At 42.8% G+C, this 52,626-nt stretch overlaps 2 protein-coding genes across 2 annotated transcripts; both read right to left on the bottom strand.

Annotated features, from left to right (window-relative positions):
• Nucleotides 1–8,271: 8,271 nt before the first annotated feature.
• On the bottom strand, nucleotides 8,272–17,476 carry LOC128094442 (leukocyte immunoglobulin-like receptor subfamily B member 3). The gene is made up of 16 exons (XM_052712836.1): nucleotides 17,346–17,476; nucleotides 17,153–17,188; nucleotides 16,676–16,960; nucleotides 16,061–16,363; nucleotides 15,471–15,755; nucleotides 15,029–15,328; nucleotides 14,431–14,715; nucleotides 13,992–14,294; nucleotides 13,482–13,778; nucleotides 12,967–13,269; nucleotides 11,132–11,251; nucleotides 10,753–10,819; nucleotides 10,640–10,677; nucleotides 10,383–10,435; nucleotides 8,991–9,146; nucleotides 8,272–8,915 (listed from the first exon to the last, which is right to left on the bottom strand). Exons 1-16 carry the CDS (start codon nucleotides 17,377–17,379, stop codon nucleotides 8,805–8,807), a joined length of 2,976 nt encoding a protein of 991 aa, XP_052568796.1. The 5' UTR covers nucleotides 17,380–17,476; the 3' UTR covers nucleotides 8,272–8,804.
• Nucleotides 17,477–24,340: 6,864 nt separating this feature from the next.
• Nucleotides 24,341–28,865, bottom strand: LOC128094055 (leukocyte immunoglobulin-like receptor subfamily A member 5). The gene is made up of 6 exons (XM_052712118.1): nucleotides 28,758–28,865; nucleotides 28,551–28,586; nucleotides 28,093–28,377; nucleotides 27,661–27,966; nucleotides 25,590–25,640; nucleotides 24,341–25,452 (listed from the first exon to the last, which is right to left on the bottom strand). The coding sequence occupies exons 1-6, from the start codon at nucleotides 28,789–28,791 to the stop codon at nucleotides 25,322–25,324; spliced, it is 843 nt and encodes a 280-aa protein (XP_052568078.1). The 5' UTR covers nucleotides 28,792–28,865; the 3' UTR covers nucleotides 24,341–25,321.
• Nucleotides 28,866–52,626: the final 23,761 nt, after the last annotated feature.

Consider the following 52,626-nt stretch of genomic DNA (forward strand, 5'->3'; position numbering starts at 1 on the left):
GAAGAGAGATAGCAACAGACCATGCATGGTGCCCACATAGGGGAAGCAAATTTGAGGGTCTCTGGTGTTTTTTGTTTTTTGTTTTTTTTACATAGAATTCAATGTTTAATATCGGGAATCACTTGTGAGGAAAGACCCAGGAAGGAAATGTGTTTTGGGTGCAGGAAAAGGCCTGGATGTTGGTGTGAACAGCTCTTCCACCACCACAGAAAGACTCTACCCTCTGCCTTGCTGTGGACTTTGAAGATTTTTCTTCCTTCCTTTGCAGTCTATGATATGGGGGAACCTGTTGTCCCAGCAGTGAGGTTTGAGTTTTTTCCTCTGTGTATCTTCTGCTTTCCCCCAGTCTCTTGTCATACTTTCCTTTATTATAAGTTACCACATTCCCTATTTTCCATTTTGAGCATCTGCTCTTTGTGGATGTTGTTCCTATGAACAAGGCATTTGACTCAGTACAAGATCAATAAAAAATGAGCACAAATCAGATTCCAGAATGAAAAAAATAACTGAAAATAAATGAGGCTTCTAAAAGTCTGTACTTTCAAACCATTAGGTATTCATCACAAACTCACTGAGATTTATAATAAATTTAAAATGTTGCTGTGCAATAAAAAACAATGATATCATGAAACTTGCAGGCAAATGGATGGAACTAGAAAATATCATCTTGAGTGAGGTAACCCAGACTCAGAAGGACAAACATAGTATGTACTCACTCATAAGTGGTTACTAGATGTGAGGGAAGGGATGGCCAGACTGCAACCCACAATTCCAGAGAGGCTAGCTAACAGGGAAAGACCCTAGGAGAGACACATGGATGACCCTGCGAAGCAGAAGTGGATGAGATCTACATGAGTGGACTGGGTGTGTTGGGGGGTGGCAGAGGGCGAGGAGTGGGGGATGAGAATGTAGTGAAATGGGAGGGTCAAGCTGGAACAGGGACAGAGTGCGAGAGCAGGGAGGAAGATACCATGATAGATGAGGACATCATGGGAATAGGAATAGTCAGGGTGCTGGGGAGCCTCTCAGGAATCCACAAGGATGACCCCACCTTGGTCTGCTGGCAGTGGTCCAGAGGGTGCCTGGACTGGTCTACTCTGGTGACCGGTCTAGCGAATACCCTAACTGTCATCATAGAGCCTTTGTCCAGTGACTGATGGAGGCAGATGCAGAGATACATGGCCAGGCACCAGGCCTCATGAGCTCTAGGAATCCAACTGATGAGAGAGAAGAGGGATTCTGCAGGCAAGGGACATTGAGATCATGATGGGAGGACATGCAGAGATTACCGGCCACACTAGTGGAAGCCCATGAACTGTGGATTGGTGGCTGTGGAGCCCCCATGGGACTGGACTAGGTCCTCTACATAAGGAAGACAGTTGTTTGATTTGAACTGTTTGGGGGTCACCCAAGCAGGGAGATCGGTATCCATCCCTGGTGCACGGACAGGTTCCTGGGAATCCTCTGCCTATGGTGTGATGCCTTGCACAACCTTGGTGCAGTGGGAAGGGGCTTGGACTGCCTAGGCTCAGTGTGCTGGGCTATGCTGACTCCCCATGGGAGACCTTGATTTGGGGGATGTGGGGATACAGAGTAGCTTGGGAGAGAGGGTTGGGGTGGGAGGAGGGAGGAGGGGGGATCTGTGGGTAGTATGTCGAGTGAGTAGGAAATTTCTTAATAAAGAAAAATGAAAAAAAATACAATCCTCCTACCTCAGCCTCCCAATCACTAGAGTTACAGATGTGCACTGCCAATCTTGGCCATTCCTCCTCCTCCTCTTCCTCCTCCTCCTCTTCCTCCTCCTCCTCCTCCTCCTCCTCTTCCTCCTCCTCCTCCTCATCATCCTCTCCTCTTCCTCCTCTTCCTTGTTTTGCAAACAGATCTCTCTATATGTAGCTCTGGCTCATATATATACTCAATATATACCAGACTGACCTCTAAATTTTGTAAGGTTCTGTAAGACAATGAACACAGTAAATAAGACAAAACAGCAGCCTACAGAATGAGAAAAGGTCTTCACCAACCCCACATTTGACAGCTGGTCTCCAAAATACATAAAGAACTCAAGAAAGTAGACATTAAAATACCAAATAATCCAATTTAAAAGCAGGGTACAGATCTAAACAGAATTCTCAACAGAAGACTCTCAAATGGCCAAAAGACATTTAAGGAATTGCTCAACATCCTTAGCAATCATGGAAATGCAAATCAAAATGACACTTAGATACCATCTTACAACTGTTAGAATAGCTAAGACCAAAAACACTGATGACAGCTTATGTTGGAGAGGATGTGGAGTGAGCAGAACACTCCCACACTGATGATGGAAGTGCAAACATATACGGCCACTCAGGAAATCATCTATCTCAAGACACAATGATACCACTCTTGGGCATATACCCAAAAGATGTTTAATCATACCATAAGGACACATGCTCAGTTATGTTCATAGCAGCATTATTCATAGTAGCCAGAACCTGGAAACCACATGGATGCACCTCAACTGAAGAATGGATAAAGAAAATGTGGTCCATATGCACAATGGACTCTTACTCAGCAGTAAAAAACAATGACATCACGAAATTTTTAGGCTAATGGATAAAACTAGAAAAAAATCATTCCGAGTGAGGTAACCCAGGCCCAGAAAGACAAATACAATATGAAATACAATATGTGCTTACTCATAAGTGGATATTAGGCACAAAGCAAAGAATAACCAGACCACAATCCACAACCCCAGAGAAGCTAGGCAAAAAGGAGGAGCCTAAGTGGGACAAGCATGGAGGGCCCTAAGAAAGGGAAATAGTTAAGATCTCTTGGGTACACTTGGAGGGGATAAAAGGGAGTGGATAGGGGATGGCAACATGAAGGATCAAGAGGGCTGAGTTGGGGGAGAGATGGAGAGGGAGAGTAATGAAAGAGATATCTTGATAGAGGGAGTCATTATGGGCTTAAGGAGAAACCTCACGCTAGGAAAATTCCCAGGAATCCACAAGGATGACCAAAGCTAAGACTCCTAGCAATAGTGGAGAGGGTGCCTGAGCTGTCCTTCCCCTGTAATCAGATTAGTACCTACCTTAGTTATCATCATAGAACCTACTTCCAGTAGCTGATGGAAGCAGATGCAATGATCCACAGACAAGCACTGGGCTGAGCTCCTGGAGGTCAGTTGGAGAGAGGGAGGAGGGATCATATGAGCAAGGAGGGTCAAGATAATGATGGAGAACACCATAGAATCAGATGATCCAAGCTATTGGGAGCTCATGGACTCTGTAAAGACAGCTGGGGACCTTCATGGAACAGAACTAGGTCCTCTGAATGTGGGTCATGTTTGTGGGGCTTGATCTGACCATGGTAGTGGGACCATGACTTATCCCAGGTGCATGAACTGGCTTTTTGGAGCCCATTCCCTTTGGTGGAATACTTTTCTCAGCCTTAATGTCGGGCGGGGGGGGGGGTGCTTGGTCCTACCTCAACTTGGTATGCCAGACTTGTTGACTCCCCAAGGGGGGTCTTATCCGAGAAGTGGATGGGATGAGGGGAGGAGGGGAGATAGAAAATAGGAGGTAAGGGGAACTGGGATTGGTATGTAAAATGAAAAAAAAATTAAACAAAAATAAATTTTAAATGAAAGTTGCAGGCAAGTGGATAAACTAGAAAAAATCATCCTGTTTGCTGTATGCCTGAATCAGAAAGATGAACATGATATGTATTTGCTTAGATGACAATATTAGCTATGAAGTCAATGATCACAAAGTAAAGTCTATAGAACTACAGAAAGTAGTAATGAACTAGAGGGAACTGAAAGACCTTCTTTGGAAATGGAAATAGAATAGATAGCAACTGTCACCTTATTTGATAATGAGATAGGTACACTAACAAATAGCAAACAAAATTTTAGTCTCTTACCCTTGGTCAGAAGAATATCTTCTAGCTGAAAGTTCTGCCTCCAATCAAAAGACACAGGTGAACTACCTCACAGCTTGAAAACAAAGATTACCAGGGATATTAGAAAAAACAACCCCCCAAGACTGGCCCAACACTAAGAACCTGTAATCACGCAACTAAAAAGTGCAACTAAGCTTGTCCAAATTAAAAACTACCCAATGACCCTGGAAAAAAAGGGAACTTGCATTCCAGACTGCTAGTCTTGGAGAGACAGGAATCCTGGTGCCAGGCAACTCACTCTGAAATACACCTTGTAGCTTGAGTTTTCCTGCCTGACCCACAGTCAGGACAAATCTCTCTCACCCGCCAGTCCCACAGCCGTCAGACCCAACCAAGTAAACACAGAGACTTATATTGGTTACAAACTGTATGGCCGTGGCAGGCTTCTTGCTAACTGTTCTTATAGCTTAAATTAATCCATTTTCATTAATCTATATCTTGCCACATGGCTCGTGGCTTACCGGCATCTTCACATGTGGCTTGTCATCATGGCGGCTGGCAGTGTCTCTCTGACTCAGCCTTCCACTTCCCAGCTCTATTCTCCTCCTTGTCCCGCCTATACTTCCTGCCTGGCCACGGGCCAATCAGTGATTTATTTATTGACCAATCAGCAACACATTTGACATACAGACCATCCCACAGCAACACCTCTCTTGCCTGTGAAGAAATCTAGGACCCCTGACTCTCATGAGTCTGATTCTTCCAGGGAAACAGATGTAAACTGCTATGGGCCGCAGGAATATAATGTAAAAACTCAGCTGGTTATGGCAAGGCCACCACCTGAAGGGATCAAGGAATTCCCTCAGAGGAAGCCAAATCTCAGGAAGCATTTGGTGCTATTTGGCTTTTATATATCAGCTGTCTTCTGTTATGGATATCATATGTGCCTTCATCGTTTTCCAATTGACCTTTTTCCCTAAGAATTGCTAAAAGTGGACTGTTCACTCTTGGACATATACATTTGAGGTATTTGGAGAACAGCCTCAGGAAAGGCTTCCTTCCCTCAGGCCCATCTTTTTCTCTCTTTTTAGCACTGGAATCAGATATCTCCCTTAGCTACATCCAAGGACAGACAAATAACATTGCAGACCACCTCGTGTTAGTCTCCTGAATTAAGGTAAATTCTAGATAGAGACACCACCTAGGTCAGGTGGAACTTAAGTACATAGCTTCATGCAAATTAAGCTCGGACCCTCCATGTAACAGTCCTGGCTGTCCTGAAACTCACTTAGTGGCTCAGGCTGGCCTCCAACCTGTGACGGCCTTCCCTCATCCTCCTGCCTCTGCCTCTCAAGTGCTAGGATTAAAGGCATGTGCCACTACCGCTGGGCTGAAATGTCATCTGCTGAGTAACGCACAGCCATTACAATTTAAAAAAAAAAACTCTCAACAAGCTGATGAGTGCAAAAGATGAACAGCTAGGAATGGAAGGAGACGGTTTACAGAAGACCCATTACCCCTCACTGATAAACTGCTTCCTAGCTGTAGATTCAGAGAAGGAAAGAGTCATTTCCTCTATTGTGCACCTACTGCTCACCCACCAAACTCAAGGCCATAGTTCCAATCCAACTGTCACACATATGACTCTGATTAAATGAGTCACACATCACATCCCAAAGACATGAATATGGAAAAGTGATGGGAAGAGAGGGTGTTATGTAGTTCCTGACCCCTGGGAAAGTCCATGGACAATCCACTTATAATTAAGCAGTTTACTGATTACTGCTCGCAGGACAATGATCTCTGAGCCAACCTACAGCCTGCCATGAAAAGGAGGATGAGGGGAGGATTTTTAAGGGCAAAAACCACAAGTAGAATGAACATTGGTTTCTGCACAAGCTATCCAGAGCCATTTTGTTCTGCCAAAATTAAGTAGTCAAAGCAACTTCAAAACGGCCCTTGACTGCCTATATAAGCAGGTAACAGAAGCCAAAAAGAAGTTAGCAATATTGTAAGAAGTAGATGGTCACACTATACGTTTATGGGTTGGAGGCAACTGATTCAGGCTTGCTGGGAAATTATCTTGCAGGGAGGGATTGGAGTCAGAGACTAACAGCTAGGGAGTACCAAGATGGATGCCTAACACAAAATGGAGCAGTCTCTTTAGTCATTGCAAAGGGATGGATTTTTAAAGAAGTGGGAGGTATATAAAAATTGATGTGGAGAGAGCATAGGCAAAATGCATTATATACAAGTCGAAGATTGTAAGACATTGACAAAGAACATTAATTTTTAAAGATAAGCATACAACACAGCTACAAAAGGATTATCTAAGTCATACAGTCGACGCCAGCATGTCATTCTTGTGCTGGCATTGAAAGCACTGTGTAGCCCAGGGAGGGCTAAAATGAGTGTTTCACCTGCTTCTATCTTCTACTTAGCAGGGACTGCCTGTGTTCTTACCTTATAACTTCTTCTGGGATCATTTCATTTCCACCCCTATTCCTTTTTTTTTGTTTTGAAGTTCTGAGGGCACTATGTTTTTCCCGTCTTTATTAACATGCATAAATTGTACTCAATTCTAAGTTTCACTACACTGATGGCATTTAACCTTCCAGTCCTCTTGTACCATCTTCCTCCTCTTGCTGGTCCCTCCACCACCTTCTTTTCCCAAGTATTCCATTTTTTACTTTCTTTTTTTTTACTTTCTTTATTAAGAAATTTTTTATCCATTTTTACATACCAACCACAGATTCCCCTCTCTTCCCTCCTCCTGCCCCCCCAGCTTTCCACCCAACCCACCTCCCATTCCCTTCTCCAACAAGGTAGGGCCTCCATGGGGAGTCAGTAGAGCCTGGTCCATTCAGTAGAGGCAGGTTCAAACCCCTCCCCCTGCACCAAGGCTTTGCAAGGTGTCCCACCATAGGTAGTGGGCTCCAAAAAGCCAGCTCATGTACCAGGGATGGATCCTGATCCCACTGTCAGAGGGCCCCTTAAACAGATCAAGCTACACAAATGTCTTGTTCATGTAGAGGGCCTAATCCAGTCCCATGGAGACTCCACAGCTGTTGGTCTAAAGTTCATGAGTTCCCACTAGTTTGGTTTGGTCATCTCTGTAGGTTTCCCCATCATGATCTTGTCCACCCCTATTCCTAATATAGAATATGTTGCTGCTCTCTTTCTGTAGTCTCAATATGGCAATGAGGTCATTGATTTAGAAAGGCATTTTTTGTATTTATTAATGGTTTGGACCAGGAAACCATAACAACCCAGACTTTCCAGGAGGCCCTGATGAAAGGACAAAGGGAACTTTAGTTCTGTCTACTCATCCAAGATAAGACATGAAGCCAGTCTGACGCTGGGGCCATTGCCTCCTAGGAGATGAGGCTGCAGGTCTGTGGATAGAACTCTGCCTCCTGGGCTTGGTTCTTATCCTAGCGGATCTGACTGATGTTCTCCATGGTTTCTTTCACAAAACAGACTTGTCTCCCTGCTAACCTTGCCCCTTTCCCTACTGCTCATAGTATATGAGATAGTGTGTTTCTTAATAAATTTGTGTGGTGTAAGGCATAACTTTTCCAATATCTCTCATCTAACTATTGATTTTCTCCTCTTTATTTCTTAGACTAGTGTAGGTGGAGGTTTTTTTGGTCCTGCCCAGCCCTGCAGACCCTGTAGCCACTTATAAAATAATCATTTAGAAGCTTATATTAATTAAAACTGTTCAGTCATTAGCTCAGGCTTACCCCTGACAAGTTCTTACATTTAAACTAACCCATTTTTATTAATCTATATGTTGCCACATGTTCCATGGCTTTACCTGTGTGCCCTTACATGCTGCTCCTTAGGTGGCTCACTGGCATCTACTGACTCAGTCTTCCTCTTCCCACAATTCTCCTTGTTTGCTTATCCTGCCTATACTTCCTGCCTGGCTACTAGCCAATCATCATTTTATTTATCAACCAATCAGAGCAACACATTCATAGCATACAGAGTGATATCCACAGCATTTCCCCTTTTCTCTTTTTTTTCAAAAAGTAAAGTTTTAACTTTAACATAGTAAAATTATATATAACAAAACAATTTTCAAGCAAGAATTACAGTTACAATATCTAGTCTATTTATATTTGGCAAAATTAATGAAAATATTCTATCTATCCTATATTTGTTAGTCTAAAGTTTATTTCTAATTTATCTTTTATCATAACCAAGGAAAATAATTATAGCTATCTAGTCTTCAACTACATCAAAGACCTCAGAATGATATAATACTATCTAAGTAAACAGGTAGAGCATTGTAAGCAACTTAGACTAGGTCTTCCCGCTCAACTCCTCAATTTTCAGGACCCTTATTCATGCTTGTTCAGATCAGTTCTGAATTACTCTGGTTCATGCTACATTTTATTAAGGTGACTTCATCATTCAAATTTCAGCTTCATTGAGATATAATTGACAAAAGGTGTATATTCAGGTAAACATGTTTAAAATGTTTTAGATGTATCTTCATACGTACATGTGTTAACAAGAGGGAAAAGGTCCTGAATTTGAAGGAGAGTAGAGAAGGATCTATGGAAATGTCTGGAGGGAAGGAAGGGAAGAGAAAAATGCTGTAATTATAGTGGAATCTCAAAAATAAAAATTAAAAGAAAAACACAAAAAAGAAAACTTTCTTCATTCCTTTCTTCTTTCCTCATTTTATGCATTGGTCACTGACAAAGCATTTGCCTTATTTATAAAATGCAGAGACAACAGAATCAGAGTCCTCAAATTTCTCAGGATTTCCTAGAGACTGGTCATGTCTGCACTATGACTGTGCACCTGAGACAGATCTTGTTTTCTGGCATCCCTGAGTCCTCCCTCTCCCACAGAATGCAGAGTGTGGATCTCCCTGGATTGGTAGAGGTCAGAGTATGTTCTCAGGTTGGACTTTTCTGCCTGGAAGGTGGGAGGTTCACATGTCCCTGTCTCTGGGTCACGATGCACAGCTGGGCATAGGTCACATCATGTGGCTCCTCTGTTGTAGCAGCCTGCAGTGGGAAAGTGTAGAAGAAGGTCTATGTTGGGCACTGGGAGCATGGGGCACTAGAGAAGTCAGGACCCACCTGCTCATCTATCACTTGATTTCTTTTTGACTGTGTGTCATTTGAGGCCAATAATTCCTTTGGCATGAGAGAAGAAGAGGTGATCTCTGTCCTTCTGAGTCTCAAGGGCTTCACTTGGGCATACAAGTCTTTGGAGGGGACTTCCTCATGTTGGCTCTGCAGCAGAGAGACAATGTAACAAAGGGAGTTGGCCTGGTTTCCCAGAGGCTCTCCACCCATACTTCCACAGGGAGCAAGAATGATACTTCAGACATTTTTATCAAACTAAACTGTTGCTGATGGGGTCTTCTGGGACTTTCTAGGGACTTTGAGTGCCTGCCAGTTACTTGTCTGTGCTTCTGAAATATTACCTTGACACAAGGATGTCCTGTCCACTGCCTCCCTCTTTTGGAAAGAGAATGTCCCTACACCAAGGACACTTGGATCTACCATGCTCCATACCTAGATGTGTAACTTCATCACAGGTTTGTATGAAACTCTACTCAGGCTTCTCCACAGAAGGCTTCTTTCACGCTCCCTTTAAATTCACACTGATCATCTCTGTCTCACATAACTCAACCCATATCCTCTAATATATTTCCCTCATACACTTTGCACTGCTCAGACTCAGTTTATCTCAATATCATTTCCCATCTGAGCTTGTCACAGTGGGTAGAGTGTTCTGTCCCCGACTGTATCTACAGCCGTTACAGAAGCATGGTCAAAAGGGAGACACGGGGGCTGGGGAGAGGAGTCAAGCAGCAGAGTGATTGCTATGCAAACATAAGCACCAGAGTTTGATCCCTTGTGGCCACATAAAAGAAGGCTGAGCAAGAATTCACATGCCTGGGACCTAAGTGATGTTAAGGGAGCAACTGGTACCCAGTGCTCAGTAGCACCAATCCCTCCAAATAAATAGAACCATGGACATGAAAAGAGCCTATCAGAGAAAATGAGTTGGGGAAAAATAGAAGAAGACACCGGATGTGGACCCCTGTCTTCTGCTTGTGCTTAAGCACATGTGCACACATTCTCAAGCACATGGTTCTCCTTTACTTGTGTTTCCTGTTCATTTACTTGTTAATTTTATCACTAGAGTTTAAACCCAAGGTCTTATACATCTAAAGTAATCACTTTACCATTCAGCTACAACTTATGACCCTTGTATTCTCTTCTGAGCCCTTAAAATCACACTAGAAATCAGACATATGTTTAGAAGTCAGAAAGTTGGGGCCATATTGTCAAAAGTAAAGAAAGAAAGAAGGAGATCATAGCATACACAATATAGGTGCTTCAAGAAACAAGGAGCCAGCTATGGACGATACTAAGGGCTGAAAGGGGGGAGAACAGAGACTGCTTTTCAATTATATTGGATCATAAGTTCTTAGCATTGTGGATAATCAAGAGTCTCACCAGGACATCCAGCTCCATGCTGTATGCAGGTTGTGTGACCTTCACAGTAGTATCTGTCATAACAAAACATGCAGGTCTTCCCCTGGCCAGATTCCCAGGACATCTCACTTCCCCAGACCCCTACGATATCCCAGATATGGAAAGATAATTTGTAGTGGGGTGAGGGTACATAAAGAGGGTTCAGTATCCCAGACCCTCCACCAGCCCTGTTATGCTGACATGTCAGACATCTCCCTCCTGGGCCCTCATTTTCTCACACAAAATTTCTTCCTGATTGGCAGGAGCTGGGCTGGAGCTGGTAGAAACAAAAAGATAAATGTCAGTGAGTGAAGTTGGGCAGATGTGGTCTATGGTTCTGGGTGTGAGTTACCTGTTCTGGAGTCTTTTGTCCCTGTTTACTGAATCTGCAGGAGGTTGCAAGTCAGTCTTTGCCTGAACTGCAAGAGAGGAAGGAGCCTCAGCCAAGAGGCTGTGGAGCCCTTTACCTAGCACCTTGAGGACTAGAAGGGACCTTTACAACTCATTGCCTATATGTTAAAAATCTTTCCGGAGTTGAAAAAGTCTATACAATACAGGATATTACACATGTTTCCAGATAACATTTTGTGTTCAGATTTTGCAGAAGTGTTTCTAAGCTGATCTGTCCCAGTCTGGGCTTTCACTGAGGCTGGTACCCTGAGCCCCTGCTTAGATAGCCCACAGTGGGACCCACTCCCCACTGAGACCCAGGCTTCCCACACCCTACTCACCTCCCTTTCTATTTTTCTTCTGATGCCTGCGTGTCAGAAGAAGGGAGATGGTGAGAAGGAAGAGCAGTAGGAAGAAGGCCACAGAAACCCCGATCACGGCCTTTTGAAAGGTTGCCAGTCCTAGGAGACAAGGGACATCATGAATGAGGAACTGTAAATGAGAATCGACTGTGTGAGAATGAAGAAGCAATCATAGTCTTCATGGAGCTGCACTAGGTCCCCTGCATATATATTATGGTTGTTGGTTTGGTGCTTTGTGGGGGACTTCTGACAGTAGTGATGAAGGTGTATCTGACACTTTTGCCTGCCTTTAGGATGCTCTTCTTTCTGTTGGGTGACCTCACCTAACGTTGATGTGACTGTCTATGCCTGATGTTATGGTATCGTATTGTGCCATGTTCAATTGATGCCCCTCAGTGGCCTGCTCTTTTCTGGGCAGAGGTAGTGAATCTGAAGCAGAGTGGATGTGTGTGGGGGGGGGACTTGAATGAGTGGAGGGAGGGGAAGCTGCAATTGGGATGCATTATATGAATGAAAAAAAGAGAGATAGAGAGAGAGAGAGGGAGGGAGGGAGGGAGGGAGGGAGGAAGGAAGGAAGGAAGGAAGGAAGGAAGGAAGGAGGGAAGGAAGGAAGGAAGGAAGGAAGAACCTACTGTGTGAGTACCCCATGTTGGGTCTTTGTATTTGCTGTATCTTATTCTCATAGCCATGCAACACAGAACCATCTCTGAATACTTTCAGTCAGTTTTCCTGCCCCAGATCAGCCTGAAGGATGGTGCATAGTTAAGGATTAATTCCAGGATATCTGTCCTCCCACTTTGTTCCCTACACTGGAGCTAAACCTCATGAACTGGAAGGAAAGATCCTGAATGTCTTGTCCTAGCCCTGTACCACACCCCAACACAATGTCTCAAGCACAGATGTAGATGGGGCAGAACCATTGTGGAACAGGGTTCTAGAATCTTTCTCTATAAGTATGTGAAATAGATGAGATCATAATTAAAAGGAACTTAATGTCTTTGCCACGACTTCTCCATTTACATATGTAGAAACTAAGAACCTCACAAGACAGCAAGTAGTACATGTCAACCTCTCCAGACAAGAAATTTCCAACCACATAACTAGCTTTATCCCTGCTGGACCCACCCTGCAGTAGAGTTCTAGCTTAGACCTCTGCTGTCAGACAGAACAGGGATGAAGAGCTGGTGTTCATGGCCTGACTCACTTGGATGGTGAAAATCAGGGCAATTGACACCTGCTCCTCTTTCATGTACTTTAGCCTAAGACAGATCAACAGTATCACTCTTCATCAGGATGCCTCATTGCAACCTAGCTTCTGAGCCTCTGGGTTTCTGGAGACCATGTTGGGGTCTCTGCATCACATTCAGTAACTTAGTCATCAGACAAGCTGATAAAGGAATGAAGACTCATAGGGACAGAGAATCTGCACATACTCAGGGTGAAACAACTTTTCTAGACAAAAAAAAATCTAAAACCTCTATAGAAATGGATTTTTGGGTCCGAGGAGACTGTGGGAAATTTGTTGGGGGAATGATGTGTGGAAGCCTGCACTAACTATCTCATATCTTCTCAGTCTTATGTCTACACAGCAGCCTCTTCAGAACCTCCCAGCTTCCTACCTGGAATCTCCTAGGTTCCCAAGAAGAGAGTGAGATGGTCATTGAGAAATCTCAGTTCAATTCTAAATCTCTGCATAGGAGACCCTCTTTTCATAACCCTCCCTTGGATAAACTTAATCCTATCCCAGCCACAAGCTTCATAGGTCAATTATCCTGGGTAACCTTCTGAGCTGACAAAAGTCAGAATCACCTCACCTGAGACTATGATCTTGATGGGGACACTGGAGTATGACAACAGGTAAGGGGATGAGCTGTTAGAACCAAAGCATATGTAAGAACCCCCAAAGGCTGAGGTCACAGCACTCATGAAGAATTCTGCCTCATATTGTAGATCTCGAGACTTTGAACTTTGTTGCATGTAGGGATGAGCTGCACCTTCCTTGAACAGAAAGAATGTGTCCACTTGAACTGATGATTGACACAGCAGGGTCACATATTCTCCTGAGGACACATTGGTCCCTGGATGCACTGAGAGATTGGGTGTGACAGGGAGGTATCCTAAAGATAAAAAAAAAAGTGACTGAAGGGCTACAGTCATTGCTCTAAGCCCCCCTCTTTCAGAACCTAGTCTCTATATTGTAAAAGACAGTCCTTTCTCCACTCTCTTGCTCCTAGACCTGTTCATCCCTGACATGCTCACCATCATCTTGATGAATCCCAGCTGAGTCTGTGCCAAGATGGGTCCATACTAATTGCACTACATTGCTTACCTGTGATCATGATGTCCAGAGGGTCACTGGGGGCTGACCACTCAGAGGAGAAGCTGTGTGCACCAAGGCATCTATATCGACCACCAATGGAGAAATTCACTGAGCCTAAGGTGAAGTTGGCATGAAAATACCCAGCTTGGGGCTGATGAACATAGACTTGAGTGAGGTCACTTCCCCGCTCTTTGAACAGAGCAAATCTGTCATAACTTATCTCAGAGGAACACTTGAGTGTCAGGTTCTCTCCAGGGGCCAGGACAGGGACTTTTGGGGTCAGCAAAGTGGGCTTCCTTGACAGCCCTGGAAGGAAGAGAGTCAGGAATTAATCCACCTGGCTCTTGTTACATTCCACATCCCATCATGCTTTGAAAGTGTCATGGCCTTTTCTACTCTGGGCCTTAGGAATCAAGAGATCCCTTCAGCCGTTATGGCCTCAATCCCACCTTGAGGCAGCAGCACTAATGACAAAGAGTGTCTGGTGTCACTCACTTGTGGGAATGTGGACTTTCTTACCTGAGACATGTATCTCCAGAGGGTCACTGGCCTCTGACCACACATTTGAGGTATTTGTATAGTTTCCATAACATTGGAAGGGCCCATGAGTGCTGGATGTCACAAGGATCAGAGGAAACAGAGCCTGGGACTGTCCAGTGTGTAAAAACTGTGCCTTTTGGGACCTGGAGAACTTCAGATCAGCACCAGTCAAAATGAACCCATCATATCCTTTGGATGAGATACACTGAAGGGTCACATTCCCACCTGATGTCACCACAGGGCTGGGCAAAGCTGACAGAGTAGGTTTGCCATGGTAAACACCTAGGAGAGGAGCAGGCAGTCTGTCAAGTGAAACACAGCCAACACTGAATCCAGCAGATGGGCTATGGAAGCACACCTATGGAAGACTATTTCCTGTGGACAGAGGCAAAGATTGTGACACTTAGTGTCCTCTCACCTGTCACCACCAGCTCCAGGGAGTCACTGTGCTCTGTCCACCCTGTAGATTCATAAGAGTAACAGCGATATTGCCCTCCATGATGCTTTTCCATGGATGCTATGGAGAACGTGACCTTTTTACCAGGACCTTTTGGAGTTTGACTGAACCAGGGTGCTGGACTTCCTTCTTTATACAGGAAATATATTTGGGTTTCCTTGGTCCCCTCACACCAGATGGTCACAGGATTCCCTGTGCTGATGACAGAGTCTGGCTCAGCCCAGAGGGTGGGTTTCTTGAGGTTTCCTATAAGAAAGTAGGTGGGAAAGAGGTGGGACTTGAGCAGTTTCACAGTAAGAGTCAAACATGCTACTGATCTTGAAATGTACTCCTACATAGCAAAAGGACCAGTAATGTCATGGGAAGAATCAGTCTCATGAGCCCCCAAGATCTCATCTCACTCTGCCCTCCCCTCAGTCAGTACAGTGACTCCCACAGTCTGCATGCTGTGTCAATTATGTCAGGAGCCCAGGATGCTCAGACTTATCACACATTATGGTCTCGATGAGGAACCTGTGTCAGATGCAATGTGATTCCACAGAGTCTGAGGCTTCCTCACCTGAGACCAGGAGCTCCAGGGGGTCGCTCCCTTCTGACCACACCTGAGAATTATTTGTGTAATAGCCATAGCATCTGAACTTCCACCTCTGGCTAGAGGTCACTGGACCCACTGGAAACTCAGCCAGGAACATCCCAGTGTGTGTGTATCTTGAGCTCTGAGGGATGGAGAACTTCTGACCAATCTTAGTTAAAATGAACCAGTCGTATCTCTGACTTGAGGTACAAGAGAGGGTCACAGACCCTCTTAAGTTAACAACAGGATTTTTCGTGGTTGACAGGGTGGGTTTGTTGTAGACTCCTAGAAGAAACACACATGGAAAATTAAAGGGGATCACAAAGCCTGAATTGTCCCCCAAGGCTGTCCTTTGATGGGAGGTACTGTTAGTGCAGTCTTTTCTTGAGAGTGACATCTGGGGTTAAGATTTCTGGTGTCTTCTCACCTGTCACCACCAGCTCTAAGGTGTCACTGCGCTCTGACCATCCAGCAGAGGTGTAAGTGTAACAGTGATATCGTCCTGCCTGCACTTGTGTCACAGATGGAATGGGGAGTTTTGCCTCAGTGTTGTTGTCTGTTTGAGTCTGTTGGACCCAGGGTCCTGGGCTTCCCTCTTTATATATCACATAGATGAGGGTTTCTCGGGTCGCCTGACACCAGATGGTAACAGGACTCCTTGAGGTGATCACAGAGCCAGGATAAGCCCAGATGGTGGGTTTGTGAAGGGTCCCTGCAAAGAAGTAGAAAAAAGGGAGGAGCATCTGTTAGGAGAATATCACAGAGAAGGTCACCTTTGCAGGGACATGTAATCTGATCTGCAATAGAAAAAGGACACATAAAGATCACATTTTTCTCTGGATCTAAGGTTCTACTGTTACTATCAACCCTAGTTTCCACACCTCAAGTCTAGCTGTATCACACATTTTATGACATTGGGTCCAGTAGTCTTGGCTCCCATTCACCCACCACGTACCAGGTCCTTTCCTGGGATCCTGTGTCAGTTGCAATGTCCATGAAAAGCCTAGGGCTCCTTACCTGAGACCAGAAGCTCTAAGACGCTACTGGGAACTGACCACATCTGGGGGCTGCTCAAGGAATACCCATAGCATGTGAACCTCCACCTCTGGTTGGGTGTCACAGGACCCACTGTGAACAGGGCTCCAAATGACTCAGGGTGTATTTTCTGTGAGGGCAAAGCCGGAAAGAACTTCTCATCTTCCTTCATCAGAATGAACCTGTTATATGGATGTTGTGACACACATTGAACGGTCACATTTCCTCCAGAAGTCACCACTGGGCTGGGAAGGGCTGACAGGGTCACACTGCTGTTGTGAATGCCTATGAGAGAAGAGGGCAAGAAGCATACATGAATTTGTAGTGTGTTTGAACAGACCTTCAGATGAGCTTGTGCTTATTCAAGTCTTGAATTTCAACATAATGACAGTTCCCAGGTCCACTTCCTGATGACTATCTGCCCACAGACAGAATCCTTTATTTATTAATTTCAATAATGTTTACTGTATCCTCATATGCCCATATGACCCATATGAGAAGCATTGTCCCCTCTTCACATATCTAAAAATGGGGTCCTAGTGTGGACATTCTCCTTTCCTAAAAGAAGGTGCTGGGGTTGTAGAGGGGTCCTCTCACCTGTCACTACCAGCTCCAGGTAGTCACTGCGTTCTCTTTTGCCATTGGTACTGTTATATTCACACCTGTATTGGCCTGCATTGTACCACTCAACTGTTGAGATAGAGAATTTGGCCAAGTTCTCGGTTTCTATAAGGGTTGTTGGTAACAAGCAATCTGGACTTCCTTCTTTGCAGAGACGATATTCCTTGGCCTCTAAGGGCCCTTGACAGAAGAATGTCACCTGGTTTCCAGTGGTTACCACATTTCTTGGAACTGCTCTAAGTGTAGGTTTAGAGAAGCCCCCTGCAAGAAAATTGATAGCTGGTTCCTCAGATCTCCCCCTCAGATACAAGCTGCCACACACAAGACCTCTTCAGGCATCCTCAGCATCACCCCACACCTCCTGTTCTCTATTTACTCCATTCAGGAGTGACCATTAGTCTCCACATCCTCCACAAAGGATGTCCAATTTGGGACAGCTGGGAAGACACTCACCTGACAGTGCAGGGATCCTGAGGACCAGACACAGTCCTGAAAGAGAATCACCTGTCTTTACACAGAAATATGAGCAGGCCTTCCACCTCCAGATGCCATCTAAGCTGCTGAGACTTCCTGATGGGCCAAGGCATGGCTGTGAGGTGGATTCCCTTTCAGACAAGAATTCTCCCTCCCCATCTTGAAATCTCACCAACATACAGCAGGGCTGTGAGAAAGATGATCATGGCATCTTCCAGTTGCCACACGTTTTCAGATAGTTGGTCTCTTCGCCAAATGGAAAGAAACAAAGTCGGTGTTCTGTGCGGGGTGTCTTCTCCTTCCTGTCATGAGGATGTAATACCAGCACCCCGGAAGAAGAGGAACTATTCTTTCCAGGCACCTGACTCTTACTTCCCCAGTGCTGTGGAGGGTTGGGCTGCAGAATATGCGACTTGTCTCTTCCTGGTTCTTTACTTTTTGTTTTTGTTTCTGAGACAGAATCACTTAAATCTCATGCCGGTCTCAGATTCCTCCTCCTCAGCTTCCTGGTGGCTGGGATTACAACCCCAAGTCTGATTGTGGTCTCTTCCTGCAGAACATCTCCATTGTTACCATCCACTTCTACGTGAATGCTCGCAGTCACTACAAACCAGGACTTAACCTGATATAAACCTGATGTCCTTATGAGCCAACATCTTCACTTGAGGCGGGCTCACTGCTCTCAGAGTTTGTTCTTGGTTCTCTGTCACTCTGTCAACCAGACCAAACTCATGACAAGTTTCTTATCCTGACCAGGAGAAGCTTTGAGGATACTATATGAACTTTCCTTGGGGATATATATGTGTACTCATAGCAGATGAGACCCCAGTGACAGAAACAAAGAAAAGACTATGCACAAATCTAACTGATGAACCAATGAAATATATTGGGGTTCCCTAGAAGCATGTGGTCAATATGTTTAGGGGTTTTTTGGTGTGTTTTGTTTGTTTGTTTGTTTGTTTACTGTACAGCTCTGGCCATCCTGAAACTCACTATGTAGAACAGATGAGATCCAGCAAGTCTCACACCCAACTGTTAAAAACAATGTGCTTCACTATGCCCACCAATATTGGGAACTTTTCAGTGATTACATCTCTGAAAAAAATCTTTGCCTGCAACTTTTAACTGCCTATAGTTACGATGGAAAAGGAGAGCCTCAGGAGCCTCTACACCATGAAGGAATACTGATGGGCCCAATATTGTGCAGGTCACCTGTGTGTAATCAGAGCTACAGAGACTTCAATAGGACAAGAATATTGCCATGCCTGGAGAGCAGTGTTCTACCAAAGGGAAGATGCAGGTTGGTGCTGCTGGAAGGGTACAGACCAGAAGGGGAGACTAAGCTCCTGATCCTTCATTTCTCCTGGGTGAATACGGAGGAGACTTGCAGGGAGACAGAGAAGAAAATACAGTATTCTTGGAGTACTACTCATCTGAGAAAGACAATGACATCATTAGGTTTGCAAGCAAATGGATGGATCTAGAAAAAATTATCCTGAGTGAGGTAACCCAGACTCAGAAGGACAAACATGGTATGTACTCATTCATAGGAGGATACTAGTTGTAAAACAAAGATGACTAGATTGCTACTCACTACTCCAGGGAGGCTACCTAGAAAACAGGACCCTAAGAAAGACACAGGGATCGCCCAATGACAGAGAAATGGATGAGATCTACATGAGCAAACTGGATGTGGGGGGGCGGTAATGAAGGGCAAGGGTCAAGGGAAAGAGAGCTTAGGGAAGCAGGAGATCCCAGCTGGATCAAGAACAGAGTGGGAGAACAAGGAAAGAGATACCATGATAAATGAAGACCCCATGGGAATAGGAAGAAGCAAAGTGCTAGAGAGGTCCACAGAAATCCTCAAAGATACCCCCACAATAGACTACTGGCAATGGTCTAGAGAAAGCCTGAACTGACCATTCTGGTGATAGGATGGCCAAACACCCTAACTGTCATGCTGGAAATCTCATCCAATGACTGATGGAAGCGGATGCAGAGATCCACGGCCAGGCCCCAGGTGGAGCTCCAGGAATGCAATCGTCGAGAAAGAGGAGGGATTGTATGAGCAAGAATTGTTGAGACCAAGATTGGAAAAAGCACAGGGACAAATAGCCAAACTAGTGGAAACACATGAACTATGAACCAATACCTGAGGAGCCCCCAACTGGATCAGGCCCACTGGATAAGTGAGACAGTTGATGAGCTTGAACTGTTTGGGAGGCACCCAGGCAGTGGGACTGGGACCTGTCCTTAGTGTATGAGCTGGCTGTTTGGAACCTGGGGTCTATGCAGGGATACTTTGCTCAGCCTGGGAGGAGGGGACTGGACCTGCCTGGACTGAATCTACCAGTTTGAGGTGAATCCCCAGGGGAGTCCTTGCCCTGGAGAAGATGGGAATGGAGGGTGGGCTGGGGGAAGGGCAGGGGGGTGGGAGGAGGGAGGACAGGGGAATCCGTGGCTGATATGTAAAATTAAATCAAATTATTAAATAAATAAATAAATTTTAAAAAATAATTGGCACAAAAAAAGAAAGAAAATACAGTATTCTTTTTTCTTTCTTTTTTTTTTTTTTTTTTTTGGTTTTTCGAGACAGGGTTTCTCTGTGTAGCTTTGCGCCTTTCCTGGGACTCACTTGGTAGCCCAGGCTGGCCTCGAACTCACAGAGATCCACCTGGCTCTGCCTCCCAAGTGCTGGGATTAAAGGCATGCGCCACCACCACCCGGCTATACAGTATTCTTACGGTTCTTGATTTGATGCTATTTTACTCAACAATCTCCTATAGATGTGTTACCCTTTTCTTACCAACATGCATGAGGAACAACCTCTCAGCTGTCTTACCTCTTTGGTGTTCCTATTTCATTGTTCAGAATCCTTCTGGTATTTGTGAAGGCAGATTTTGATTTAATGCCTGTTCATCCACAAATGTCCACCCCAACTTAAATGTTGATAGTATCTCAACTATGAGTGTCAGCCTGATTCCGATTGTCTAACATCAGCATCATTATCAGCATATTCTTGGGTTTATGAGTGCTTCTGACATGATGGTGCAAAGACTGGTTATCTTTTAGACTGTATTATACTGTAGTTGGGATTCAAGGTGGTTTGGGTTATGTAAATGTTATGATTAAAGGGCCCCTGTCTGCTCTACTGTTTTGCAGATGGTTCATTGACTAGGTCTAACTGTAAAGATCATGAAACCCATGAGCTGAAAAACAGAACTGAAAACTAAAGTTCCCCAAATGCAGATGGTTCCATGTTTAAGAAAGGAGGCTAACAATTGTCCAGTCCCTCGACCTACCCTTGTGAAGGATCCTGGCATGAAGAATTCCTCCTTGGTGGTATGTGGTAGGATCATGGCTACAAGAGGTACTTGTGTATGCCCTGTGCTCTGTCTGTACATGGGTCCTGGGATAGTTGATCTTACAGTCTTGTGCCCACAGTGAAACTAAAATAGATTAATTCATATTTTTATCCACAGGCAAGTTTTTTCATGTGTAGGTGTCAGTAATGGTTTGAAAGTCACACTGTACCCATCCCTGGCAGAAGAGCTGCCAGTAGCCCAAGCAGATACTCCAAAGTATCATTTCCATCACTAATTCTACTGAGTGATCATGAAAATACCAATCTCAAGCTTCATTTTCCCCTTCAATAAGTATCAATTTGCTTTCTCTTTCTCTAAGTTGACAATTGACACTGTTTCATTATAAAGAAATGGTTAACTTAGCTGATAATTTTGGAAGGTATAAGTCCAATATAAACCAATCTGCTCATCCTCTGATGAGAATGCTGTTTGCTGTATCACTAAATGCTAGAGGAACTAAAAGGAAATGTCCAGATACAGAAAGAAAAACTATATTGTGGGCATTAAATTGAGTGCCAATATACTCCAGTAAGAATTCATCAGGATCCCAGGGAGATACATTAGTAACTTTGAAGGTTGATACTCACATGTATATGAGTGTCTTGACTTAGGCATGACCTTAGAGATCTTTCCACCATACACACCCATATTTGAAATCCAGACTTCAGCATATGAACCTTAATAGGGAAGCCTGTTGTATGAAACTATTCCTGAGGGCTGTGAACAAACATCTATTCATGCTAGATAGAGAACAATATGATAGATCAAAGTGAGGAGAACATCAAAGTAAGGGGTTGTTTACAGGCATAAAAATAACTGAAAGGTAGGTGAATCACTAAATACAATGCCAGAATGGGTGACAACTCACAAAAACTAGAATCCTGGAGTACCCTGAGCAACCTGCAGGTTGCTCAACAGGCTACAGAGTATCCTTTCCAGGTAGCACAGCCAGGGGACAGCAACAGGAACATCTCAAGACAGAATTTTCTAGAGTTGTTGGAAGAAGTAATAGTGGGAAAGTAAGAGCTAAAGGAGACCACACTCTTTCTGGGTTGACTAAGGAGTGAATAGGATCATTACAAGACAGAAGATCACAGGAGAAGGAGGTTTCTGGAAATGTTGACAAGACCTAGCAGACCCAATGAAGGAAGCTCACCCCCATTATGGCCTGGGTTGTGCTTTAGTTTCCTGTAATTGTGTTCATCTGACTTCCTCATTGCCAGAAAAGTCTTCCCCTCCTTATAGACCTTCTTCACCTGAACCTCACCGATCCTTCCTCCTCCACCCTTCTGTCCTGAGCACAGCTCCTCACCGGGCACTGCAGATTCTGTCTCAACATTCCAGGCACTGATGCTCACTGGAGGAATGTCACTAGCTTCCATTTAAGACAATATAACACTTAAAATTTATCAACCACGAGCAGAATATAAACTCTCTGCTCCTGCCCTAGGGTAGGATTATGTTCGTGCCCTTTCTTGCAGGGTTACTGTAGGAATCTACAGTTCTGGTGACCTGGAGGAGTTTTAAAATCTGGGTTTCAATTCTCGAAGTAAGAAACAGTCAATAAAGTGGGTTAAGAAAACTAAAGATCAATGAAAAGCTGTACAGAAACATCATACTTTATAATATAATTAAAAACAGGATTTAAAAAGAGTTGTGACAGGAGCACCCAACATGGATTGGTAATGTTCAGAAGCAACAGGTTATTAAACAGAATTTCAGAGCCAGGTATTTCTGAGTCAGAGTTGTCAGTCAAGGAGAACCTAGAAGCATCCACCACAAGAACATGGGGTATTATGATAAATGAAGACTCCATGGGAATAGGAAGAAGCAGAGTGCTAGAGAGGTCCCCAGAAATCCACAAAGATGACTCTATTATAGACTACTGGCAATGGTCGAGAGGGTGCCTGATCTAAACTACTCTGGTGATCGGATGGCCAAACACCCTAACTGTCATGATAGACTCTCATCCAGTGACTGATGGAAGCAGATGCAGAGATGCACAGCCAAGCTGCAGGCAGAGATCCAGGAGCCCAATTGGCGAGAGAGAGGAGGGATTATATATGAGCAAGAGATATTGAGACCATGATTGGTAAAAGTACAGAGACAACTAGCCAAACTAGTGGAAACACATGAACTGTGAACCAATAGCTGAGAAGCCCCCATGGAACTGGACTAGGCCCTCTGGATAAGTGAGACAGCTGTTTAGCTTGAACTGTTTAGGGGGCCCCCAGGCAGTGAGTCCGGGACCTGTCCTTAGTGTATGAGCTGGCTTTCTGGAATCTACTGCCTATGCTGAGACACTTTGCTCAGCTTCGGTGCAGGGAGGAGTGGCTTGGACCTGCCTCAACTGAATGTACCAGGCTCTGCTGACTCCCCAAGGGAAATCTTGCCTTGGAGGAGGTGGAAATGGGGGGTTGGATGCGGGGGGGGGAGACTGGGGGTGGGAGGAGGAAGGACAGGGGAATCCGTGGCTGATATGTAAAATGAATAGAAAATCTCTTAGTAAAAAAAAAGAATACAGGGTATTGTAATCAATTTTGGTTTCCCATCAAATAATTAAACCCAATTGATGAAGATATCATAAACTTTGGTTTTGTAATATGGAGAAATCAAGCTGAAAATGGCCTGAAATTTTCCTCCTTTTCACTAGCTTCATAATCTGGAATGTGTTGTGTAGGCTTTTAAGGGAGGAAAGTCGCCAATGGTCCTACCTAGCTATGATGCCTATGTCCTATAATACCTGCCAGAAGGCCTCCATCTGCCTGCTTGTGCATGACTGTTAAAGAAATAGCTAACTGCTTTCTTTTGGTACATGATGTATGTTCGACAGGAAAGCATCCATGCATGGTACTATAAAAAAAATGGGTAAAAATTCACTTCAGGACACATTATAAGCCCTAGAGACGTATCTGCTACTCTTACTTGGCTAAATGCACATGGTGCCAAACTGCCTTAGTTATATTTATATGAATAGATTAGTGCCAGTCTCAGTGTTAATCACACATTTCTGTATACACTCAGTAACAGTCAATTGAGAGTACAAACTGGTAGTTTGTCAAAGCGTGAGAGTAAGTGGCCGTGGAGTGCTTTGACCTAATTAGCACATCTCCATCCCCCTCTTAGTGGTTCAGGGAATGTGGAAGTAGAAAGGTCAGGGATGAAGGGTAGTGCTGTGAAATACCGTCTCCTGAACACAATGTCAGATCACACCGATGAACTCTAATTATGGTTAACTGCCCAAGACTGACCTAAGCCTCAGTTGTCAATGTGTGAACATTGTTAAAGGAGGGGGTCATGATGCTCCTCTCTGTTACTTTCCCTGCTACTATGATAAAATACTCAGGGAAGTGGAAGAAACTTAAAAGGATAAAGGGTTTTTATAGCTCACAGCCCCAGGATAAAGAAGAGAAACCAAGGCAACAGAAACTTGAAGCAGCCAGAAGCACTACATCCACATACAAGATGCAGAGAAGGATGAATGAACACAGGTTGGTGCTCAGTTCACTTTCTTCGTTTTATACATACCAGCACCCCCTTGTCCCAAAAATATTCCCAAGCACAGTTAAAATGGGACTTTCCACATTAATCACATTAATCAAGATAATACCTCAGAAACCTCAGTCTTCATGCTCACCATCTCCTTCTTTACAGTGTCCCGTTTTTTTTTTTCTGCATTGGGCTTTGTGTCTTCAGAGCCCCAAGTCCTCACTGCAGTTTTCACACAATTAACAAGATCAAGGGACTGTGAAAATGGAATGTTCACACTTGACCTTAACAAAACAGCTAGGCTGCATAGGGGTCTCCTTTTCATGGATCTCAAATATTCCAATAATCAATTGAGGACTAAACAAATATCCTGTATTGTGAGAATGCAAATATACATCATAGCTTGCTGGTATCCAACCTTCTCACACAGAACCAGTCAGGGAGGGCAAAGGTTGCCACGTCTGCTGTGATCGCCGCCTCGGGTTGTTTCTAGCATGGAGCAGGCTGACCTTGGTATGGTGGAATAAGCTGGGACTTCAAGGTGACGATGCAAAGGTTTATACACAACAATCAACAAATGTCACAGACCAGGGCTTGTTTAACAAAATGATATTCTGAAAACAGTAACAACTGCATCCAACCAGATAGTCACTTTAAACACTAGACAGCAACTTTTCATAAATTGTCAGACTCTCACGATGAGTTTGGGATGAATACATAATGGTTTGAAAGTATAGATTTTTAGGAGCATCATTGATATTCAGTTATTTTTTCATTCTAGAATCTGACTTGTGCTCATTTTTTATTGATCTTGTACTGAGTCAAATGCCTTGTTCATAGTAACAACACCCACAAAGAGCAGATGCTCGTAATGGAAAATAGGGAATGTGGTAATTTATAATGAAGGAAAGTATGACAAGAGACTGGGGGAAAGCAGAAGATACACAGAGGAAAAGACTCAAACCTCACTGCTGGGACAACAGGTTCCCCCATATCATAGACTGCAAAGGAAGGAAGAAAAATCTTCAAAGTCCACAGCAAGGCAGAGGGTAGAGTCTTTCTGTGGTGGTGGAAGAGCTGTTCACACCAACATCCAGGCCTATTCCTGCACCCAAAACACATTTCCTTCCTGGATCTTTCCTCACAAGTGATTCCCGATATTAAACATTGAATTCTATGTAAACAACAACCCCCCCCAAAAAAAAAACTGAAACAAAAAACACCAGAGACCCTCAAATTTGCGTCCCCTATGTGGGCACCATGCATGGTCTGTTGCTATCTCTCTTCTTCACTTCTAGGATGCAGTGAAGGTTCTTCTCTGGCTGCGGCAAGCTTCATAGAGCAAAATCCCAAGAAGTGTGAGGATCAAGCCAGACATGCCCATCCGGATGAGGTTCTCCACTGTGTGATCCTGGGTTGGTGAGACTAGAAATTGTTGACAAAAACATCAGGACCAACCAAAGCCACCATAAGATAACTGGATTTCTACTCTGAGAGGCTCCCTCCTCAGTATAGAATTTGACCTTCTGTGTCATGCCCAAACCAGAATTTTCCGTACTCACCTGTCATGGCTTCTGACATGTTTTGTGGTTGTCTGGTGGTCTCAGGTGCTCCTGAGAAACAAAGACATGTTGGATGTGTGAAGTGCTCAAGAGAATTAGTTCTTTTTGTCCAGTTTCATCTTCTCATTTCCTAGAAATGCATAATAATCTCATCACACAACATCATGAAAATCTGTGCTGTATCAAGCTTCCTCCTATTCTTTGGCTTGATTTCTTCAGCCTGACTATGCTGAGTTCAGAACTTCTGGCCTAGGCACCTCTTTGGAATAGAGTTTATCTGATTCCAGAGAGCTGAGATGGAAAAGTGTGATCTCCCAGTTCAGAATAAATGAGCCTTCCTGTACTTCCAGCTCAGTCTGAAATATAGAATGCTGGAAGCTAATTTCCCTGGAGATTGTTTTGTAACTATTCACCAGCTGGAAACCCAAAGTCCAACCCAAAACTCTTGTTCTCAGGGACACATGAATACCTGGTGCACAAAATAGTGACAGTCTGGGGTTCTCTTCCTGCAGTCACCCCAAGCAGTTCCCAGGATGCTTCTGTTTAGCATCTCACTCTCTAATCATCAAGTTGTTAATGACACAAATGATACAACCACAAAGACATAAAAATATGCTCACTGTGTACATGAATGCAGATGCGTTCTAATAAAGAGCAAACCTAAAAAATCAAATAATAGGCCAATAATAAGCATGTAAAAATACATTACTTGTCACAATGCCTGGAGAGGCCATGGACTCTAGAAAAGAAACCAATACTGCCATGTTCCTAAACCAATATGATTTCTAACTGCATTCTAAACATTAATCTTTATACCCATAGCAAGTAAAGCTCTTACCCCTCGTAAAAGAAGTTTCTATTGCCACAGATGGGGATGATTATAGAGATCCACAACTTGTCAAAACAAGAATAAGTGGCATTAATGTGCCTAGTCCAAATGGATGTTCTATAACACAAACTATATATATAAAATAAAGGAACATTGAGGAAGTGATGTAGAAAGTTTCTAAGAGCCAAGTGAACAAGATTCCTGCTACACGATAGAGTCTTCTAGACATGACATGAAAGCTACAACCATGAAATATCAAAAATATGTGTGTCTAAAGAAGACCTACATAATGACCACAGGGACTCCATAGTCACTTGCTCCCTTGCACATCATAGGACCAGAGCAAACTAACCAGACCAGATAGAAACTGGTGAATAAAAAGAAGTGGAGACAAGCCATGTGGTGAATCTATGATGTCTTCAGATAAAATTGTTAGGAGACAAAGGAAGAGAATGGAAGAATCCAACGAAACTCAAGCTAGGACGTAGGATGTTCATATATGTGTATGTGTGTGTGCATGTGTGGTGTGTAACAATAATAATAATAACAATAAAAATGAAAGTCAGAGATCAAATTTTAGAGGAAATAAAAGAAGCACAGAGTGAGATAATGAATAAAATGGGTAGAAATTATTTAAATCCAACACTAATATGTGAAATCATCTAAAATGTTAAATATATATATAATCATACAATTTTATAGATAGATTTCTGTAATTATAAATACATGTGAACACAAATAAAATTATACATCTATATGTGTAAGTTATACGCTACCAGGCAATTTCAAATATATTTACTTGAAGGAAAATATTCTTTGTGCAGGAAAATTGTAAAAAAAAATGGGTGCAACTGGAGATCAATATGTTAAACCAAATAAATGAGATGCAGAAAGATTCATGTCTTGTTTCCTCTTACATGAGGATCTAGATTTATAGGTACATAAAATCACATATAATGAATATAACATACACCTATCATATACGTATCTATTCATTTATTATATGATAATATGGAGATCATTGAGTTGATCCCAGAACAGCAGAAGGAACACTGGAGTCACATGAAGACCAATCTATCTTCTAGACACCCCGTGTTTCACTGTCACTGCCCTCCCTCCCTTAGTTACTGTATCTTGGGTCCTATTGTCTTCATTCCCTGTGTCAATGGGATTGAGAGCCCTGGATCTCCTAGATCCTTTTCAGAGGCGATATCTTTCAATAGACAAGCTGGGCTGCCTTACCTGACACCAGGAACTCCAGAGGGTCACTGGGTTCTGACCACACCTGGGGTTTACTCAGGTAATAGCCATAGCATCTGAATGTCCTCTGCTGTCTGGAGGTCACAGGCCCCACAGAGAACAGTGCCCGGAAACTGCCATTAGAGTATATGTACTGTGAGTCTAGGGTCCAAGAAAACTTCTGTGGTTCCTCCTTAGTCAGAGCAAACCTATCATACCCAAGCTGTGAGACACACTGGAGGGTCACATTCCCTCCTAATCTCATCACTGGGCTAGGCAGGGCTGACAGGCTGGGTTTTCTGTAGAATCCTAGGAAAAAAGAGAGCATCCTGTTAAATGAACCAACACCCCTTGATTTGCCTTCTCACACATCCCAGAGGGAAGATTCTTTCCTAAGGAGAGAACCTTGTAATGGAGACCCTGGTTTTCACTTACCTGTCACCATCAAGTCTAGAAAGTCACTGCGCTCTGACCAGCCAACGTGGGTCCTATAGTAACAGCGGTATCTCCCCGCATGATTCTCTTGAATAGATGGGAAGAAGAACTTGGCCTTATTTCCAGGCTCCAGAGGGGTCTGTGTTTGCCAAGGATCTGGACTGCCTTCTTTATAGAGATAGTATTCCTGGGCACTTGAGGTCCCCTCACATGAGATGGTCACTTGCATGCCCCTGGTCATCACAGAGCCTGGTTGAGCTCTGAGTGTGGGCTTGCCAATAGCTTCTGCAAGGAAATCAACAGCTTGATCCCAGGACATTGGCCTTCTAATCTCATCCCTCAGCCCCAAGAACCTCTGAGTATAACCCAAGTATAGTTCACAACTATTGTTCTTTATCCTTCCTGCCCAGGATTGGCCCCTGGTCCACAGGAGAAGAAACCTCCTGACCCACACTCACCTACTGGTACATGGGTCATGGAGAACAGGGTCAGCCCTGGAAGAGAATACTCTGTGTGAGTTTTGCCCTCCAAATCAGAGCAGATCCTCCCCTCCCCACAGGTTCCTGCTCCCCTTGGGTTTCCTGACGGCCCAGGGTTTAGCTATGAGGCATGTTCCCCACCACCACCACCAATCACAGTATCCCTTCCCACAAATTACATCTCACCAAGATAGAACAGGGCTATGAAGACAATAGTCATGGCATCTCCTTCCAGTGGCTACAATGGTGATTAGCAGGGCCAGAGAGTCTGGTCGTATGGACAAGCAATACAAGGTGTGGCCTTAGGAGGACAAATATTCCTCATCACATGATGGCTATTTCTTCATCTCCACAGGAAAGGGAAGTACTCTCACAGGCGTCTGGCTCCCATTTCTCCAGCAGTATATCTCGTGTTAGTTTCAGATTCTCTTTAGTACTTTTTTACAGAGATGACATCTACCCCAACCTCACCTATGACTGCCATATCCTCATCACACTGAGGACCAGAAAATAGCAGCAAATAGGCCTGGTAGTTTCATGGTTCCCATCTAGATTAGTCTGGCTGAAGGCTCACTCTTTCCCCACTTAGTGCCTCCTCACTGGATTTCATTCACTCTTCAGCTTATCCATTTACACAGCATTAAGGGATGTCTACTTTGGCCAGTCATATTTGTCCTTAGCCCTGGAGATGCTTTGGAAGGTTGATGCTGCTGGGAAGACACAAAGCAGCAGAGATACTCTGAGCACCTAACTGCAGTCTCACATGGAGCTCCATCTTAGAAATGAGCCTAGGGAGATTAAAAGATAGTGGATGGAAACATGACTGTTTTCCCACTTCTTGCAATTCTGGACTAAATAATTTCTGAAGTTCCTTCCTTCTAAAATGTTTTTATTGTTTATTTTCATGTTTTGTCTAGGTGTATGCAGTGCCCATAGACACCAGAAAGAAGTGTCCTAGAAATGAAGCTGCAGTTATGAATCACAGTGTGAGTGCTGGGACTTGACACAGGTCCCCTGGAAGAACAGCCAGTCCTCTAAAGATTGAGTGGTCTCTCCAGAGTCTCTATCTGTCTCGTAACATCTGCCATCTGTCATTGTTTGGGATCACAAGCATGTGCCACCATACCTAACTTGAGTTTCCCTTGATTGCCACATGCCCCTGTCTCTAAACAATTTTATCGGAAGACATTGCTGACTCACCGTATGGTTTGTCTCCACTTCCTGTTGTCCACTGGTTGCTATGTGATCTGTGATGACAGGATGGGGGGGGGGGTGGAGCAAATGACAGATGTCAAGATGTTGGAGCAAAGAAAACCCTTAAGGAAAATTTTCAAGCACTCAAGAGATGTAAAAACAGGGGTTCTAATGACTTTTTTTTCCAGGAATTCTAGAGTCAAAGGTAAACATAAAATAATTGCAGTGGTTCAGATAGCACCCTTAGACACAAACAATGTAGAACTTTTAAGTGCTTAGATGAAACTTCCTTAAGTGAAGGTTGAAAGGTCAGAAGACAGTTTGTTGTGTAGGCCTAATATATTTCCCTTTTCCCCAAGCCTTGGCAAACAACTCTCATTTTAAATTGGCGTTATAATATATAGCACACTCATTGATCATTTCTCCTGAAGCCCAAAACATAAAGAAATCTCACTCTGTTACAACAATGCATCAATTTCTTCTTTTTCATGGGGTTATAAACATCATCACAACAATTTTCCAGTACATTCCTGAGGACTTATTAACTAAAGGAGAGTTCAGGTTATCCATTCTCACAGAGCTCTGAAATAAATCAGACACCACAATACACTATATAACTGAATATGAACGGACTGAACTGAACTGAACTGAACTGAACTGAAAGACACCTTTGAATCAGAGGTCACTTGGGTTGTGAAAGAGAACAAAACAGAACAAGAAGTGCTTTCAAAGCAGAGGGCAGTCCAGGAACAAAACTACATAATAGAGGAACTCCATTTTGTGTTCAATGAGAGAGACATGGAGAGAGCTGGGGAGTCAGGAAAGGGAACACCTCCAATTAAAAAATCACTTGACTATCCCCATCTCAGGCAGGACTGGGTATTCCTTGTTAAATTAGTGACTCTGAAGAGAGTCACTGAGATCTGGGAACAGAACCAGAGCTCATTCTACAGGCTACCACAAGCATAAATGGCCAGAATCAAGACTCATGATGACTTACAATGGAGAAGAAAATGCAGAGTTATTGACCTGGCTTTCACCCAAAAGGGCATTCTCTGTGATAGAAGAGCAGGGTGAGGTAAATTATTTCAAAGTGTGCCCCTTCAGATTCTTTCTTTTGGATGTTGGATGTCTTCAGCCTCATGAGACATAAATGCTTCAGGTAAATGGAGATTTCCCAAAATACAAGGTGTCTTTCTGGCTTCCATATTCCTTGGTGTTGACTGTGGCTTTTCATCATCCTTTAATTGGCATATATGCTGTGTTACTCTCTAAGTAAGAGTTAGAGGAGAGGTTGTACCTGTAGCTAAGGGTGATTGTTCATTATAAGGATAAAGTTCTGGAAAGCCACATGCCCAATCAACTAACTTGATTCAGTGTGTGCATAAGAAATAAGAGAAGAATAATCAATGGGCTGGTTTAAATGATAATGGCCCCAAAAGGCTCACATATTTAAACACTTGATCTCCAGTAGGTTGGAGTGCTTGAGAAAGATAAGGAGATACAACCTCGTTGGAGGAAACATGTCACTGGGAGCGGCTTTGAAATCTCAGAAACTCATGTCATTCTCACTGGTCTCTCTCTCTCTTCTTATTCTTCTTGCGTGCAGGTCAAAATGTGACCTCTCAGCTGTTCCTGTTCCACCATGCTTTTGCCTTTCAGTCCTCTGAAACCATAAACCAAATTAAATGTGTTCTTCTATAAGCTGCCTTGGTCATGGAGTATTGTTAGAGCAATAAAAAAGTAAAAAAATACAATCAATAAGATGTTTCATATATTTGATCCAAGTTAGAGGAAATTTTTCTATAGCTAGATAAGGACTATTTCAGTTTATTTTGTGAAAGAAATGGGGTACTGGGGTCCTTGAATCTAGAGATTGCATTAGTCTTGAAAAGTGAGGGTCTCACTGTTTAATAAAGAAATTGTCAAAGAACATTCATAGCACTTGAGGATTAACTGCCTGAAGGTCAAAGGGAGCCAGGGGACTTCTAAATCTGGTGGCAATGGAGTAAAAGGATGATGATGAAGGCCAGAGAATATCATCTACACCCCTGAGGAACTCTGGGTTATTCTGTCTATCATGGTCAAACAAATTCAATTCCCTGTGGAATTTATTTAGGGGAAGGTTACTCATTTTTACCTGTTTTTTTCTTTTTCTTTTTTTTATCTTTTAGACTTTATTTTTATTTTAATCAATAGGTATTATTCTCTAGGAATTGCACTTTTCTGGTATTTTTTCACCCTATTTCCCAATAATGGCTAATTTCTTTCTTTCTTTTGTTTGTTTTTATTTTTATTTTATTTTATTTTTCTTTATTATGAGAATAGGAAGAAGCAAAGTGTTAGAGAGGCCCACAGAAATCCACAAAGATACCCCCACAATAGACTGCTGGCAATGGTCGAGAGACAGCCCGAACTGACCTACTCTGGTGGTAGGATGGCCAAACACCCTAATTGTGCTAGAAACCCCATCCAATGACTGAGGGAACTGGATGCAGAGATCCACGGCTAGGCCCCAGGTAGAGCTCCGGGAGTCCAATTGGCGAGAAAGAGGAGGGTTTATATGAGCGAGAATTGTTGAGACCAAGGTTGGATAAAGCACAGGGACAAATAGCCAAACAAATGGAAACACATGAACTATGAACCAATGGCTGAGGGGCCCCCAACTGGATCAGGCCCTCTGAATAGGTGAGAGTTGATTGGCTTGATCTGTCTGGGAGGCATCCAGGCAGTGGGACTGGGTCCTGTGCTCAGTGCATGAGTTGACTGTTTGAAACCTGGGGTTTATGCAGGGACACTTGGCTCAGCCTGGGAGGAGGGGACTGGACCTGCCTGGACTGAATCTACCAGGTTGATCTCAATCCTCAGCGGAGTCTTTGCCCTGGAGGAGATGGGAATAGGGGGTGGGCTTGGGGGGAAGGGGAGGGAGGCGGGAGGGGGGAGAACAAGGGAATCTGTGGCTAATATGTAGAACTAAATTATATTGTAAACTAAAATTTTTTTAAAAAGAGAAATTTTCTGCTCACTCCTCATGTTATCCACAGACCCTCCCTCCTCCCTCCTCCCACCCCCTAGCCCTCTTTCCCAAGTGACCCCGCATCCCCACATCCCCCAAATCGAGGTCTCCCATGGGGAGTCAGCAGAGCCCAGCTCACTGAGCCTAGGCAGGTCCAAGCCCCTTCCCACTGCACCAAGGCTGTGGAAGGTGTCACACCACAGGCACCAAATTCCCAGAAGCCTGCCCATAGACCAGGGACAGATCCTGATTCCCCCTGCCTGGGTGCCCCCTGAGTCAACCCTGCTGGTTTCAGAACTGTTACTGGATTAGAAGGTAGAGACAAGTGATGTTACTTTATTCTGCTGTTAGCTTACTCATTTTATTAATTAATATGTAACTGTGTTTTATTGTATAAAATATTTTCTTGATTCACACCAATACTTAAATAGCTTTTGATGGCCAGAAACCAATGTGTAAAAAATAGATAAACAGACCTTTCCTCTAATGAGACTTCATGAACAGGCGGTACCCCTGCCCAACTCACCATGAGAACCCTTTATGGGCTTTCTCTAGGAACTAGACCCTGAGGCAAAATCTGTGCCTCCCCCCCCATTGCCACACATTACTGCCCCAGTTGCAGGCCAGTAGGAAAGACTCCAGCAGGCAGATCTCCCCACCAGCAACCCACAGGGGAACCTGCAATCAACAAGATCTACCCCCTTCTGAAAAACTACCCATCCCACTGCAAACTCAGTGGCAACCTGAGCAACAGAATCCAGAAGCTCTGATTGGACCAGCAGCGGCTCCCTGAGACACAGAATCCACCAGCTCCCATTGGACCAACAGCAGCTCCCTGAGACACAGACTCCACCAGCTCCCATTGGACCAACAGCGGCTCCCTGAGACACAGACTCCACCAGCTCCCATTGGACCAACAGCGGCTCCCTGAGCAACAGAATCCACAAGCTCCCATTGGACCAACAGCGGCTCCCTGAGACACAGAATTTGCCAGCTCCCATTGGACCAAGAGTGCCGATTGGACCAAGATCAGTTCCCTCAGACACAGACATCTCTTGCACTGATTGGAGGGAGAGATGGGTAGATGCCAGTGCAAAAATACATACAACATCATAGAGAGCAATATGGCACCACCAGAACCTAGAGGCTCTACAACAGCAAGACCTGATCATCACAACACAGAAGAAGCAGAAAAAAAGCAACCTTAAAAATAAATTTATAAAGATGATAGAGGGCTTTAAAGAGGAAATGAAATTTTTCCTAAAGAAATTGAGGAAAAGACAAATAAAAAACTAGAAGAAATTAAATAAATCCCTTAAACAAAGCCAAGAAAACCAAGAAAAAACAAACAGGTGAAAGAAACAGTTCGAGACCTGAAAACTGAAATATAAACAATAAAGAAAACACAAATTGAGAGAATGCTGGAAATGGAAAATCTGAGTAAATGAACAGGAACTATAGATGCAAGCATAACCAACAGAATGCAAGAGATGGAAGAGAGAATCTAGGGCATGGAGAATACAATAGAGCAAATAGATTCATCAGTCAAAGAAAATACTAAAGTCAAAAAAGTCATAATACAAAATGTCCAGGAAATCTGGGACACCATGAAAAGGCCAAACCTAAGAATAATAAGGATAGAAGAAGAAGGAGGAAGAGGAGGAAGAGGAGGAGGAGAAGGAGGAGAAGGAGAAGGCAAAGGAGAAGAACATCATGGCAAAGGCACAGAAATTGTGTTCAACAAAATGATAGAAGAAAACATTTCCAACCTAAAGAAGGAAATACCTATGAAGCTATAAGAAGCTTACAGAACATCAAATAAAATAGATTCCCAAAAAAAATTCCCCTAGCCACATAATAATCAAACCACTAAACATACAGAATAAAGAAAAAATATTAAAAGCTCCAAAGGAAAAAGGCCAAGAAACATATACAGGCAGACCCATCAGAATAACACCTGACTTCTCAATGGAGACTCTGAAAGTCAGAAAATCCAGGAGAGGCATTATTCAGATACTAAGAGACCACAGAAACCAACCCAGACTACTATAACCAGCAAAACTTTCAATTACCGTAGATGGAGTACACAAGATATTCCAACATAAAACCAGACTTAAGTAATACTGTTCACATATCCAGCCCTACAGAAAGCACTAGAAGAAAAAAATTCAACCTAAAGAAGATGCACCAAGGAAAACACAGGCTAGATAATCCCACAGCAGCAAATCCCAAAGAAGGGAAATACACACACACACACACACACACACACACACACACACACACACACACAAAGTCACCAAAAAATAACAGGAATTAACAATCACTGGTCATTAATAGTCCTTAATATTAATAGAATCAATTCACCTATAAAAAGACACAGGCTAACAGAATGAGTACTAAAACAGAATCTTCCTGATACATACAAGAAACACACCTCAGCTTCAAAGACAGAAACTACCTCAGAGTAAAAGGCAAGGAAAAGACTTCCCATCAAATGGACCAAAGAAGCAAACTGGTGAAACTACCCTAATATCTAATAAAATAGACCAAACAAAATTAAATCAAAAGAGATTGGGAAGGACATTACATATTCATCACAGGAAAAATCCATCAAGATGAAGTCTCAATTCTGAACATTTATACCCCAAATACAAAGGTACCCACATTTGTAGAAGAAACATTACTAAAGTTTAAATCACATGTCAAACCCTACACACTACTAGTGGGAGATTTCAATAATCCACTCTCACCAAAGGACAGGTCTGCCAGACAGAAACTTTACAGAGAAATAAGGGATCTAACAGAAGGTATGACTCAAAGGGACTTAATAGATATTTACAGAACATTCCACCCTAATACAAAAGAATATACTGTCTTCCCAGCACTCCATAGAACCATCTCTATAATTTATCATATAGTCACAAAGCAAATCTCAACAGTTACAAAAGAAATGGAATAACCTTCTGTATTTTATTGGACCACCATGGCTTAAAGTTAGAATTCAACAGCAACACAAATTAAAGAAAGCTTGCAAACTCATGGAAACTATGTAATGATCAACTGCATCACCAATGGGTCAAGGAAGAAATAAAGAAAGGAATTAAAGACTTCCTAGAATTCAATGAAAATTAAAGAAAAACACTGAAACTCATGGGACACTATGAAAGCAGTGCTAATTTGAAAATTCATAGCACTAAATGCCCACATAAAGAAATTGGAGAAATCTCACACTAGTGACTTAACAGCACAACTGAAAGCTTTAGAACAAAAAGAAGCAAACTCACCCAGGAGGAGTAGACACCAGGAAATAATCAAATTGAGAGCTGAAAGCAATAAAATTGAAACAAAGAGAATAATACAAAGAATCCATGAAACAAAGAGTTAGTTCTTTGAGAAAATCAACTAGATAGACAAGCCCCTATCCAAACTCACTAAAGGCAGAGAGATAATATCCAAATTAAGAAAGTGAAAAGAGAGACATAACAATAGACAATGAGGAACTCCAAGAATCATCAGTTCATGCTTCAAAAACCTGTACTCCACAAAATTGGAAAATCTAAAAGAAATGGACAACTTTCTGGGTAGGTACCACATACCAAAATTAAATCAAGACCAGATAAGCAATTTAAATAGACCTACAACCCCTAAGGTATTACAAACGATCATTAAAAGTCTCCCAACTAAAAAAAAAAAAGTCCAAGGCCAGAAGGTTTCAGTGCAGAATTCTACCAGAAACTCAAAGAAGAGCTAATACCAATACTCTTCAAATTGTTCCACACAATAGAAACAGAAGGAACAATGCCAAACTCTTTTTATGAGGCTACAATTACCCTGATACACAAATCACACAAGGATGCAAAAAGAAAGAATTACAAACTGGGCAGTGGTGCTGTGGGATGTTCTGTATGGCAAATGTGTTGCTAATTAGTCAATAAATAAAACACTGATTGGCCATTGGCTAGGCAGGAAGTGAAGGCGGGACAAGGAGGAGAATAAAACTGAGAAGTGGAAGGCTGAGTCAGAGAGACACTGCCAGCCGCCACAATGACAAATAGCATGTGAAGATGCCGGTAAGCCACGAGCCATGTGGCAAGGTATAGATTAATGGAAATGGATTAATTTAAGCTATAAGAACAGTTAGCAAGAAGCCTGCCACGGCCATACAGTTTATAACCAATATAAGTCTCTGTGTTTACTTGGTCGGGTTTGAGCGGCTGTGGGACTGGCAGGTGAGAGAGACTTGTCCTGACTGTGGGTCAGGCAGGAAAACTCTAGCTACAAATGGCGTGCAACATGGTGGCAAGAGTTTGCACCTAAAAACTGAGAAAAAAGATTCTAAAACGGAGCTAAAAACAGTTCCTAATTGTCTCTCTCAAATGAGCGGCAGCTGCTGGTTTGAGCTACTTGTGGGTTCCTAGCATGCGCACTCGACCTGCAGAATGGCAGGAATGAGGCCTCTGCAAGTGGCACATTAAGCTGCGTGGTGGATTTAGCCTTTGCTAGTGCAAAGCAAAGGGAGAGGTTTCTGGGCTACACGCTGCTTGGATAAAAGCATAGAGACCCACAATAGCTCCCAGAGCTGGTGGTAAACCACCACTGCCATGTTGGGAAACTGAGGTGGGCAGAGCCAGCAGCCAGAGCTGCTGCAGTTTAAAGCAATAGATTCACAATAAGACAGATTCAGATGTAATAGTTTACAATGTGTGTAAAAGATACATAGGTTTGAAAGAGACAAAAAAGGTGATATATACAGTTATAGAAACAAATACATAGTTTTAAAAAATAAAGTCTTTAAAGAGACAGTAAAATTAATATAAAAAATAAGCCATGTAAAGATGAATATTACACAGAGAATCTGGATTGTGTTGTCTTTGGGATTTTTAACTGCAGAAAAACGTTTGATCGTAAAAGATGTTGAGTTAAACCAATATGTATATTTTAAAGATACCTTGACTTCAAAATTTGGATATAAGGATATGTTGCTTTGGAAAGGAGACTCTGCTTTTGTTCCCACAGAAAGCCAAAGGCTATGGATTTGTTCCAGATTAAGATACATCAGGTTTGACCAGCCAAGACCCCCTGAAAAGTCTCCGATGACACCATGTCCCAGATGATCCAACATCCAGAATGGTTTCAAGGCAACTGGCTCAGACGATACAGCCTCACGGACTACTCCATGATCCTAAAATTTTCTTTGTGTCCCCATAAGATACAGCGCCCCCTCCAGCAGGAAGTAGTAAGAGAAGCTACGCCCAAATTCCCAAATTATATGTAATTTTACTTTGTTAAGGTTAAAACCTTCCTTTTTGAAAAAAAAAAGGGAAGTGCTGTGGGATGTTCTGTATGGCAAATATGTTGCTAATTAGTCAATAAATAAAACACTGATTGGCCATTGGCTAGGCAGGAAGTGTAGGCGGGACAAGGAGGAGAATAAAGCTGGGAAGTGGAAGGCTGAGTCAGAGAGACACTGCCAGCCGCCACAATGACAAACAGCATGTGAAGATGCCGGTAAGCCACGAGCCATGCGGCAAGGTATAGATTAATGGAAATGGATTAATTTAAGCTGTAAGAACAGTTAACAAGAAGCCTGCCACGGCCATACAGTTTGTAACCAATATAAGTCTCTGTGTTTACCTGGTCGGGTTTGAGCAGCTGTGGGACTGGCAGGTGAGAAAGATTTGTCCTGACTGTGGACCAGGCAGGAAAACTCTAGCTACACAGTGGTGGCACACGCCTTTAATCCCAGCACTCGGGAGGCAGAGGCAGGTGGATGTTTGTGAGTTCAAGGCCAGCCTGGTCTACAGAGCGAGAGCCAGGAAAGGCACAAAGCTACACAGAGAACCTCTGTCTTGAAAAACCAAAAAAGAAAAAAAAAAGAAAGAGAATTAACAGACCAATCTCCCTCATGAACATTGATGCAAAATTACTCAATGAAATATTGGCAAACAATATCCAAGAACACATCAAAACAAAATCATCCATCATGACCAAGTAGGCTTCATCCATAAGATGCATGAATGGCTCAAATTACAAAAATCTATCAAGGTAATACACTATATAAACAAACTGAAAGAAAAAAAACTTCAGGATCATCTCATTAGATGCTAAAAAAAAGCCTTTGACAAAATACAGCACCCATTCATGATAAAGGTCTTAGAGAAATCAGAAATACAAGGAAAATACATAAACATAATAAGGTCAATTTGCAACCAGCTGACAGCCAATATCAATTTAAATAAAGAGAAATTCAAAGAGATTCCACTAAAATCGGGAACAAGACAAGGCTTTCCACTCTCCCCAAATTTATTCAATATAGTACTTGAAGTTCCAGCTAGAGCAATAAGACAACAAAAAGAGATCAAGGGGATAGAAATTGGAAAGGAAGAAGTCAAACTTTCACTATTTGCAGATGACATGATAGTATACATAAGTTACCTGATAAATTCTACCAGGGAACTCCTACAGCTGATAAACTCCTTCAGTAATGTGGAGGGATACAAGATTAACTCAAAGAAATCAGTAACTCTCCTATATACAATTGTAAATGGGCTGAGAAAGAAATCAGAGAAACATCACCCTTTGCAATAGCCACAAATAATAGAAAATATCTTGGCATAACTCTAACTTAACAAGTGAAAAACATGTATGACAAGAACTTTAAGTCTTTGAAGAAAGAAATTGAAGACCTCAGTAAATCAAAAGATCACCCATGTTCATGGATAGGTAGAACCAACATAATAAAAATGGCAGTCTTACCAAAAGTAATCTACATATTCAATGCAATCCTCGTCAAAATCCCAACACAATTCTTTACAGATCTCAAAAGAACAATACTCAACTTTGTATGAAAAAAAAATAAAACAGGATATATGGTGATATTTTATTTCTGCTGAAATATGATTTTATTTGAACGTTAATAAATAAAGTTGCCTGGGGGTCAGAGCTAATGGCAAGCCATTTAGCAGATGTCTGGTAGTGGTAGCACATGCCCTTAATCCGAGCACATGACAGGACATAGCCATCTTGGTGACACATGCTTTTAATCCAAGTACCAACCACAGAGACCTGGAGGTCTGTGTAGACAGGCAGTGATGAAGAAGTCATGTGCTTGGGATTAAAGCCAATAAGAAGGCAGAACAGAAAATCAATAATGGCTCTGTGTTTCTTATTTAATAAGACTGTTTAGAATTACATCTACAAGGATAGCTAAAAACAATCCTGTACAATAAAGCAACTTCTAGAGTCATCACCATCCCTGACCTCAAGCTCTACTATAGAGATATAGTAATAAAAACAGTTTGGTATTGGCATAAAAACTGACAGGTGGACCAATGGAATCAAATTGAAGACACTGACATTAATACACACATCTATGAACACCTGATTTTTTACAAAGAAGTCAAAACTGTACAATGGAAAAAAGAAAGCATCTTCAACAAATGGTGCTGGCATAACTGGATGTCAAATGTAGAAAATGGTTAATAGATCCATATCTACTGCCATGCACAAAATTCAAGTATAAGTGGATGATAGACCTCAACATAAACCCAGTAACACTAAACCTGGTAGTAGAGAAAGTAGGAAGAAGGTTTGAACACACTGGCACAGAAGATCAATTCCTAAATATAACACCAGTAGCACAGACACTGAGAGCAACAATTAATAAATGTGGCCTCCTGAAACTGTGAAGCATCTATAAGGCAGAGGACACAGTAAATAAGACAAAACAATAGCCTAGAGATTAGAAAAAGATCTTCACCAACCCTACATCTGACAAAGGGTTGACCTCAAAAATATATAAAGAACTCAAGAAACTAGACATTAAAATATCAAACAATCCAATTAAAAATGGGGTACAGATATAAAAAGAGAATTCTCAACAGAAGAATCTCAAATGGCTGCAAGAATTGCTCAATATCCTTAGTCATCAGGGGAATGCAAATCAAAATGACTCTGAGATACCATCTTACACCTGTCAGAATGGCTAAGACCAAAACCCTGATGGCAACTTATGTTGAAGAGGATGAGGAGAAAGGGGAGCACTCTTCCACTGTTGGTGGGAGTGCAAACTTGTACAGCAGCCACTTTGGAAATCAGTATGGTGACTTCTCAAAAAAATGGGCATCAATCTACCTCAAGACCCAATGATATCACTCTTGGGCATATACCCCAAAAATGCTCAATCATACTACAAGGACACTGGCTCAACTATATTCATAGCAGAATTATTCATAATAGCCAGAACCTGGAAACAACCCAGATGCCACTCAACTGAAGAATAGATTAAGAAAATGTGGTATATAGACACAATGGAGTACTAATCAGTAGTAAAAAAAAAAAATGACATCATGAAATTTGCAAGCAAATGGATGGAACTAGAAAATATCATCCTGAGTTAGGTAACCCAGACTCAGAATGATAAACATGGTATTTACTCACTCATAAGTGGATACTAGATGTAAAGCAAAGGATAACCAGACTACAACCCACAGCTCCAGAGAAGCTAGCTAACAAGGAGGACCCTAAGAGGGATACAAAGATAGCCCAGCAAAGGAGAAGTAGATGAGATCTACATGAGCAAACTGGGGGTAAGAGGGTGTAATGGAGGGCAAGGAATGGGGGATGAGAACATTAGGAAATGGGAGTTTGGAGCTGGAACAGGGACAGAGTGGGAGAGCAAGGAAAGAGATACCATAATAAATGAAGTTATCATGGGAATAGGGAGAAACAGGGTGCTAGGGAAGTACCCAGGAATCCACAAGGATAACCCCACCTTTGACTACTAACAATAGTAAACAGGATGCCAGAACTGGTCTACTCTGGTAACAAGATTAGTGAATACCCTAACTGTCATCATAGAGCCTTCATCCAGTAACTGATAGAAGCAGTTGCAGAGATCCACAGCCAAACACCAGGCAGAGCTCCAGGAGTCCAGTTGAAGAGAGGAAAGAGAAATTCTGTGAGCAAGGGGCATCAAAATCTTGATGGGAAAATCTACAGAGACAACTAAACCAAGCTAGTAGGAGCTCATTAACTTTGGACCAACAGCTGTGGAGCCTGCATGGGACTGAACTAGGTCCTCTGCATAAGCAAGACATTTTTATTTCCTAGTCTGTTTGAGGGGCTCCTGGCAGTGGAATCAGGATCTATCCCTGGTGCATGAGCTAGATTTTTGGAGTCCATTACCTATGATGGTACACCTTGCAGAGCCTTGATGCTTTGGGGAGGTGCTTGGTTCTACCTCAACTGCATGTACCAGGCTTTGCTGACTCACCATGGGAGGCCTTACCTTTTCAGAGGAGGGGATAGGGAATGGGTTAGGGTCAGAAAAGCTGGGGGGAGTGGGAGGAGGGATGATAGGAGGATCTGTGGTTGGTATGTAAAATGAATAAAAAATTTTTAATAAAGAAAAGAACCCTCCAGGGAAGTAAGAGGTTGAAACTTCTGCAATAATAACTTCCTCTTTCTCATCTCTACATACAGATGACTGACTTGAGTGTAAAAGGAGAGGCTGGACTTTCCAGATGCTGTTACCACTGCTCTATTTATCCAGCGCTTCATCTCTTTGTTCACTTTTTGTGCTCCCCGTCCTTCCTCAGTATTCATACACCAATTTTTTTTTTAAAAAATGAACTGAATGAAGTATTCTAAAGCCAAGTAAGAATATAAATAAGCTACATCCTTGGGATAGAGCCATATTGAAGTAGTGGGCTTCCCAGGCCTGAGCGGAGGGGAAGACAGATGTAGGGGTGCATATTCAGCAAAGAAGAGCACGGGCTCTTCTAAGAAGTGAAACTCAGCATGATTGCTGAGGTCACATTCCACGGAGTCTCTTTAATTTATTTTTATTAATTAATTAATTTTTCTAAGCCTGATCACAGTTTCCCTTTCCCTCCTCTCCTCCAACCCCTCCACTCAACATCTTCTCTTCCCCCGCCCACCCATTCTCATTTCTCTTCAGAAAAGGACAGATATATGTATCAGGCAATCATGTCACATTGCAGTAATACAAGGCACCTCCTCTCCCACTGAGGCTGAACAAGACAACCTAGTAGGAGGAAAGGGTCCCAAAAGAGGTTAACAGAGTCAGAGACAGCCCCTTCTCCCACTCCAAACAGCTCATAAGAAGACCAATCTACACAATTTGTCACATATGTGCAGAGGGCCTAGGTCAGTCCCATGCAAGCTTTCTGGCTGGCTGTTCAGTCTCTGTGAGCCCCTATGAGTCCAGATTTAACAAAAACTCTTTGGGCACCAGCCCCAAAGAGCTTTCTCCCAGAGTCCAAGGAAGATGCTACAGCCAGCTAGGGAAAATCTACTTATCTGAGGGTATAAAAATAAATCTACTCACACTGTGCTCTTTTAGTCCATGTCTTTATTGTTCTAAGTAAACTCGTCTCTGCCTCTTATCTCTTTGCTGTTCTCTCTGTGTTCTACCCTGAGATTCTGAAGTATCTAGTATATATATATATATATACAATCAGCAATTATCTGGCCAAAGCAAGGCCACAAGACTTGAATTCTTTCAGGGTCATCAAAGCAGATAAGAACTGCATAAGGCGGTAACTGTCAGGCTTTATTTGTGATTCAAGGTAGGAATGACTTGTAAGAGCCTCAGTGAACTGTTAAAAGGAACAGGGTGAAATGGAAGGGAGTGAGACCTTAAATCAATTAGGGAAATATAAGAAGGAAAAAAGGGGAATCTATGTATAACATTGCATTTTTAAATGTGGTTAGATAATAAGCTAATTAATAAGCCAAGATGAAAGTAAGTACAAGGAGTTAAGAATTTGTTAGTGTGAGGTTAACTTGGGGCAGCACTTTCCTATCTGCTGTCAGGGTGAGCCCAGAGCACGCTTGTTCCCTATCTGTCTAAAAGCTATGAATCAACAAATTCAGACATGTTATAATTCTATGTTTTTGGATGTCTGAGAATGTCTCAAATGAGATACTTTTGCCTGGACACTTAACACTGGCCAAATGCCTGCCAATGAAGATAATTGCAAGAAGGCAGATCTCTATGTTTACATTGGAGAAAGAAACAAAGACTTGGGTGTGGGAAATAGGTTCTGACTGTGTGACTGTTTTCAACATAGCTAGGGGATATTATCAATATACCTCAAATGCATAGGGGAAATTGTGCCAAGAAGATGATCAAACACTTCTAAACTGTGGAAAATAAGCTCCAAATTTGTAACTAATGGGAAAAGGCTACAACATGAATCTATAGCAAGAAAACAGTCAATTCATTCATTCAAAAGACAGTAATTCCAAAATGACTTGTGTAATGATTTCCTCCAACAGAACCTTTAGTTCTGGCAGGTTGACCTTTATCAATGACTGCTGAATCCCTACTGCATATTCCTACTGCCTGTAATATCTCATGATAATGGCTCCTGACACAGGAGGTTATTTGATTCTGTGGGTTTCTTGTGGTCTCCTTGGCCCCTCTGGCTCTCAAACTCTTCAGAAGATCTCATGCACAATGCCTTTATTCTGGAGTTCACCTTTCCCTGAATGAGAACTCTCTGACCAAAGCAAAATATGCACAGGTTGCTATAGTAAGAATATAACCACTAGGTAGGTAGGTAGCAAAAGTACTATAATGTTAGACAATGGATAAAACTTCCATAGTAGTCTGAACACAAATGCTGTGGGCATCAGTATTGTAAATGGTGTGTGGATTTCCATGTGTACCCAACATTATAAGACAAGGTACATGGATACTTTTATGCTTGAGCAGGTCAAGAGAGGAAGGCTCTTTAACCCTTATCTCATTGAGGATATTGGGGAGGTGTTTACTTTACTCCCAATAGCTCCAGGAAACAGTTTCCAGAGGCATGAATGTACTTACAAATGAAGACGTGTATATATAAGGAAGAGATGGTGAACCAGGAAGAGCTTGCCTTGTGGGGATGGACTGGGTTTGTTGTGGGGAAAGTTTAGCTCAATTAACTATGGATATCAAGACAAGATGTCTTGAAACATTGCAGGAAAGTGGAGCCCTGTGGGAGAAGTCGGAATTGTGATGAAGGACAGAGGATTATTCACAAGACACTCTAAGGAAGTAAAAGGAGTGGGATCAGCTGGTGACAGGATCCTGGTGTAGTGCAGAAGGAGGTTGATGTGATGGTAACAACAGGACAGCTTGAGTCCCACTGAGCCTTGCCTGTGCCAGTGACCAAAGGACAGGGACATCTCAGAGTCGAGCTGTGTGAAATTGATGCAGAGCAATGGAAGCGGAAGGATGGGGAGGCTGAGGCATCAACTCTCTTCCCGTCTTGACTGGAGGAGCGAGATGTTCACAAGCCCGAGCTGGCTCACTGGGGGAAGCTCACCTCTGTCCTGGACTGGATGTGATTTTTTAATTGTTGGTAATTTACTTTTTCTTCTGGCCATAAAAGAGACCTCTTCTTTTCTTTTAAATTTTTTATTTTTTTTATTTATTTTTTTTTTTTTTATTTTTTTTTTTTTTTATTTTTTTTTACTCATATTTCATTTATTTTGTACCAGGACAGTTTATTTATTAACACAAGCTATAAACTTCTTGATAGTTTGTGCTCTCAGCCCAATTTGAAGGAGATATATCTATCTCCACTGTGTTTTCTTTTTTTTTTTTTTTTTTTTTCTTTTTTTTTTTTTTTTCTTTTTTTTTTTAATTTATTTTGCAATACAATTCAGTTCGACATATCAGTCACGGATTCCCTTGTTCTCCCCCCTCCCGTCCCCCTCACCTTCCCACCAACGCCCCCCCCCCCATTCCCATCTCCTCCAGGGCAAAGCCTTCCCCACAGACTGAGGTCAACCTGGTAGACTCAGTCCAGGTAGGTCTAGTCCCCTCCTCCCAGGCCGAGGCAAACAATCCTGCATAGGCCCCAGGTTTCAAACAGCCAACTCATGCAATGAGCACAAGATCTGGTCCCACTGCCTGGATGCCTCCCAAACAGATCAAGCCAATCAACTGTCTCACCCATTCGGAGGGCCTGATCCAGTGTGGACCCCTCAGCCATTGGTTCATAGTTCATGTGTTTCCATTCATTTGGCTATTTGTCCCTGTGCTTTATCCAACCTTGGTCTCAACAATTCTCGCTCATATAAACCCTCCTCATTCTCGTTAATTGGACTCCCAGAGATCCACCCAGGGCCTAGTCATGGATCTCTGCATCCAGGTCCCTCAGTAGTTGGATGAGGTTTCTAGCACAACAATTAGGGTGTTTGGCCATCCCATCACCAGAGTAGGTCAGTTCGGGCTGTCTCTCGACCATTGCCAGCAGTCTGAAGCAGAATTATATCACTTTCTCCTCCAGTTTCTTCTTTCAACCCCTCCCAGCCAACTTTCTTTAAACCCCTCCATCTTTTTCTTTGATAATTATTGTTACACACACACACATGCACCACACACAAACACAGAAGTCCATGTTTTTTATTTTTACTGGTTCCATGGCTGAACACTCTGCACTGGACATTGAAGAAGCCATTTTTCCTCTGACATTCTTATAAAGGAGATCCCCTCCTCTTTACCCTGTGAATTTAAACCTCCTCACTCTTTCCCTTCCCTCAGTCCCTCTGCTCTCCAGACCACAGCTCTCCTCATCTGACACTAAAGATTCTGTCTAATGTCCTGGGCACTAATTCTCACTGGAGCATATTCACTGATTTCCCTTAAGATATGGGAGGAACATTTATCAATATCCTTTATTTCAGTGATAGTGTGAAGGCCAGCTACCCAGTGATATGGAAGACTTCACTTCTGCAGACTAATCACTCAAAAGTGAAACCAAGATACAATATCCAGTGTGGTGGCAATGAGTCACTGATGTCCCATATCTGTGCCTCAACCCTACAAGGGGACAGCAGAAACAAGAGCGCATCCTGGAAGCAAGGGCAGGTGATCACAAAGACTTACAGTATATGAGAGTACTGGACACTCAGGGAGGTCTCCAGTCAGGGAATTATCCATCTCTAGTCTGGACATTGCCATCACCTCCAAGAGAACCACATGCAAATTCCACATTCACTTCCATTGCCTACTCTGCTCAGAACCTAATTTCTGCCTCTTTGGCTCTGCGTATCCTGGGTGTGTCAAAAGGCTGTACTTACCCATATGTGACAATGTGTGTTCCAGTCATTCATTGAGCACATTACAAAGCCCACCCTACTTTAATATGTAACAGTGTTTTTCATATTTTCATGCTTCATATCAACACTTTAGCAGTTTCTGAGAGCAGAAAATCAATGTCTAAAACAGGAGACAAACTGATCTTTCCCCTTATGAGACATCATAAACAGGTGGTGGCCTGCCCCATCTCATGAAACTCATTATGAGAACCATACAGAGAAGGCAGAGACTGAAATTTCTGCAACAGCAACTTCCTCTTCTCTGATCTCTTTCATGGAACTGGCTAACTTGGTTATAAGAAGAGAGCCTGCCTCCCACTCCCCGCTGGCCACCTGCAGCAAGTAGGGAAGCTGACCCAGCCTCTTACCAGCTGCAACACTCAGGAGATCGAGCCCTGCACTTCCCCCCGGGAAACACAGTAGACTTTGCAGGGGGAGCTGGCAGTAGATCTGACAGTGGGCTAACCAAGAACGTGGGCATGGAAGATCTGCTCCCCACCTCATCTGCCATATTATGTTGTGGGAAAGGGATATATAACCTTCCTCACTGCCTGTGGCGGGAGGGAGAGCAGGCCCTGAGGTCATGAGGGCAGGAGAGCTGTCCCTGCCCCTCATCAGCTGCAGCACTCAGGAAAGTGGCACATGAGCCTGGCCTGGACCACACAGTAGAGCTGGCCCTAATGGCATAGGTGTGGATGAACCAGCCCTGAGAGCATGAAAGCAGAAAAACCAGCCCTGCCCCTTGCTCCTTGCTGCATAGGTGAACTAGCTAGGGCAATGCTGGAGAGGCCATCCTGGTGGTGAGGATGGGGGAGATTTGGTGGGCTGACCAACCCTGCAACTGCCCAAGCCCAGAACCAAGGCTATTGGTTGGCCCACACCAACATTCACCCCATCTATGATCTACTGGAACATATGAAGGGGCTGGATCTCCACAACAGAGGGCAACAACAGGACATCCAAGAGGAGTCCCAGTGAGGGCCAAGTATTGATAGTCTAGCAGAAACCAGAAGCAGTGAACCAGACCAATGACTCTTTGGAATGAACACTTAAAGTAAAAATACATGAATACACAGTGTGACTCACTGTGTCGCACTACTGCTTATAAGATGAGAGGGTTTTGTTTCTCTTTTTTTCATTTATCTTAAATTTTATTTTATTTTATTTTGGGGTGGAAGGGGAGGTTGCAAAGGCAGAGGATGGATGTGAAGGGCTGGTGAGATGAATGGGATCAAGATGCTTGATGTGAAACTCACAAAGTATGAATAAAAAGATTTTAACCAAGAGGAGAGCAAGCCAAGCATGGTGGTGCACACCTTTAATCCCAGCACTCGGGAGGCAGAGGCAGGTGGATCTCTATGTGTTCAAGGTCAACCTGGTCTACAAATTGAATTCCAGGGTAGTCATGGCTGTTACATAGAGAAATCCTGTCTCAAAAACAGAGAGAGAGAGAGAGAGAGAGAGAGAGAGAGAGAGAGAGAGAGAGAGAGAGAGAGAGAGAGAGACTGGAACTATCTAGGAGCCCAGTTTTCTCTTTTCCATCAATCTATCACTTTGTCTTTTGGTTCACATTGTATGCTCCCCATCCCACTTTGCAAGGCAGTCTCTGAGTTACTAAGAAGTGAGTAAAGTTAAAATGATTTCTTCTCCCTGAGACAAAAACAATTAGTTTCCTCCTTTCACACACGTTGTGATTCTTAGAGACATGTTCTGATCATAAAGTGGGTGAGAAAGACCACAATCTCTGGGCTCAGTGGGTCCTTTGTGGAATCCTTTTGCATCTACACTGCTTGTTCAAAGGTCTGTGTTTCATAGAGTCTATTAGAATTCGTGGCCATGAACCATGAGGTGCCTCCTTCCTCCACAAGATCAAAGTACAAGACTTCCAGCCTCTGATTAAACTAGGATAGTATCAGGAAGATCTTTCCATAGAGGAGAGTGCATGGAAGGTGCCCACAAGCCTGTCCCATTTGGGAAAGATCTGGCCAAATGATAGAAGAAAGTCCAAGAAGATAACTGGGCACTCAAATCCTACAATAATACACATAAGCTAACCCATGTGAGGCCATCATCATCTAACACCAAATCCAGACAAACACATTATAAGAAAAAAAATGAAAATGTGTGGTAGCACTCAGGAGACAGAGGCATGTAGATCTCTGTGAATTCAAGGACAGCCTGGTCTTCAGAACAAGTACCAGGACAGGCAGAGCTACACAGAGAAACCCTGTCCAAAAAAAAACTGTACATGAATATCTCCTATAAACATAAATACAAAGTCCTCAGCAAATATAATTCATATGCCACTTAACAAAATCCCAGGAAATGACAGTCCACTCATAAGATGGAGATCCCACAGGATCTCATCACCTATCCAACTGTATCCCTGTGATATTCTATGATAACACAATAAAAAATATTCCCTAATGTGCTTTTATGACCACATGCTCTAGAGTACATCATACAAGTTTTAATCCGATGATGTGTAAAAAGATTAATACATCAAGAACAAACAGGATTTATCCTGTTATATAAAGCTGGTTCAACAACCCAAAAGCCAATGAATATCACCCATCATAGCAACACAGTAAAAGTGGAAATAAACATAATAGCAATATGAAGGAAGATAAAGAAATAACATTTGACAATGCCCCAAATCTGTTTATAATGAACACTCACCATAAAGGATAGATAACTCTCTCCATTGAATAAGATTGTATTAAAGAAACCTAAAATTAACATCATATTTGGTGGTGAAAATGGGAGATTTTACATTAAGTTGGGGAAAACACAGAAATGCCCAGTCTCTCCAGGAAAATTCAGCCTTGTACTTGAAGTCTCAGCTAATGAAGTAAGACTGGGAAATGAAGGTTTACATATTTGGAAGGAAGATCTACAACTGTGGTTGCACTCCCACTGAGCTACACCTGGCCTGGGTGCCAGAGACTAGTACCTATCCCTAATCCATCTTTTGTTTAGCAGACATTGTCTCTCTTGTTGCCCTATATGAATCCTGTCTTAGAGTCTCCCAGGGATACAAAGGCCTATGTAAAACTTGGTTCAGGAAACCCCAAAATTTGCACTTGGCATTATACTTTTGAGAATTTCTTTCAGGTTGTTTTGAACATATGAAAAATCAACTGGCTAAACTGTAAATACATAGAAAAATAAAAATGTCCTGGGTGAAGGGACTGGATCCTTAGAGACTAGATCCCCTTGCAGCTGTGAAGGCTAAATTCATTCTTAAGATGCCTCTGAGTTTTCCTTCCATGGATCCACTTGAACCCACACACCCATGTGTCTACACTTTGAAACATTTGGCACCAAATATGACAAATGAACCATAACAAATGGTTTGAAGGAGGATAAAGGATCCACTGAAGAAGGACAGAGGAGCTGGTCTATTATGCCCAGATCTTGGGGACCTGCAAAAGACCACCATGGGGACTGAATCCTGTATGCAAAAGCAAAGAGCCTTTATTTTCAAGCTCAGAGCCTGGACTCTTTGTTGTACACAGGAGTGAGCAGAGAGCCACAAGCCCAGAAAGGGTGAGGTTTTTACCATAGCAGAGGTTGGGGTGAGGGAATTTCCAGGGTTCAGGACCCTGATTGGCTGATATTTGTCTAGGGGTATAAGAAATATTTGGAATGTCAGGTATTTCCCCTTAGAGGTGGGGTCAGCTTATGGCTTTTCCTGGATGCAGGTGTTGCCTGCCAGAAACTGTATCTAGGCCTCTAAGCCTGTCATAGCAGCTGTGTGTTCAAGCTGTTTTGGGCCTCCCCACCCCACATTCCCCACTTCACAAGTGCCAATGACAGGGATCAATCATGAGTTGTATCTGACCAGGGTTTTAAGGGTATTGGGACCTAAGAACCATTAGCTAGCAAATTTTTCTAGGGCAGTGACATCTGTATCTATTGTCATTCTTAAGGCCCTGTAGTTCTGATCTTTGAGTCAATTGACAACTCTGAACCTGTTTTTCTTGTATGTCAATGTGCATTATACTTAACCATTTTGTCCCCTATGCCAGGGAGTTTCCTTTTTGATCCAGCATTTCAGCTTATTCTGGGCAGGGAACACGGGATGATGTATTCTCTTCTGGAACTGCTTTGAGCTGGCATTGGGGCATTGCTGTCAGGGCCTCAAAAAATGCTGAGAGGCTGGTCAAAGGCTGGGCAATGGGGCATTGGTCAGAAGCATGTGGCTATCTGACCCAGCTGTAGAGACAGGGAGCAATCACATTGGCTGGGCTGGTCCACATCAGCTTTTCTCAAGTTCAGAGCTCATAGTCATCCAGAGCAGTGTAGTCAGCTACTGAAGCTTGGAGGTGTCTGTCAGCCAAGTAGAAACCCGGTGAGACAATTTTAAACTAGAAACAGAAGTTAAAATTTATGAACTTTTTGGAACTTTTAGGAACTTTTACTATTCTTAGTAATTGGGAAGAGCAGGCATCCCAAGACCAGGAGAGGGAAAAATACCATCCTTAGTAATAGACAAGTGGGAAAATGTAAGCTGTACTTATCTGGAGTCCTTCCGACCTCTGTGAAGTGGATCCAGATTTTATGACTATTTTAATCCTCTGAGGCCTATATGAATTATCTTACAAAATGACATAAAAGTTTTAGATACACTAGTATTACCAATCTGTACTGAAATCCATATCATAGACAATGCCGGTGCTGGGTATCTGTAAAACAGCAGAAGTGGACTCACATTTTTGAGTCCCAACAAGAACTACAGATTTGAATTAAAAGCTTGTGCACTTTCCTTCTGTCCAGAGAGCCAGGTATAAATTGGACAGAGATTTTTTTTTTGGTGTGATGAGAAGCACTTTTAAGTTTATATTTAGAAAACAATCAAAATAAATCTAAAACGTTGAGCCTGTGACTGAACAGTAAGTAGTCATTGTTCTGCCAGCTTATCAGAACTCTATTAAATGTTAAGCTCTGAATTTTTATATGATAGAAGGGAAGGTCAATCTGAAACATTTCTCATAATTTAAATCATTTATTTACATCTTTACAAGTTGCATTTATATCTTAAATCATTTTCTGAGATCCTCAAAGCTTATAAGCTTTCATATCCTCAGACATTAATATATCTTAAAACATTATTACTCCCTCAAAACTTGCACAGACTTCCATGTCTTCAGAACTTTATATATCTTAGAACATTTTTAAAAAAAAAAAATAAGCTAACAAGCTGGATATAATGTAGTGGAAGGATCTGGTGGCCTGATGCTGCCGAGCTGACAAAGTTAAAGCTAGCCTAACCATCAGTACGATCAGAGATCTGAGAAGGATACATATGAGTGAAGACTAAGCAGCTTCTGATTCTATAAATGACCAGGGCCAGTCCATACCCAGGTCTCCATAGCATTGGAGGCACAAGTGTCAGAACAGCATCAATTTTTTTCAGCCACCGGGAATATAAGGGAGAGTGCTCCCTGTGGAAGAGGGACACGGGGAAGACCGATCTTACTTTGTCTAGGCAACTGGGGTGCAATCAATGCTCCAGGGTCCTGCGGCGTGTCCACAGTTTGGGCTGGGTCTTGGCAGTAGGTGCTGCATTAGGGCATCTTGCCCTGTGGTCAGCATTGTCATAGTCCAAGTGTAGATGTTGTGGTGCCCCATACATAATCTTCTTTGAAGACCTTGAGTCACTGCTAGGATATGGGTGTCTGTCTGATATAACAGGCTTTTATATCAACACTTTATATGCAGATC

The sequence above is a fragment of the Peromyscus californicus genome, unplaced genomic scaffold, assembly GCF_007827085.1.
Source record: "Peromyscus californicus insignis strain IS unplaced genomic scaffold, ASM782708v3 Scaffold_4__1_contigs__length_199733344, whole genome shotgun sequence".
NCBI lineage: Eukaryota > Metazoa > Chordata > Mammalia > Rodentia > Cricetidae > Peromyscus > Peromyscus californicus.

Excerpts from the sequence above, each read along its gene's own strand:
- LOC128094055 (XM_052712118.1), bottom strand. The coding sequence starts at position 28,791 with ATGACTATTGTCTTCATAGCCCTGTTCTATCTTG. Across the intron at positions 27,967-28,092 it reads TCTAGACTTGATGGTGACAG|GATTCTACAGAAAACCCAGC; the intron begins GTAAGTGAAAAC and ends CTTTTTTCCTAG. Across the intron at positions 25,453-25,589 it reads CATGTCAGAAGCCATGACAG|TCTCACCAACCCAGGATCAC; the intron begins GTGAGTACGGAA and ends AACAATTTCTAG.
- LOC128094442 (XM_052712836.1), bottom strand. The coding sequence starts at position 17,379 with ATGATCATCTTTCTCACAGCCCTGCTGTATGTTG. Across the intron at positions 14,295-14,430 it reads CCTGGAGCTGGTGGTGACAG|GTGTTTACCATGGCAAACCT; the intron begins GTGAGAGGACAC and ends CTCCTCTCCTAG. Across the intron at positions 10,820-11,131 it reads GAAGAAAAATAGAAAGGGAG|TTCAGGCAAAGACTGACTTG; the intron begins GTGAGTAGGGTG and ends CCTCTCTTGCAG.